The sequence below is a fragment of the Ips typographus genome, linkage group LG14 (assembly GCF_016097725.1).
Source record: "Ips typographus isolate SLU linkage group LG14, UJ_Ityp_2.0, whole genome shotgun sequence".
NCBI classification, from domain to species: domain Eukaryota; kingdom Metazoa; phylum Arthropoda; class Insecta; order Coleoptera; family Curculionidae; genus Ips; species Ips typographus.
Window position 1 is genome coordinate 4,164,173 of NC_138435.1, and position 72,089 is coordinate 4,236,261.

General features: G+C 36.5%; 2 protein-coding genes and 3 long non-coding RNA genes across 5 annotated transcripts; 4 read left to right on the plus strand and 1 right to left on the minus strand.

The window, feature by feature from the left end:
- Positions 1-6,982: 6,982 nt before the first annotated feature.
- LOC145737505 (uncharacterized) lies at positions 6,983-27,068 on the plus strand. Its single transcript, XM_081992208.1, has 9 exons — positions 6,983-7,251; positions 14,611-14,880; positions 14,944-15,079; positions 19,922-20,056; positions 20,114-20,307; positions 23,037-23,254; positions 23,311-23,555; positions 26,423-26,546; positions 26,603-27,068. Exons 1-9 carry the CDS (start codon positions 7,018-7,020, stop codon positions 27,012-27,014), a joined length of 1,968 nt encoding a protein of 655 aa, XP_081848334.1. The 5' UTR covers positions 6,983-7,017; the 3' UTR covers positions 27,015-27,068.
- A 5,034-nt stretch (positions 27,069-32,102) lies between these two features.
- On the plus strand, positions 32,103-33,146 carry LOC145738009 (uncharacterized). The gene is made up of 3 exons (XR_014180548.1): positions 32,103-32,498; positions 32,562-32,800; positions 33,033-33,146. It is a non-coding gene; the product is annotated as an uncharacterized LOC145738009 (long non-coding RNA).
- A 5,834-nt stretch (positions 33,147-38,980) lies between these two features.
- LOC145737818 (uncharacterized) lies at positions 38,981-41,199 on the plus strand. The gene is made up of 3 exons (XR_014180493.1): positions 38,981-40,530; positions 40,599-40,698; positions 40,901-41,199. It is a non-coding gene; the product is annotated as an uncharacterized LOC145737818 (long non-coding RNA).
- Positions 41,200-42,237: 1,038 nt separating this feature from the next.
- LOC145737739 (uncharacterized) lies at positions 42,238-45,066 on the plus strand. Its single transcript, XR_014180457.1, has 3 exons — positions 42,238-42,523; positions 42,583-42,732; positions 42,785-45,066. It is a non-coding gene; the product is annotated as an uncharacterized LOC145737739 (long non-coding RNA).
- Positions 45,067-57,098: 12,032 nt separating this feature from the next.
- On the minus strand, positions 57,099-58,121 carry LOC145737911 (uncharacterized). The gene has a single exon (XM_081992749.1). The coding sequence runs from the start codon at positions 58,119-58,121 to the stop codon at positions 57,099-57,101; it is 1,023 nt and encodes a 340-aa protein (XP_081848875.1).
- Between the last annotated feature and the right edge of the window lie 13,968 nt (positions 58,122-72,089).

Consider the following 72,089-nt stretch of genomic DNA (forward strand, 5'->3'; position numbering starts at 1 on the left):
CTAAATAAGTATCGCAACGGGAAAGTATAGGTTTCTCGTGAAAAAAGAAATACATTTTTTATACGTTTGATAAGTAATATAATTATTACATGATGAAACCTAATTTAGTAACATAGCTGCTTTTGTTACTGTAATAATTTTATTAATGTGTAATCTGTAATAGTGTTAATTTGTGATAAATAGATTTAATCTCAGTAGTTAAAACCGTGGTTTTATGGCAAAACCAATCGTTTTTTGAAACAAATATGTAAATCTATAGTTGCATTTTATTCACATCACGAACTAAAACAATTGCGAGTTGTTTTGCGACATTAAGTCATAAAAAATTTAAATTTATGTTAATTGCTGCTGTAATGTATAATATCTAGTTAATGGCAAGTCTATTTAATTTTTAGTACAGGCTGTTTCACGATAAATGCGTCATATTTCAGGGTTTGATAGTGCAACAAAAAATAACCCAAGTTTGATATATAAACTACGGTCCAAAGTGGTTTCGTTACGGATATACAGGGTGTTTTGAATAAATAAAATGTAATTTTACAGCTCAAATTTGTTTTAATAATCAAAAATATTCTGAAATTGTAAGAAACAAGCAGTGTCGTACCGTTTTTTTTCAATAATTGTTTTAATAATAAACGGATTTGATATTTTATTATTAAGTTTTAAGTACCTATACAGTGTGTTCAGGATAAGGAGGGCCACTATGGAAATCTTGAGAGAAGTTAGATTTACAAATATGGTTTAATGGGAGGAATGATGCATAATCATGGCCTTAATAAAATTACATTTAGAAAACATCGACTTATTTTTTGGTTTTTGAGATATTTTGCAAAAAGTGAATTTTTTGATTTTACGTTTCATTTTATTGTGACGTTAATATTGGACCTAAAACAAAACTAATGATACTTTGTTATGATGAAACCTCACGTTAATGAGATTAAAACATTTTCATTAGATTGCTCAAGGTCGTGGATTAATTGCATGAGTTCATAATAAGCTATAAATGAACACACTTGGATATTCTGCAGGAAATCAAAAAAACTGACCTTTATGTTATGTACAGGGTGGGCAAATAAGCGAGGTAAGCGGCTATACCTCCGAAACTAATGATCGTAGAGAGTTACGGTAAAAAAATTTATAGGATAAGTAGGCAAGGGAAAATGCTGGAAATTATTTTCAAGTTTCCAAGATGGCTACCAGAGGGCGTTTGCGCCATCTTGAATTACATAAAGTTACGTTTCTTGTGATTTTCCCCAATGAATGTAACAAAAAAGTATTTGCGTTTTAATGTTAACTTAAAGTCGAACATTTTTTGAATAAAACATTTTTCTCTATCTTTCGAAATAAAGTGGTGGGGGGTATTTGAATGTTGTTTTAAATAAATGCCTGTAACTTCGAAACGTCTTTAATACATTTGGATAAATTTGGTATCATTGAAAAGAGCATTTCTTGGGCTTTTAGGTTTCTTCTGATAATGACAGTTGTGACCTAAACGGCCGCCGATAGAGGGCGTTATTTGATATTATAACCAAAATAATGGATTTTCTCAAATAATTTAAATGCAATGATATGACTTTTTGTAGACTAGAAAATAGACAAATGACTAACCAATAAGCCTGCGCAAACCGCATCTTAATATTTTTTTTTTCTTTTTTTTTTTTTTCTTTTTATGTCATTTGGGTATTTTCTAGTCTACAAAAAGTCATATCATTGCATTTAAATTTTTTGAGAAAATCCATTATTTTGGTTATAATATCAAATAACGCCCTCTATCGGCGGCCGTTTAGGTCACAACTGTCATTATCAGAAGAAACCTAAAAGCCCAAGAAATGCTCTTTTCAATGATACCAAATTTATCCAAATGTATTAAAGACGTTTCGAAGTTACAGGCATTTATTTAAAACAACATTCAAATACCCCCCACCACTTTATTTCGAAAGATAGAGAAAAATGTTTTTTTCAAAAAATGTTCGACTTTAAGTTAACATTAAAACGCAAATACTTTTTTGTTACATTCATTGGGGAAAATCACAAGAAACGTAACTTTATGTAATTCAAGATGGCGCAAACGCCCTCTGGTAGCCATCTTGGAAACTTGAAAATAATTTCCAGCATTTTCCCTTGCCTACTTATCCTATAAATTTTTTTACCGTAACTCTCTACGATCATTAGTTTCGGAGGTACAGCCGCTTACCTCGCTTATTTGCCCACCCTGTACAAGTGTATATTACAAAAAAAACAATATTTACAATTTACAAATAATTACAATTGCCAAGAAATTTTAAAGAAAATTAAAAAAACAGAATTGTAGTTAAAAATAGAAAAAAACCGGAAAAGTTTTCCCAGTGCCAAACTGTCTCTAACTGCCCTTACCAGTTTTTAAGGACGATGTTTGGGTCCTGGAACCTCCAGTATCCTCTCCCCAGTAGTCAGTAGTGGCCACCGCAGATTTCCAGGTAGGAAATGGGGTCCAGAGACCGGTGACAGGTACCTAAGGCAGAAAACAGCAGAACACCAGGGAAAACGAACAAACAGCTTCAACACTTGTTCCGGCAACCAAAAAGGTGACCAGAGGTAATGACAAGTGTTGAAGTTGTTTAAAGCAAACTAATATAAACTAAAAAAAATTAAATAAATCTAAATCAAGTAAGGAATTGACCTGGTGGTTCAACTCTGACTTTCTGAAATTCTGTGGCTGCTGGTCGGCTTTTCCAACATGTGGGTTGGTCCGGAAAACTCTGGACGGAGCAGTCCCGGTTAGGTTTATTCAATCCCCGAGAGGAAAGTTCTTTGGTCGGGAAAACCCGTAGATCTCTGGTCAGAAAACCCTCAGATCTCTGGTCGGAAAGCCCTTCGATCCCTGGTCGGAAATCCTTTAGATCTCTGGTCGGAAAGCCCTTGAATCTCCGGTCGGGCCGAACACAATACTGTAATTCGGCCAGATGATCACGGATTAAAAATTTTAAGTCACACACGTGCCACAACGCTCAGAACCTAGGTCAGATGTCGGCAGTTCGGGTGCTGTAGTGGTAAAAGGACCGATATCACAAAGTGGGGTGATTAAATAGGCCACATGGCACCTGACACAAAGAAACACGACCACAAACCGACGCTTCCCCGACAAAAATCGAAACGTGTTTTAAGTTGCATTTTCATTATTTTATTCCGACGTTTCGTCTTTGCGGAACCATCATCAACTTTATTTTTTTTAAATGCGGTACTGATGTTTTTATGTTAGTTTCTGAAAGCCCTTTTTATTCCGAATTCCATAATGTAAGCAATTTAACTTTTTTTTATTTTAGGATTAAAAAAACGTTTGCAAAAGGCAATTTTTATTTAAGAAAAAATTTAAGTTAGATCCCTAATAGAACATTTCTTTATTAAGGTCAAAAACAGAGTAAAACACATTTAAAGCATAAAATGACATACATCATTAAATTCGGAATAAAGTGGGCTTTGAGAATCTGACATTAAAAAACAATAACTACACTTACAAAAATGAGGTTGATAATGGTTCCGCAAAGACGATACGTCGGAATGAAAAACTGATAATGCCACTTTAAAGAGCTTTCAAAGTTGCTGTGGAGAAGTGTTATTAGTTTTGCTCTAAATTCAATATTAACATCACAAAAAAATAAATAATAAAACAAAAAAAAAATAACTTTTTTCTAATATCTCAAAAACCAAAAAAAAAAAACGATTCCTAAGTGTCGTTTATTAAGGGCATAATTACGCAATTTTTTTCAGTTTAACCATATGTGTATCTCTAACCGTTTCTAAGATCCCCATAGTGGCCCTCCTTATCCTGAACACACTGTATATAATGATGCTTTTTACTCGAAAGCAACAGCGAGAAATAACAAGAGACCATCTTGTTTCTAATTTGAATGAGGAATTCAGGACTGATTTTCTTCTCCTGAAAAAGCAGTGCCGTACCGTTTTTTCTCTAAAAATATTATGGACGACACTGGTAAAATTGAAAAACACTTTTTTCATTTCATGCCGCTTCATAACAGGTCACCAACAAAATTTCGTTAAAATATACAGGGTAAATCACGCTGATGGTATATTAAAAATAACTAGAAAACGGCTCGATATTTTTCGTTGAAATTTGGAGTGTAGCCTAGGTTTAGTTCAAACTCTGTTTTTAAAATATCTTGGACGTTTCGGTGTTGCCAGATCAGTTGGAAAGAACATTAACTTTTGATTTTCAAATAGAACACCCTGTTACTAATCTCATTTTTGAATTCGTTGAAAAAAACAACAGGATGGTCAATAATATTTACCGTTAAGTCGACAGAAAAAAAACCATTTTTTAATGGATCCACCAATGTATTATGGTTTGTAATAAAAGACAATTATATTCTGCCTATACCTAACTTCAATCATTTCTGACTTATTAACAATTTTTCCTTAAAGTGCGCATAAAATCGTAATCATACTAATCTAAATATGGACAAGTGGACAGGGATGCAGAAGGATAAAGGGAAGGCAATTGAAAGGACCAAGTACCCAGGTTTAAAGTAACCTCCAAATTAACACTTTACAGGAAAGAAGAAAAAGTAAAGAGCACCGAAGAAAACGTTTTCGTCGGATATTTCTTTGTTATCATCAACTTTTCTTTTTTCTTATGGCCATATTGGATTTTTCAACAACAAAATGGCACTTTTCATTATGTGTGATCACTTATGATTTGTTTCAAAAATGACCAAATAATTCAATAAAAACTAATTTTACGTTAGTTGGCTTTGAGTTAGTGAGAAGTTTTATGAACATTACTTGACAGTACTTGTCAAACGCCATTATTGGGTATGCACACACTTTGAATGAAATTGAATTTTTAAATGAAAATCTTTATTCACACTGACACACAGATACATAACTTTTTATTTTTAGGTTAGATTTTATTGGACAGAGGAAAAATAACACATTACGGACTTGTGGCAAGTGACAAACCTTACATCGAGCCTTACATTCAAAACATTTCTGTTTCTAAAGTGAAACACTAGCCCATATTCTCACAGTAGAGATGTATGCATACGAAAAAAGATGAAGAAACACACAGCTTTCTTCACAATAAGATTATTAAGCCTCTAATTAAAAGAAGCGCTCAACATGTTTCGAGGACTTAAGTGCCCATCATGAGCTTATCAGACCGAAAATGCGCCGACTGTCTTTCTATATAGGGGAGACAGCAAAACACATGTTAAGTAATATACACTGTGTCCGTAAAGTCACGCATAAATTTTATTAAAAATCAAGGATTTCTTTTCTGGGAAAATGCTCGGACATGTCAATATTTATTTCTGATAACAATTTTTTTGATGATAAATTAATGTATACAGGGTGAACCAAAAATAAGTTAAAATAACTCAATTAATATTTAGATTAAGTTAGGTTAGGTTAAGTTAGGTTATACTTGAAATTTGATGCAGAATCCAAAAATTAAATAAAAAATAGAGGTTTCCATTTGAAAAAATAAAGTTGACAGTCGTAACTTGTTTTTGGGTCACCCTGTATACATAAATTTATTATCAAAAAAATCGCAATAAAAAATAAATATTGACGTGTCCGAGCGTTTTCTCAGAAAACAAATCCCTGATTTTTAATAAAATTTATGTGCGACTTTACGGACACACTATAGTGCACAGCAATCCAATGGAATAAATTCGTTTAAAAATCGGGAAATATATTTTTTAATAATTTGCTTTTTGAGACGAATTCACATTTATTTGAAAAAGTCAAGTTTGGCATCATAACTATTACGTTGATGTATATGCCGATTCTACGTCAATCAATGAGCAACAGAAAATAATAAATTACATGTGCTTGCAAAATGTTAAAAAAATATTTCTTGACTTTGAAACAAATTTATTCATAGGTTATATCCCGAGACGTTCAGGTTTTATCGGGTAAACTGTGCATAGGTGGTTTTTTGAAAAAACTTGCTTGGAAAATTTTTCCAAAGAATTATTTAGTCGAAACCATTTGCCTAAAAGAAAAATTTAATGAAAAAAGTACCAATGCACATTTTACGTGATAAAACGTGAACGCCGAGGGCTATATGTCAAGATTATTACCCACATTTTAGTTTATTAACAAGAAAACACCATAGTTAGAACACAAATACTAAACTAAACCTGATGAAATTAATGATAATATTAAACTTCGTTCAGCCATGTATAATTTTGTTTACATTTCAGATTGACAATCATAGGTCAACATATTTTAATTTATGTAATTATTTAATGTAAACTACGTTATAGTGATTTATTAATTGTTAATATTGAAGAAAACAACTTAAATTTTGTATTTTGTTGTTTAATATCAAATGTTCTTCAAAAAACGTATTCGAAAAAGGTAGGTGGTGTTTAATCACTGTTAAATTTTTGCAGCTAGGGATTTAATCAGTATAAAACTGCTCTCATTGGTCGAACTAGAAAGGTTTATTGAATTTTATTGGCTGCTAGTACAATGAGGGAAATCATCAGTATAAAACGGCTCTCATTGGTCAAACTAGACAAGTTTATTGAATTTTGTTGGTTGCTAGAACAATAAAGGAAGTAACCCATAGTATTGCCGCTCACTATATTACAACTAACCCATCACTTAACCAAGCTGAATACATTTTATTTTGGAGAAAAAAGATGATACTAAACTACATGCTAATTCACTTAATTATCTACTACTAAATACCTTTAATTTAAATATGGGTCGGGGTACTACCCTTATAATTTAAAAGTTTAAAGAACCAAGATGTTAATTTTTTATCAATATAGTTTTCTGCACTATTGGGGAAAAGTAACTTTGTTGCACTGCAGCAGAAAAGTGAATTTTTTTACTGAATCATAAAACTTGGTTATTTTATTATTTTTACGACAAGTTTAGCCAATTTTATTATTTACTAAATTAACGCTTATCTTGTTTATTCCAAATATTATTGTAGAGGGGTAGTCTCCGGTGTAATATAAATTAAGCGCAATTTTAAATTCGTCCAAACGGGCAGCGTCGCGCAAAATGTATTGCCTATATTTCCTTGTTATTTCGCTAGTGTTATCACAGTTATTATCTTTGAGTTGCGCATATAAAAATGCAACATGGTTGCAAGTCGACGAGATGAGATACAACTTTTTGGAAGTAGAGAATTCTCTATGGAACTTAACGGTAAACGGTTTGCTGAGGAAGAGAAAGGAGAAAGGAGAAATGTATCTGATAAAGAAATTCGGCGAGATTGACAATCAATTACAGAAGGTTAGTGCTTTTAATATAAAACACTTTTCGTATTTCTCTAAATCGCAGATCTGTTCGTAGTTTGTGTCTGGTCCGAGCTGCTTTTTGTAACCAATCACAAACTACCCACTGTGCTCGATTTACCATTAAAATTTGACAAGAAATATACGTTAACTTACATACAAGGTGGTCTAAATTGATTGTAGAATACTTAAAGTGTGGAAAGTATATAAAAAATAAACGCTGAAGTGTCATATAAACTGTGGTTTTAAAATGCTCCCAAGTGAAGCTAGCTGACTCTAAATGAGGCCAAAAGAAAAAACATTTATTTGGTGATAATTTCTAACCAAAAAAAAAACTCATACGAAACTTAGCATGCCTGTTCACCATTTTGAAATAGTTGTTTGAAATTTTTTTAAAATTTTTAAAATAATCTGGACATGTACGAATTTTTGCATTTCTGTAAAAAATAACGGTCTCAAAACCTATGCAAAATTAAAATAAATGTCCGGACAAACTTTTCTTAGGAAAAAGTATCGGTTGTCACATGTGCCACCTCAAAACGCATTAAAATTACAGCCTAAAGAAATTTCAAGCTGTCAAACTTTTCGATTGGGTTCAAATCTGTCCAGATTATTTTGAAATTGAAAAAATCCCAGGTGAATACCATGTAGTATTGTCTAACTGCAGACAAGAGGATAGAAAAGTGTTATTAGTTTTGGTTTAAGTACAATATTAACGTTACGAAAAATTAAAACGTATAATTAAAAAATTACCTTTTTTTAAAATGTCTCTACAACCAAAAAACAATTAACGTTTAGTAAATGTCATTTTGTTAAGGCTAAGCAACCTTTCTTCAATTTAACCAAATCTCTATCTCTAAACGTTTTCAAGATCCTCATAGTGACCCACCATATTCTAGACACAGTGTAGAGGGTGGTCACTTTTCGGTTGGTTTTTCGGGGGTACAGAGCAGATGGTAATAGAAAAAAAAGTGAGATGCGAGGTGTTGCGATCTCAAATTTCGAGTTTAGTTTGCTGGTCCAATCAAAATTGGCCTGTCGTCATTTGTTTCGGAAATACAAAGGATTTTTGGGAACTGGCTATATTCGATTATTTCAGATATGTTAGTAGAAAACTGAGAACGGCCACTTAAAGGGTTTGTTACATAAATTTCATTGGCGTAGTCAATTTTTGTCTAAAATCTTTAATTTTGTAGTTGTAGACTTATCACTTTTTTTCTTATACACGGGGTTTCTAAATTTGTCACAAACTGTAAGGAGAGGTGGTATATCCAACAATATGACAAAAAGTTTATCTAAACATATCTTCTTAAATGCCCTTTCTTCAAGATACAGGGAGTCAAAATGAAAAAATTATATCGATTTTTATAATTATCTCCGGAAGGTAGTGTAAGTCGTTTGATTTTGCATAAAGCAGTGGCGGATATATTGGGTTGACAATGTTTTGTTTGCCACTTTTAAGCCACTGAGCAAATAGATGCTACTTTTCTAAAGCATGGGAGTGTTATATACAGTGTGTCGATAAAGTATGGAATAAATTCGGTTACAATTCAGCCACCCATCATTCAGAAAAATGCTCGGACAAATATGTTATTATTTTTAAACGTGCATTTTTTGAGAAAAAAATTAAATATACAGGGTGTCCCAAAATTGAGATATGACCTTCGAGTTGGCATTTGCAAATGGGAAACCCCATTTTTTTCAAGTTCTGGGTATTTTTCATGTAGCATATCCTATGTCGATAATCAGCTATTTTCGAGAAAATAACAGTTGAAAAATATAACATGTTTTAATGAAAATATTGTTTAATAACAAAAAACAATAAATTCGTTAATTAAATGTTCAAACTGAAACCCCTCTTGTGCCTGGAATTATCCCAAACGATCGATAAAATCACGCTGGACCCAATTTATGGTTTCTTGACTAATGTTGCCCCACTCTCTTCTAATTCTAATTTTTAAGTCGTCAATTGATTCAGGTTTAGTTTAATAAACAAGATTTTTGAGAAGGCCTCACAAAAAAAAATCCCAAGGATTGAGATCAAGAGATCTTGAAGTCCATTCAATTGATCCACGCCTTTCAATCCATCTGTTGGGAAATGCTACATCGTTAAGATATTGTCTGACTTGTATTGCATAATGTGGGGATGCACCATCCTGCTGTAATGAGGTAACGAGGGATATCATAGTCGCGGGAAACTTGACGAATACTAATATGCGGATTTACTTCCACAGATAATAAAATTCGTCTTCGTTTATCGCAGGAAGTTTATTTTTTTACTTATTTTCTACAGAACGTGTATCTCAAAACTTCCTTTCAATTTTACTAACTACTGACTGGTTTATTGGCTTTTCTGGATATTTGTTATAAAACACTCACCTCATGTTGAGTTCGCACTCTATCGCCATGCCCAATTATCATCAGAATTTCAATTCTTTGTGCTGTTGATAAACGCATTGTAATATTATTATTTGTTTGAAATAAAGTCACAGACAAAGCAATCAGACAAATTAGGAACTTCAAAATGAATGAGAATGGCATTGCTATAAAAATTAAAAAAAAAAACAAACCTTGTGACAATAAACTAAACACCAGTCCGATGGGTACGGTGGAAGTTTTTTTTCAACATTTTAGAAAACATCTGTATATCGACATAGGATATGCTACATGAAAAGTAGCAAGAAATTGACGTAGTATGCAATACAAAATGGGGGTTCGTATTTGAAAATGTCAATTGGAAGGTCGTCTCTCAATTTTTGGACACCCTGAATATCTAATTTTTTTTTTCAAAAAATGTGCAATTGAAAATGATAACATGCGTATCCGAGCATTTTTTTTAAGTTAACTCCCTAAATTTTAATCGAATTTATTCCATACTTTATGAAAAACTGCTTTTGATAATTTTTCAAAAAACTGACCGTTTTTGAAGTAAATTGAAGGTTATGATCAAAAACGATTGATTTTACATAACGCAGGGGCGGAGATTTTGTGGTTTAAGAGGTTTTTTGCCCCTAACTTCTACATCACAATAAAAATTAGTGCTTTAGAAACGTTCTCTCAAGCTTTGGAGTTTTCTACGTCAAAAAATATTTTCCGTAACTTTTCAAAAAACCGACAATAAAATTGGTTTTTAACAAAACGACATTTTATGACTAAAAAACATGAAACTTAAAGAAAAACAGTTTAATGAATTGGAAACATTTATATCATAAAAAAAGTTAGATTTTGATATTTTTTATAAAGATTGAACTTGATAATATATTATTAACAGTTACCCTTATAAAATGCCATTTTCTTGAAAAATTTATAAAGCATCCATTTTCCAGTGGCGTAGAAGTTAAAGGCAACAAAACATTATCAACCCAAAATCTCTGCCACTGCTTTATACAAAATCAATCAATTGACACAAATAATGATACGGGGTAGACTTTAAAAAGTGCGAGAATTCAAGTTCCTAATTAAAAAATTTATCTTGTTATTCTGTTTAAAATTAGGGCAAGTTTGTATTATGTTACTTCTTTAGAAAACTGATACTTTCTGAAATAATCACAAATAAACGATTTTTATCCCTCAAACGCCTAATATACCGTTTCGTGATTATTAATGGTAGTAAGCTGTACATTTCATATCGCGTTACAATATCACTTTGACTTTCTATCAAGCGAATTTGACGTTACAATATTACTTTGTTCAATTACGTCATTGTGACGTAAAATTTGCCGTCTTTAACATGTCAAACATATGCAACGCCTACTTTGAGGTTATTCAAGCAAAACTGAAATAGCGAAGAACGCTTATGTATCATCGAAATTCTTTTATTTGTGTTTATTTCAAAAAGTATACATTTTTCAAATAGGCACCATAATACAAACTTGTCAAAAAATACAGGTGTTTACCATTTAGAGATCTTGACTTTAGTAGCTTATTAAAATTCATTTTTTAAGGTCAATCTTTGACCACCACGTAATTTTAACGTTTTTATGCATCCAACTTCGTTTAACAACACAAAACATAATACCCGAGAAAAAAACGTTTTCTGAAATGTGAAAATTACAATGGTTTTCGGTATTACAAATGTACAATTTTACATAAAATGTAAATAATAATAAATTAATAATAATAATAAATATCTCAGAAAGGGATACAGATGGGTAAATGACAATGAATGAAATATGTCTAGAATTTGTTGTAGGATTCAAAGAAGATTGGATTTTCCACACTGGGGTAGTTTTTTAAAAAAGTATATTTTTATGCCAAAAGTGGCTTAACTGTGTGTGAAGATTAATGCGGATTAAATCTTTTTCCGAAACGATTTATTAGCGCTAATAAATCCAGGACAGCTGAGAAGCCCCGAAAGGGGTTTAATAAGGATACTAACTTACCCCCAGGTAGCATTATGTTGGGAATTTATTCCCGCTTTATGGAATTATGAGACCGAGAAATAATGGCTTGCATTATACGCTGAAGTTCTGGCCAAGGTTGTTTTAAAAGCCCTGTATTTTTTCGTCTTGAAGGGTTGAAACGAACGTAAACCGCCTTTAAAAGCTTAAAAGCCTTAAAAACAACCCTCGAAAAGGATGGGTGGACTAGGAGAAATTCGCTGCCCGCCCATCCCTTAACGTACACTTCGTAAATCACCTAGGAAACGAAAACGAACAGCGTCCACTGTTTCGTGTTTGTTGTCCCAGGTATTTTTACCCGAAAAGCAGTTGACCCTAATTGATATATGGCACTGTAGGGACAGATTCGTTCCCAGCCCCCCAGACTTCTCACCCTCTATCGATCCAAGAAGGCGCCCACGACCTCTTTTATTTTAAAACCCGTTCAGCTTGGGAAACGTTACCTAAAATGCCAGTACAACCCTGACATGCCTCTAAAACAATCCATGCAAATTATCCCTACCGTGGTCTGATTTAAAGCCGACCACACGCAGAACTCTTAATAACGACCACATGCCGGTAATCAATTTAATGCCGAGGCCATAAATATCGATAAAGCCGAGTCCCAGGTGGGGGACAAACTGCACCAAGTAGTACAGGGTGATTGATTGAATTTTGACCACCCTCTTAACTTCTTTAATTTTGATTTTAGCAAAAAACGTTAAATACAAAACTAGTAGATATTTAGGTCTACTTTACTCTTAGATAAAGAGTTATTATACAGGGTGTCCCACATTTAAGTAGCAAACCAAACATGTTTTTTTTAAAAACAATGACTAACTTTTTAATCGATATTTTAATTCAACGTCAAATTCTAGGCCTAATTGATGTAAAATGTCTGTATCGATATTCAAATGTTTCCGCAGCAGCGTCCTTGATTTATTGAATTTTAACCACCCCCCTTAACTTCCCTATTTTTGATTTTAGTAAAAAAACTAGTTGTAGCAACAGTTATAGATATTTGGGTCTACTTTTACTCTTAGATATACACATGTTATATTATTACTAATACACACAATAGTTATTATACAGGCTGCCCCAAATTTGAGTAACTAAATTAACCCTTAATCACATAGTCGAGGAAATATTGTTAAAGTAACAGATGCTGAGGAAACAGTTGAATATCGATACAGAAATTTTACATCAATTCCTAAAATTTGACGTAGAATGCAAATATCGGATAAAAAGTTAGTCATCGTATTTTAAAAAACATAAGTTTGGTATAATAACTGTTTATCTAAAAATAAAGTAGACCTAAATATCTACTAGTTTTGTATTTAACGTTTTTTGCCAAAATCAAAATTAAGAAAGTTAAGAGGGTGGTCAAAATTCAATCAATCACCCTGTACACTACAGGGTTAGCCACCCAAGCCGTTCATTAAAAGTTTATTAGAATTAATAGTTATTTATACAGCAAGTGACAACCATTTTTTATTCACAAAAAGAACAATTTAAGAGACACATTAAGTTCTTCGAGTGAATAAACAGGTTTAAATCACGTGTTTTATACAATATTTTATTGAATTTCGAAGTTTTATATTAAAAATAACGAAAATTACAGTTCTATTAATTTGTACTTTTGTTGTATTTGACATGGATGTTTGTTTGTTTACATCTGTAAATAAGCAAATGTCGGAGTGATTCAAAATTTTTTATTAAATTTCGTCCTATTATTAGTCTATTATTTAACGCTTAGCAACAATTTAAAAAATTACTATTATTACTAATTTTATTCACTAGATGTTTAAAAAAAATTTTAAATATAATAATAATAAATAGTTTAAATTTAAAGATGTAAACAAACAAACATCAATGTCACATCTGCGAGGCGAGATGCAAATTTAAAAGAACTGTAATTTTAGTTTTTTTAATTATAAGAAGTCGAAATTTAATAAAATATTGTATAAAACACGTGACTTAAACCGGTTTATTCACTCAAAGAACTAATAGTTCTTTTCGTGACTAAAAAAATGGTTTAAGTCCCTTGCTGTATAAATAACTATTAAGCCTCTAGTGAATACAAAATTGTTTAAATCGTTGCTAAGCGTTGAATAATTGACTTATAATAGGACGAAATTTAAAATAAATTTGATGATAACATATTAATTAAAATACTTCTTAATTAATTAATAAGTATTTTCATTCTTCTGTAATTGCTCGTAGTAAGAATGAGATAGAACAACACGGCTTGCATGTTCTTATCTTAACTTTTTAAGAGCTGTCATTTGGTAACATTTGTTCTGTTCTTTGGTTATCAAGCCCTATAACCTCTCTGATCAGCCGTAATACGGCGAAACCGGTCAGAGGATTGGGATTGATAAACCGAACGATGTGGCATTAATGGGGCTGTTGCTAGATTTGGGAACGCCTTCTGTACTTTCTAACTCATAGAGTTGAGTACAGATGTCACCAGATGTTGCACAACACTCTCAACATACAGGGTGTTTTATTTAAAATAAGCTAATAGGCATGCATTTTCGGTTAAACTGTACAGAAAGCATTGAATTTATTTTAATTCCAAAATATCAAATTTATTTATTAATACTAAAATTTCAAATTAAACCTTTAATGAGAGGTTTGAGTGGCTAACCCTGTATACAGGGTATTTCATTCTTAAAAACCGGAAGTGCAAACTGCCGCCATCGACATTGGTAAACTACCAAATTTTCAGAATTATAGTTAATACGGTTTTTACAGAAGGAATCACGGCTATTCATGATGGACCATCGTGTATTAAAGCTAACGGCTTATTATCTTGTCACCTATGACTTAAACACGCTTCCATTAAAACAAAAAAAGCAGTCGACTACCGCTTTTTTTGTTTAAATGGTTTATTATAACTGTAAACAATGACTGTATTTGTAAGTTGTATGTTTCAAAATTAAAAACGTTATGCATATAAATAAACTTCTTTTCAGTTACCTTCGGACCTGCTTTTAGGGATGGATCCTCTAAAACGACGACCCAATTTTCTATTCCTCTATAATAACCTAGGCAACATTAACCTTAAATACACCAAGTTTAGACACTACCTCCAACAACGAAAGCTAGATTCACAGTACAAAATCTACAAAGAAGATATAATTTATGACGTTCTCAATAATGAGACTGGAATAAACATTTATATGTCAGCAATCTACAAGCTCGCTTATGGTCCACACAACAGCCTGTTCGATGACCTAATTGAAGCAAGTTTTAAAGCAAATGGATGCTACACTATACATATATATTCAACTCAATTATTGTTGTAGCGGAGGGGCTGGGACATGTGGTTCGCCCTGTCACCGAGACAAGCGTATTATCATCTGTATAACTTGATATCGCTGAATGCACTTAAGGCCTACATTCTGGAACAGTTTGCTTACTTGGCGAGGGACTTAAATAAAGGTTTTGTAAAACAGATTCAAGAAACGTCAAGAAGAGCTGAGCAGTTCACCTTTTTTTGTTTTTGACGAAGAAAAGCTTATCCTTTTTTTAATGAAATTAATAGTTATTTACGGTACTAGTGTGATATGAGCATTTTTATAGTCACGAGTGGGAAGTATTGGCACGACGAGGTTGTAGACCGAGTTGTGGTGACCACCCCAGTCCATTAATTTACGACACCACACGCATAATGTACTATTTTCAAAGCCTTTCAGTACCCACTCAAAAAAACAATAGTACGGTACAATACTGTTACACTTTACGGGGTTCTTTTGATAATTGAGACTTTGAATAAACTCAACAGACATTATTTAAGAATTACACAACAATTTACAACACTACAACTCTGAACTCACTTTTAAACCACTAAAGTAACTTTTACCACTTTTTTCTACTTCGTTCTTTGCTTTATCGCGCCACTGTTATTTCACAACTCACTGTCCGCGCCATTATTCATGGTAGGAATGCGGCCTCAGATAAGGGGGTCAAGCAAGATTACTGCTTTTTACCTCCCCATCGGTGTAGACCATTAGGCCAGTATCAGCAGTTGCACCCCTACAAAAGCGAATTTTATCGACTTAAGTCGACATTCGCAGGTTAAAAGTGCAACTGCTGTACTGGCTGATAGTACCCCCGCAGACTATGGGCTCTTCTGCGCTCTTCTGTCCTCCTGGACGCTTCTTTTTTCATCGGCTTGGTCAATGTCGGGGAAGGTTTGCAAATTAAAGAGTAGACCTTCAGGTCGTTACCATTTCATTTACAAACCTTGGAAGGTGTTGGTTGGGTAGAAAGGAGGTGCCCCCCAATTTCTTGGGGGTGCCGGATTGCAACCAGAACTTAGTCAGCACTAAGGTAGCTGCGGAGAGGTTTTACCCAGATTTTGAGAATAAATTCTCGCCATCCGGGGGGAAACGTCTGTCGGAGTTGGTTTTGTCAAGTCGCATCTTCTTTTGAGTGGTTTGGTCTTGGCTGGCTTTACCTGTAAAAGAAAAAAACATGATTAGTTTTTTAAATGGCGTGTTTTGCCAGATGTGCAAACATTGTGTTCATTAATTTCAAAACCGTGTGCAAAGTTGAAGTCATGTCCGGGTTGGGGGACACAATGTCCTCTGTCTTGGTTGGTGCTGCCGCCGCTGCATAGCTGGCTGGCTTGGGTCCTTTTCGTGCTTGTTGTTTGGTCAGGGTTTTCTTGCAGCCGCGGTAATTTGCAGGGTGTGAACTCCCGCAGTTTACGCACTTGTGCGGTTCTTCTCGTGCTTTCTTACACTCCGCTGTGTAGTGCTTTTCTCCGCACTTGACGCATTTGGCTTCTGCGGTGCAGTAGCTTTGCGTATGTCCAAATCTTTGGCAACGGTGACATTGGGTTTCACCGAGGTGTTGTCTTTGATGCTCCACCTTTACTACTAGGTGGCAGCATCGAATGATTTGGAATAGGATCCCTTTGTCTTCTTTTCTAGTTTTGACGAATACTAGTGGTAATGGCCTCTTGCCCTCTCTGCAGGTCATCGTATGAACGGATAGCTTTCAATCCCTGACTTTCGAGATCCTTAGTGACGTCATCAACGATGATGTTGGTCGGGACGCCCTTGATGACGGCCCTGGTAGTTTTGTCTTCGGGAAGTGCATACGTGTGGTATTCCTTCTTGACGTCGTTTAGGAGCTTAGTCAAGCTCCTATAATCCTTGCTGGTAGACGGTGTAATTGCCACTCCATTCATTGACATCTTGGCCGTTTAGTATTAGACCTTCTTGGCTTTAAGCTTATTGCAGATGGTTGTCCAGTCTTCTGCGTTTCTTAGAACTACTGGCGGTATCTCCTCTACTTTTTCGACTTTCTCCGTTTCCTTCGGAGGGTCTGTCACAGTTCCCGAAGTTGATGGATTGTTGTTAGTTTCCTCACTAATCTCCATCTCCTCCAGAGGTTTTGCTGTCTTTTAATCCGCCTTTTAGTCCTTTCGTCTTCTTTTAACCGTGGTAAACTCGTCCTCGTCGGTTTGCTTGGCTTGTCTGTCGGGCGTCTTTTTGATGGCAGCTATTACTGTCCGGAGGCTCGGTCGGTTTATAGGTATATGTGTGGGTGATCGATTCTCGAACTTTCCTGTATGCACAGAATGTTCTTCTTATACGTCTAGTAGACGTTTATTGTATCGCGAACCTTCCATCCGATGCGCCTATCCAAGTTTAATGATACCGGGACATGTCCAAAAGTAGTTGTTTTTTAGATTTGCATTTTACATGAGGTTAAATGGGTTACTCTTATTTTAAGGTCTAGAGGGTTGAGACTTCGTAAGGGGGGTAAGTTGAGGACACCCCTGGGATGAGATGTTGCCAAGTTGTGCACTTTTTCCCTAAATTTATGGAAATTCTATATTGTGACCCCTCGTTTTTCTCTAAATTTCAGGTAATCTTAATCTGGTTATGAGGCCTTTGTATCAATACTTTATCCACGAATAACACAGAAATTGGTCATTTTTAAATCTGAGTTTCATAGTGAGAGTTTTTCCCGCACTAGTGCGACAATAATTGTTTTCTTATACTCTTAGGGTGCTTTACGACACTAGTGCGGTAATAGTTATTTATACAAGTGACTTAAACCATTGTTTATAGAATATAAATAACTATTATGCAACAAATGCAAAAAGTTCATCTATGGACGCCTTTTTTAATGGACGATAATGAATGCAAAATCGTTTATAAATGAGTCCCATAATGCATTTTCAATTGTTTTACTTTAATGCGCGATTTTACCATAGGCAACCTAATACGCTCACCGTATAGTTCCATCCTTCTTTATTTGTATTAAACAGAGAGAAATAGACGCACATTATTTAGTTGACATCCACCATTACCGACAGAACTAACTGTCAATGTCAAGGGTGCCTATGATTTTGGTTTGCAGTGTCGCGTATACAATTGACAATTAGTTTTTATTCAAACTTTTTAAGATAATAAACGTTTATTATAGACTACAGTCGACGGTAAAAATTTTGTAACCAACTCTTATATTATTAAGTGATTAATAATTTCAATTGTACTACTAATTAAACCATTTCGATTATTAATCGCTTTCATTAATACACTTGTTGGTTAAATAACTATTATATCACTGAGAGATTAAAATTCCTAAAGTGCATAAAACGATTATAGAAAATGTTTTAACAGTAGAAGAAAAAGTTAAGGGCAAAATAAACATTGTAACCACAAAATCTCGACCGCTGCTTTATGTAAAGTGAATTGTACACTGCTTGTGCAGGGTGTTCGAATAAGCTGTGCACGCGGCTGTTTCTCGAAAACTATACATAGTAGGGCTTCGGGAAAATAAATATGTCTAGTAAATGTGAAGACGAAAAATGCTGGAAATAATTTTCAGTTTTCCAAATCCATCACTAGGGTGCGTTTTGATACCACTAAAATGAAAAATACCCAAAAAATGAAAAGTTATATCAAAAATACGATAAACGTAATTGCCTGTTCTCGACAAACAATTTTGCTATTTAACTTTTCTTTCTAGCTCTTCATATAAAGTGATCGGGATGGAAAACAAAAAATGCTTCGATATGAAACGGAGTTGTGTATACTAATTACTGCCATTATAACCACCGCATTTGGAACATATAGTAATCTTCTTTAAAATTTTAATTATTATCTTATTTATTATCAGTAATTATCTTATTTATTATCAGTAATGTAATGTTTAGAACTGTAACAAAGCTTTTTAGTTTTTTTACCGACTTTTCCTGATATCTCGTGTTACAGAAGAGATAGAGAACTGCAGTGTTCACACCACGATAGATAAATCGATATTTTATTTGTATACCTCGGCCGTGAAGTGGTATTTTTTTCGAATGAAAGAAAGTTTGAAGTCCGAGGGCGTCTTACGGCCGAGGACAACAATCTTGAGGGCGAAAAAATTATTTCACGGCCGAGGTGAACACAAAATTTTTTGATCAAACGATATCCACTTAGCAAGCAATCACGGTGACGTTTATTGCCGGGCATGGCACGTTAAAAAATAAACTCACTCTTGACAGAAATATTTTCCGTTTGTTTTTCATATACGCGGAAATGAAATCGGGAGACAAAGATTGATGTACTATGGGTGGGTGTACTACTGTGAACGGTGCACACAGTGGTAACATAGAAGAAATCATACCCAGCAACCATAAGCGTAGACGGTGGCATAGTGATTGTTAATTTAATTTTTTCCTTAAGGTTTAAACCTCTAAACTTTGAATAAAATAATAATGCTAATATCAATAAAATAATTTAATTATTTTACGAGTAGTATACATGGAATCAATATTGTTAGCTCTGACAATTGTAATAACATAATCGTTAAGCATCTAGTGTGCGACATTGACGTTTAAAGTTCAAATCTATCTATTACCAGTAAAAGTTTAATTGTTCTTTGTTTTCAGTTTTTTTTTTAAAGAATCTATATTTTTTGGGAAGTGACCAACATAATCTCAATAAATTATAGAAATTAAAAAAAAAGAGATCTTCTTATTGAGCAATTCAAATATGAGGTATTTCATTTAAAATAATCAAAACATATATCAAAAAAGTGACCAGTGATTAAGATATGTCAATTTTGACATCAGATTTTGGCGATTCAGGAAAAACACTGCAACTTTGCTAATTTACACTATGCTGTCAGATCAAAACTAACGGATTGAGCTATTGTGAAAAATATATACAATCATCCTGTACAACCTAGGAAAGTACTAATGTGGTATTATCTTTCTCGATTTGCTCATTTTTCACTTTTTTTTTATCCTGATTATTATAAGAACTAAAATTCTAGGACACTTTGTGCAACAGTCAGAAAATGCCCGCAAAATGTTTGAACAGAACACCTTAAATGTTTACCAGCAATTGATTAAGACCGAGTGGCACTCGTATCAACTCATTACGAGCAATCCTAGTACTTTTATCAAAGGTTAAATGAATAATTTTTTAACAAAATTACCGTTAATACTGTATTTCTAAATCAAAGGTACAAACTACGACGAGTTTACCAGATTGGTGCAAGGCCGTATCGAACAGGAAAATGAGTTGCACCCGAAAGGGTTCTGCCATGAAGACTGCAATGCTTATTCTTCAGACGAACTATATCATCGTCCTTCTTGTCCCGGTGGCAAACTTTATAATTGCTTTTTCTATGATACGTATTTGGAAGGATGCTTATCGGTGAGTAATTAGTAGCCTTTACGTTAAACTGATTTAAACATTCACTCTCAATTGTAATAATAAATTACATACAATAAGTAACGTCCTATTACAAAAGGAGAAATTGAAGTAATAATGAAATAATGATAGTTTCAGAGGGGAAGTCAGAAATCTCCCTAAAAGTTTGCGTTCACTTTTTTCATATTACATACTGTTACACTTTACTGGTTTCTTTTTTGATAAGTGAGACTTTGAATCAACTCAACAAACTTTATTTACCAATTACACAACAATTTACAACACTAGAGATCAGTTGTTAAACCACTAAAGTCACTTTTACCACTTCACTACTTCGTTCTTTGCTTATCGCGCCACTGTTATTTCACAACTGACTGTCCGTCGGCTCGGTCGGTTTATATACCAGGTGTCCAAGAACACCCTGGACATAGGAGATTAAAACGGAAAAACATTTATAATTATAACATATATTGTTATTATTATTATTCCAGTTTTGAAACTAATGACACAGAAACCGGAATAAATATGTTATAAAAGTAAATGGGGAAATATACAGGGTGTCCCACGACGAAAGACATCGATTGATATTGGAAAAAGTAATAGTACACATAGGAAGGTTTTGAAAATTTGGCAGGATACTGATGTGGGCATGCCCAATCTAACTAAAATATTTTCAAGATGGTTGCACTTCCGTTTATACCGGAAGTCGATCACAACTTTCTTATTTTAAATAGAACACCTTATATATTAATAATTGTGAAATAAAGATATTTATTATTATTATTATTATTATTATTATTATTATTACATATTTGGATTCCTCACAAAATTCCGACCAACTTTTGTGTACCATACCCTATGCCTATCTCTAGCCTTTTTCGAAATATTTGATGTTTTTCTAAAAAAGTGACAGTTGCAACGCTCAACATATTCTTGTACTCTGTCAAAACCGTATTTCATTTTGCAATGAAACTTTGGGTTATTGTAAATAAAGGATCGTTTTATCAAACTGAGGGTGCGTAATGACTCATTTGTATACAGGGTCGTCAAAAAAAAATCATAAACTTGCCACTAAAGAAAATGAAAATTTTCAAGTTTTTTAAATAGAAACCCACATTTTTTATGACGGAATCGTTTTGAGCATTAACAATTACTATACGTTTCAATTTACTTGCCTATACCTAAATCCAACCCATTTCGTTTTATTTGAGAATAAACATTTTTTTATTAGGCTACATGGTTGGGATTAGCTGGTACTCTAGTTGGTCATGCTTTTGACACACGGTGATGTTGGAGACCTGCAGGGCATGTTAATAACACTAGTTTTGAGTGTTTTGACAACTGAAAATACGCCGTCGCGGTTACGTTATTCAAACCAAGATTACTTAAATCTGTTTATTATTTATGGAGATCGTGATCAAGTTGTGAGTAGAACATATGAGGTATTTGCCGCTAGTTATCCAGAAAAACGAAAGCCATCACCAAAAGCTGTCAAGCAAATAATCCAAAAGCTCAATTCAAAGGATCTTGAAAAAACATAAATTTTACCCTTTTTCATTTAAATTAGTGCAACACTTAAAAGAGGTTGACTTTCCGAAGAGAGTGGTTTTTAGTGAGTTTTTGCTGACTAGTCACTATGGAGAAGAATTGTTTTTGAATAATATTATTTAGAGCGACGATGCCAAATGTTCAATAGACATAATTCACACTACTGGTGTGACATAAATCCACACGTAATTTGAGAGAGAAATTTTGAAGAAATCTGGAGTTTTAATAATAAAAAATCTTTATTCTCAAATAAAACGAAATGGGTTGAGTTTAGGTATAGGCAAGTAAATTGAAACGTATAGTAATTTGTAATGCTCAAAATGATTCCGTCATAAAAAATGTGGGTTTCTATTTAAAAAACTTGAAATTTTTCATTTTTTTTTTAGTGGCAAGATTATGATTTTTTTTTTTTTTGACGACCCTGTATACAAATGAGTCACTACGCACCCTCAGTTTGATAAAACGATCCTTTATTTACAATAACCCAAAGTTTTATAGCAAAATGAAATACGGTTTTGACAGAATACAAAAATATGTTGAGCGTTGCAACTGTCACTTTTTTGGAAAAACATCAAATATTTCGAAAACGGCTAGAGATAGGCATAGGGCATTGTACACAAAAGTTGGTCAACATTTTGTGAGGAATCCAAATATGTAATACTATAGGGTGTTCTATTTAAAATAAGAAAGTTGTGATCAACTTCCGGTATAAACGGAAGTGCAACCATCTTGAAAATATTTTAGTTAGATTGGGCATGCCGACATCAGTATCCTGCCAAATTTTCAAAACTCTGCTATTTATACTTTTTCCAATATCAATCGATGTCTTTCGTCGTGGGACACCCTGTATAGGAATTTTCTAATACCAAGTTAGGTAACTAGTTATAATTCAGTCGATGAATTCACAACACTGGTAGAAAATTTTGGCCCACTTGATATTTTTTTCGTTTTTGTTTTCAATCCCGCGCATGCAATTATCTATGCTTCTCTGTCCGATAGACGGCTTTCTATAGTCGATTTTCGGTTTATCACACCTGTATAGGAATTCAATAATAAGAATTCTCTAAAGTGTTAAAAAATTAACCAATATTCCTGTAATAGAATCTCCTCGATGACTTACCTACGTGAATTATGGCTCTCACAGAAAAATCGGTGAACAAACTATTATTACTGTTTCTTTTCAGGGTTCAGCGAGTAGAAGATATGACTATATACGATCGGAAAACACTGGTAAAGTCTTAGGACGATATGGCTCTTGCAATAACAAAACTTATTTGAGGTTTTGGAGCTGGTGGATATTCTTTCGATGTGACTATTGCCTATGTCTGTGTGATGAATCAGGACCGAATTCGGACCGATATATCAGTTTGAGATCTGTGAAATCAGATGTGAAACAGAACATGTAAACGAATCGCATTGCCAAATTTGCGCTGTTATTTATCAGTGTAAAAATTTTAGGGTTGTTACGGGACTCAGATTTGTTAAATACAATCGTATTTTGCACCTGCAAATCCAGGAAGGCAAACTGATACCCTACGGGAAAATTGACCAGGCCAGTGTGCGTTGGAAGCCGGTGGACAACTTTAAAATCACTGACTATGGAGTGGCACGTAATAGAGATTATTTTGAAATGGATAGCACAAACAATCGAATGACTCTTAATGAACCAACGGCCTACGGACTAAATTTTCACGTAGTGACAGGTGAGCTTTACAATGGTTTTACTCATGTGTCTGCAAATCTAATAACCATTAATGGTCGTAAAGGAAGCACTAATAACCTACTGCTTGTTTCGGGAGTTTTTCATAGATTGCTACATATGATAACGCCGCATTATTTTGATTAAAATATTTTTTGTTTAAATAGACGTGAAGTACTCACTTCACGTGTTGCCTAGCGGCCGTGAAATTCACAATTATGGTCGGTGTCAATAGTAAAGGCAGAAAATGTAAAATATAAGAAAAAAGTTAATTAATAATCACTGTGACGTCTATTGTTATGGTTGCTGGTTATGATTTCTCGATGTAACCATTGTGAAAAATGTGCCGCTTATTTTAACTAAAAGAGTACAGGATTCTGTTTGCACGCTTTCATTTTTCAAGTGAAATTGTTTCTGATAGGAATCAGTTTAATATTTGAAGTCCCATTAACAATGCATAACCAACAAACATAAGAAAAAACTTTTATTTTCAACCAGGTATGTAATAACGTTATTTCTTATGTGTAAACCAGGTGGAAAGATGAAAATTACCTGCTTTTACTTTCCACCCGGGGGGAAAGTACTCACTTTCCACTTTTGGTAATGATGAGTAGCATATGCGTCTTCAGAAATCTCCATGTTAAAAGCACTTTAAGAAACGTTTTAGCTCAAAATATTAAAGACAGAATAGCATAATAATAACGTTGTCAAGATTGTAAACAAATCACCAGTCGTTTATTGTGGTTGAAGTCATAACTACTCGTACACCTATACTACCTTATTGTGAGAGAGTATTAGCAATCAGTATTTCAACTTAATGATTTATTAGAAGTTCGATGAGATTTTGATAAATGGTTGAAAATAAAATAGTATACAAACCACGGTAGAAAGTTTAATTTCTGTCTCGAGATAAAGTTAACTACCTAATTTCTCGACAGAAATCAAACACTTTCCACCTGAGTATGTAATATATTATTTCGGTGATTGCTAAACCTTTTTATTGATAAAAAATTAAGAACTTCGAAGTGCATGTCGTTTGAACAACAAATTTTGTGTACACGTCGACTGTGAAATTATTTTGTCGTCCTCAAGGTGGTTGTCCTCCGCCGTAAGACGACCTCGGACAAAAAACATTCTTTTGCCTGACAAAATGGTATTTCACGGTCTAGGTATACAATTGTATGGAGATATGTTTTATATGTTTGTTGAGATGAGTTACTCATTTCTTCTTTGCTAATTGGGTCTTCTGTCTCACCACATAAAATTTGTTTTTTTTTTTCCATTTTCCCAACAAACCTTTTTTCTGTGGTGAGACAAAATTAAATCCAATTAGCAAAGAAAATAAAAATTATATTGTATGTACTGGGTAGCCAACTAAGAATGCGCGGTACTGTATCTAGAAATCCATAAATGATATGTTTGGCATGTTTTTCGGTGTAATGGCCGTTTATTAGTGCCAGTTGTCGAGCAAAGCTAAAGTAGATTTCTACATGTATATTAATTAGCTTGTTTTGTATTTTACTTGGTATTGACACTGCTCATAATATACATGTTTGAAACAAACAAACATTTTATTGTATAATATGGTCTAAAGAAATACTGTCACAAAGAAAATAAATCAAATTTATTTCACTTCAACGGAAACTTTAAAAAATGTGGAATTTATATTACTTGAGCGGAAACATTATAATTGTGGAATGCGGTTAAACGCAACTGCACGTATGAGGAAATAGCTAAACTATGCACCGGAGTGTGACCGGATGCTGGGTTGCAAAATATACGAAATATTTCCAAGTACCAAGGGTCGAAAGGTCGTCACGAGTTGTCGGATAGAGGAGACCAGGTCTTAGAGTTTTTTGATTGGTGGAACCAGTGTTTGGAATGCTATAAAAAGGAAGTTATACCCTAGAGAGGGGTTCATTCCAGTCAGCCCATATTTGCTGTGCACGACGTCGGAGACGGTAGAGCCCAGCTGACGACTCGGCTCGCGCCACAAAATGTAGTCGTCCCGAATTCTGCATTCCGCACCGGGTTCGTAAATTAATTAGTAAACCATTTCTATGACCAATCGCGACTGCCAAACCCTCCAGAAAGCTGCCCTCATAATGGTTTAACAAATGTCAGTATGGATTTATTATTGTAATATTTTGTGCATGTAAAAGATATTGTTTAAAATGCTACTTTTGGGAATTATGTTTGAAGGTTTTTTGAATTAAATTATATTTTTCTACCAAGTGGTTTGATTCTACCTCTGAAACAAGATCTCAGTAAAGGCGTTTATTAAAGTAATAAACGCACGTCTCGTTTAACTTGTTGGGCCAAAAGGGCTTTACAATTTAAACGTGACAATACATCTAAAATATTAAGGAAGAAATTCCATTGGACCACAGCTTATAAGCCCGGATAACTTTTGTATTTCAGTTTTAACCGGCCGTGAAAGCCTTCATAGTCATCTAAAATATGTTCGTGATATCAACGTTGCCGATTCACATGAAATCAGTGACAACAACGAATTTTCGTTCGACATCTCTAGTAACTGTTGCTTTTTCTTGATCTGTTGCTTCATCTAGACAATTTTAATTCTAATCAGTTTCTGTATAAATTTTGTCGTTTTTGACATATTGACTATTAAATATTGGAATTTTCAATATTTGTAAGAGTATAACAGGTGAACGGTTGAAAATAGAGCAAAACCGTTTACATCTTCCTTTTTTTGAGTAAGATGATCTATCTTAAAATGTTATTTTCAAGTTTTTAGTATTTTTTTTTTTTCTGAAAATTTTTAAATTATGTACCGTTGTAACCTAGACCTCTAAAAAGTAAGATGGGAACATGTAAAACCTACTACTTTACGTTTTTTTACTCTTCTAGGGCTGAGTTTCTACTACATCGGCTGGCAGGTTCGCCTCAGAATCTACGTTACCCCTTTTGATTGGCGCAACGCCACTTTGTATACCAGTCAAACCCAGGAGATTTACAAACTTCACGAACAATGGTTTATTTGTTATACCTTTTAAAATAAATGATGTCACAAAATTATTTGGTTTACAGGATCGAGCAACCGGTTGATTTGGGCGTGCCAACTCGAACTAGCCAGTTATATTCGTATCATGGATGGAACACCAACTACGTGAAGTTTACGCACACCTCCTGGAGTGGCGACGCGGCCCAGACCACCATACCCTTCATAGATATGCAGTCAGTGTACAGCAAACCGGCGGTGCCTTTAAAGGGGGCCGGCATCTTCTACAAGGGTGGACATGGATACGGAGGTTTCGTTGCACCTATGATCAAGACCTACGAACATCTCAACCTTTTGTCTAGCAAAATGCCCACAATTCTATATCGCTTTAACAATTCCACCGTCAAAAAACCTATTCAGAAAAAGAGGCGCATTCCAAGCTCGTTAGGGGATCGTATATCTAAACGTGTACGCAACAAATTGTCTTCTTTGTTTGGCTAATTACTTGCATACGTTATGTTATGATAAATAAAGTAAAATGTTTATGGATTCTAATTAGATGACTTATTATAACTATACAGGGTGCAGTGTGGATTTGTGCGACCAAAATAAAAAAAGGAGAAATGAAACAAAAACAGCATCTATAAATGCCCGTACGTCACTGTCTTTATCACCATTATAACGCGAGGAGCAAGAAGGAAAACTACATTGGGTTTGTGTAATGTTAGTACTGCCTAATCTACACAATAAGCGTTCAAATTGGGCTTCCGTCAATGTTACAGTTCCTTCAGCTATTTTTTTATTATTTCTAAGCCAATAAGTATGCTCTGCAATTGGTAGGGAGAACCTCGAAAAACTCTTATTTGAAGAGCATATACACAGTCTTTTTAAATCTGACGAATAACAAGCGATGTGCTAATAAATGTCGCAGACACTTGTCATGTCAAACGTTAATTGCACGAACAGTTTTTTTTTTCACCACAAACTGAATTTTCGATGCACTGCTGCGGCCACGAAATGTTCAGTTTTTGCACAAATTGTTGTTCGATCTTGATTCCTAATTATTACTTGCAAACTGCCAAAAGTTCGAGCGCCACTTATTACAACAGAAATAAGATAGACTATAACTAAATTTCTACTGAAAAATAATTTTTTTTCGTAGGTTTTTAGGTTAACAAGTAATACGAACACCAAACGAATACATGTAAACGTAATCTCCTATGGTTTCTCGCTGACTGACTTGACCTCGGACTTGCACCCGCACCGTCGCACTACGCGATAGCGATACCAAACAAAGATGGGACTATGTACGGGCTGTAACGAAGTTACGAATATTTTTTTGCTTTGTTTACTAAGCCGTCCGTTAGTACCGTTGGTTTTGCGGCGATATGCAGATAAGGGAACTATTAATAGAAGCCGTTTAGTAAAGTAACCAGTGCTAGTACTTTGCCAAAATACGATAAGCCGTATTTTTAAGTTATTATATTTTCTCATGATTGGCCAGTCCGATTTTTACCATTCTTGTTGGAAACAATTGGTAGAATTACAGGGTTTACAACAACGCTGCAGTATGATAGCGCGTAATAGGAAATTAGTGGTTTACGACTTTCCTTGTAATTATAATTCGCGAGTTGACGTAGCCGGCTAGGTTGGCCGAAGCGTACCGTTTTCCTGCAGTACTGCGGTTCTGTACGCGTCACTCGAGTAGGGCCGTGTTTCCCACTAGCCGAAAGTGGGGAATCGGACTGTCTATAAAACTGGCGTGCGCCGCCAGTTCGTTCTCTGTTGAGATCACTAGCTCTCCCCGAGCAACATCTCAATCTCCCAGCAGCACCGCCGCATCACAGTAAGTATACCTGTTTAGTGGCTAGCCCTCCTAGTGCACTGTGTACCTGTTATTTGAACACCGAGGCTCGCTAGACCGGGTGTTCGTTCCTTGTTTACTCCAACCCTGTACCGCCGTTTGTTGTAGCGTCGTGGTTCGCTAGACCGGGCGCTGCTTTAACGTTCACGTCACCAGTTTTCATTGCAAACGCTACATGGTTCGCTAGACCGGGCGTTTGCACCGTTAGTCCCAGCCCGGCCATTTTTCCGGCCCTTTTACTTCAGTAGCAACGTGGCTCGCTAGACCGGGTGCTACGCCATAGATCCGGCATTGTAGGTTTCTATACAAACACTACATGGTTCGCTAGACCGGGTGTTTGTATACTTTTCCCCGAAAGGCCAATTTCCGGCCCTAGTTCATTCTGTAGCGTCGAGGTTCGCTAGACCGGGCGCTACACGATACTTCCACCTTCAACACAAACGCTACATGGTTCGCTTGACCGGGCGTTTCTGACATTTAGTAATCCGGCCGCACTTCCTGGCCCTGTCTTTTGTTGACTACGCTACATGGTTCGCTAGACCGGGCGTAGGAGGCAAGTTTCTAGATCCTGTTGCCGACAAGAACCACTACAAGGCTCGTATAGACCGGGTGGTTCAGTAATACCCTTTTCCAACTCTTTTACCGACCCGTGACACCGTACCTTTATTTGCACTGGGACGGTTAATTGCTTAGTTGTAAACGTAGACCTGCATTGTCCCTGTAATTAACTTTGATTCATCTTGTACCTGTAACCTTCATTGCATTGCGTGGCTTTTTAACTTTCTGCATTATACCGTTGACCTGTTTTGCATCGCATCCGACCCGTACCGTAACTAAGTTGCACACTCTCACTCTCGTTCTTGTTTAATTAAGGGGAGGGGGGATTTAAGATACGCTTATTTGCCTAATTATTTGGTTTAGTTAAGTTTGCTGGCATTTTAAGTTAAGCAATTAGAATATACTTTAGTTGATTGGTACTTTTGGCTTTTATTAGCGTTGTCACCAACTGAACCACTGTTACCACAGATTGTCGGGAACCTTGTCTCCAGCTGTATAAAAGCTACCAAGGCATACGAATCAGGGCATGGACCTGTGAGACAACACCTGTCCACCATGAAACTATTCGATGATAACCTGGACTGCAGACTATGCGGGGAGGAAATCGAAACGTTTGAACACATCATATGTGAATGTGAAGCACTTGGTCAAAGGCGACAAATAATCTTCGGGAAAACTAAGTTAGTACTGAAAGAGATACAAAGAGCACCAAGCAAGGACCTTCTTCACCTCGTACGGGAAACAGGGATAATGGACTGGTGTAACTAAAGTACCACAAACATGGGAACAGTACAATAAGCCATTAGGCTTACGTGCTATCTGGAGCGGACAGCCGACAGACCCATAGAGAAAGAAAAAAAAAAAAAAAAAAAAAGGCATACGAATTGTGTTTCCTGGTTCACATTTCGAAAACTCTGAATACTTTCTTAAAACCAGGTGGCGCCCGAGGCAATTCTCATTAACTTTTGTTCTAGAACATACTTTAATTCGAACTCCCGAATAAATAGCGTCACAGGGCTACTACAGGTGCGGTTAGGCCGAAATGTACGCCTACTAGTCTGTTACAAATATTAGAATTTTTTGATTTAGCAGGTTTAATAATCCGCATAAATAAGACACGTTTAATGCTGGCATCCAGTCCCTACTAACTCACTTTATTATCGATCGAAAGTTTTGACAATAAAAACTGCATTCCTTAGCAGATAAGAAAAGGCAAGCTAAATACAACCATGTACCCAGTGTTTGAATCTAAACTCTAACACTGTCAACAGGTTATGGGCCCAGGGCAGTAAGAATAAGTGGAAAACATAAAAAGTGTAAATAAACTTTAAGGGAACGTGATTACAAAAATGGCAGTGGCTAATGCGCTACTGTCTCGCTTGGCGGATCAGTAAAACAATTCGACCGAACCGGCTATTCAAATTGGGAGTTCAAATGGAAGTTACTTCTGGAACAAAATGAAGTTTAGGATGTGTTGGAAATGGGCCCTCCAAGAGACCCAACTAGAATGGGTGATTTTAAGAAGAAGGACATAAAAGCAAGAAACAATATTGTACAATGTTTGTAAGACCACATCTTAATTATTATAAAGATTATGCATAAGCAATAATAGATTAACTGAAAGAAACATATACAAAGAAAGGCATTGCAAATTTAGTTGTGTTGCAAAACAAAATGCGTAATATGAAATTTCAAGAAAAGCAACCATTGAGTCAGTTTCTCATTGACTTTGAAAATATTATTTTGTAAATTAAGAATGCTGGTGGAGCATTAGAAGAATCAGAAGTCATTGTGCAGCTGTTGTCAGCCATGTCTGAATCTTTTCATGGAGTAGTAACAGCAATTGATGATGCTATTTATTTATAAAAGAATGCTGGAAACTATCGTGGGTACCATCAAAAAAGGAGAGAACAATGTCATGTTACTGAAGAACACTTTACTTTTATGACCACAAACATGGACAACTCATTCAGATTTAGTGAATTGTAGTAATGTTCTTGACTGTAAGTTTGTAGTGGATAGTGAGGCTACAAATTACTTAGTTACTAGTGATCTGGGAAAGTTTATAACTGACAGAAAGCAAGTGCATCATAAAATAAGAGATGGAAAACTTGGAGTAGTGGTTGAAGCACATTGGGAAGGAAATCTTAGCTTTAAACCCAAATGTGGACAAAAAGTAACCCTAGAAAAAGTTTTGGTGTGTGAAAATCTATCACATAATTTGCTTTCAGTGAAGAAAATTGAACAAAATGGATTAACAGTTTTATTTAAAAATGGTGAAGTATAAGTAATCAACAATAATAAAATCATTTTACAAGGAAATCTGTTTGGTCTGTATGTTAGTGATTTGTGTGCGTAGTTTTCCTATTCAGCAAACATCACAGAAAATGATCCTGATTTATGGCACAGGAGATTGGGACATAGTTGTAATTTTCCATCTACAAATCTGTGTGAAGTTTGTCTTCAAGGAAAACAGATTCAACTTCCTTATCAAAAACTACCTGAAGATAGAAAAGCAAAGTTTATAATGAATGAGGTTTCGACAGACGTATGTGGTCCTATTAGTCCAAAGTATTTAAAAGGTAAGCGTTACTTTGTATCTTTTATTGACCATTATTCACACTTTGTCATATGTTATAGTATTTGAAAAATTTAAAATGTATATCATGTCACGTTCGATTTTTGGCGTTACGAGCTGATACAGATTGGTACCCAGTTTAGTTGCGTTTATGAGATAGAGATTTATCGAGCAACAGGTAACCGTTTGCGGTTAGTTTAATTTAAACTGTAATAATTTTTATTTTCTATCCATAGTGTGGGCAAACACATTTCATTTTGTTGCATTTTCAGTTTCTAAAGGTATTTTTAGTAAAATGTTTTAAAGTTTTCTTAAATTCATACCTGTTTTAAGCGATTTCTAAAGTCTCAAGGTGCTGCTGGCATTTTTGGCAACCACTTCCGGTTTGCCAGTCTTCAGTGTTCGATTAATGCACTATTTTACACCGCCCCGAGACATTCTTAATAATTCACCGGAGCCCTATAAAAGGATTTGTTTATTTCGAATAATTTACCGGTTTATTTTGATTTGTTTTGTGGGGTTCTTTCGTAACGTTGACGGCGATCAGCTGTTAGTGACTTATCGTTCGTCATTTGTCATCGTCATGTCATCTTGAACCGTGACAGCTTTCATATTGTAGAGTTTTCCGATGTTGCCGGATTTCATTTTTAGTTTAACGGAAACACGTGTCCACGTGGAGTGTTCTGATTGGTTGGCCGTGACTGCCAGTTTTTTTTACTATTGTTGGAAGGGTTTCTCTTCATCGGTTTCTTTTTAATTTCTTTCCTGTTGGACCTTCAGAGAAACTTACACGTATCACGTGGGCTTTAAGAGGAATCGCCATTTTGTAGTACCGATTACGGGATTTTAGTGCGACCTCTTTTTAATAAAAACGGGAGTTATTTGGAGGAGTATATCGAGTTTTGTTGGGAACTTCGTTTTTCTCGCTGTATGCGGATTTATAAGCCTTAAAAGTGGTGTGATTTTCTTGTGGAGTGGTGAGTTGGTGAGTTTGAGGTTAAGTTTTACCATGTGGTTATTTCACTTAGGAAATTAATTTGACCATTAGATTGACCTGAGAGACCTGAGGCAGTCTTGTAGTACCTTTGATTCGATCTTTTTGGTGGCAGTGTCGCCCAAATAAGTTTGATTTTGGCCATTTTCAATTTAGCCTCCGGCTAAAACACGTGTCTTCTTCATTTCAATAGCAGTTAGCGGAGTCTTCAATCTGTGACTACACACAGTTTGGTAGCTGGTGACCGAGTATTCGAGAGAATCAACTAAGACCCTTTTGCTCAATCACAAAAGGTAAATTTCGTGCTTTATTTGATTAATTTTGGTAGTAAATAAATGGTTATAAAACCATCCAGTTGCTTACTGATTAATTTGATTTCTAATCATTGAATATTGTGCTCAATCTTTTGCGTTTTTAATTAATTTGTTTGTAGTAAATTCGATAATAAAGTATTACTAATGAATATAATCAGTCTTATTAAGTGATTGTAACGAACACATTGTATTTTGTACTGTATATTCTAAGGGCCCTTCCGCCGGGGTCTCTTCCTGCAGGCTCATCTTTACACTGGGCTACGGCACCACGAATAGCCTTATTCGTTTCGCTAGCTTACCAGGGTTGTCCGACTACTTCTCTTGGACTTGCTCTCTACAGAAAGTAAGATTAGTTTAAGAATCGGATCAAGCACTGCAAGTGCGATTCTGCGACTAGAAACCCATAATATAAAAAACCACCTGAGGGTAACTGAATTTTGACTGTTTTATTATTGCTGCAACCTCAAACCTCTCTTTTAGCTATCATTCTGTGTTGAAGGCTTACTACAATTATTTTCTTGTAAATTAATTGATATTACCTGGCAGGTTTCATTTTGCTTTTTTTGTAATCCTATTTGTTGTCCTGATTACTGGTTTATTGAACTCCAAATACCAACTTTGGCATTTTCTGGTTTATTGGTTAAAATCACTGGCGCAGAGAACCACCGCAACGCTCTTAACCAACTGAGCATATTAGTCGAGCTTAATTTGCCGCAAACTTTACGTTCAATACGCCAGGACATCAGTGCTTAACTTTCACTGAGCTTTAAACTCCAGCAATTTTCTTTTACGAAAGAAATTACGTGGCAAATTTTTGGCGCCCAACGTGGGGCCCGATTTTGGTAAATAAGCCTAATTTGTGAAAGAGAGGTTTTTTTTAAAGTATTTGTCAGTCATTGTCGGGTGAGGTGCAGCAGCAGTTAATTTGGTTTGATTGATTTTTACATATGCGCTTTTTATTCAGTAGCCTGATTGCCGATTGCCTTGGGTCAATAATTTTGTAGTTTTTGTGTTGTCAGGTTGTGCAGTAGGCAGGCAGACTAGCGAACTATTTGATATTGATTATTGACTATTGATTATTTGATATTGATTATTTGCTGTTATTATTTGGTGTTGTTTATTTGTGCAAAAGATAGGTAGATACCACGATATTTATCGATATTTGGTACCTATTGTTTTGATTAATATTTGGGTTTGATAGTTTTATTGTTTGGGGAAGCCTTGCTTTCAATAAAATAGTATGGATTACAAAATGCATGTGACCTACTTGAAAAAAGAAATGCTTGAACATGAACTTATTGTCAGAGGTATTAAGTTCTCTGGATCCAATACTGTTGATGAATTAAGGGCCTCGTTAAGACCCCTTTTAAAATTGGAAGCTCAAAATGGGCAGTGTAATTATCCACCTTACAATTTAGATTTTAAAGAGAAATCTGGTTTAATTTTAAAGTACTTAGCTGAAGCGAAAGAAGTTATTACTAATCTCTCAGGTGGTGATGCAAGGAAAAAGGCTCTCACTACTCAAAGTAGACTTGTTCATTTACACAGTCGTGTTGTCAGAATACCTGAAAGTAACCTTTCTCTTTTGCAGCAATCTGCCAAGTCAGCACTTCTTTTAGATATATTATCTTCACTTGACTCTTTGGATCAAGTTTGTAATAATGACCCTGACGTCAGTCGACAAATGCAGGAGTTAGCTCAAGATGATTTGAATAGTCATATGTCTCTGCTTCATAATTCAAGTGCAAATTTTAATGCACCAACTACTCCAATCACGTCTACTCAAAAATTTACCAATATTGAAAAATGGAATTTAAAGTTTACCGGTGAATTAAAACAAATGTCAGTTCATAACTTTTTGGAGCGTGTTACAGAACTATGTGAGTCTAGACATGTTTCAAAACAGCAGGTTTTCGAATCAGCAGTAGATCTTTTTGCTGGAAAAGCCCTGACTTGGTATCGAGCGAATAAACATCGTGTACATGATTGGAATAGTTTGACCAACCTTTTGAGAGTACATTTTGAGCCTCCTGATTATAGATCGCGGTTATTTAAAGAAATTTTAGAACGTACTCCGCCCATTGCCATCTAACGTTAATACTGTTGAGACTTCTCAAAACTTTTCACGTTCCGTAACTTGTTGGAATTGTAACCGCGCAGGTCATCGCTCTAGGGATTGTCGTGAACCTCGAAATAGGCATTGCTTTCGCTGTGGTACACCCGGAGTGACCGTGCATAACTGTAAGAATTGTTCTAATCAGAACCAGGGAAACGGACCGAGGAGGAATCATTAGGTCGCCGGATTTCCTCAATATTATGTACTGGAGCGACCACTTCACCTTTTCTTAACCAATTCTTTCTTGATTATGTTTTTGCTCATGCACAGGGTGATAAACGACCCTATCTTACCGTTGAAGTCTTAGGATGTCCTATTTTCGCTCTTTTAGACAGCGAGACAGCGGAGCCGCTCGCACAGTTGTTAATATGGATGGGTACGAACCTTTGTGTAAATTAAATCTTAAACTGATTAAACGTCCTGTAAATAGCTTGGGATTTATTCAGACACCTTTCACTCTTATGGAAAGAACTCGAATTGTCGATGTAGTAGTTGTCCCCGATTTAGCTCACAAATTGCTCTTAGGTATTGAATTTTGGAAGGCTATGGAAATAGTCCCCGATGTCCAGCGAGACGTTTGGCATTTTAATTCTGTATCACCCGACTTAGCAGAAATGTCTACAGAGTTATCGAAAAATCACACAGCCCCTGGTCTAGCCCTGTTCTCTTAACAAAGAAGAAAGATGGTTCTTTCAGGTTTTGCATAGACTTCAGGAACCTCAATTTGGTCACCAAAAAAGATGCTTATCCTCTCCCATATATCTCCACCATTTTAGATCGTTTGAGGGATGCTCGATACATTAGTTCAATAGACATAAAGTCAGCTTTCTGGCAGGTTCCTTTAAGCCAAAGATCTAAAGAGTATACAGCTTTTACAGTGCCCGGTAGAGGACTCTACCAATTTTGTCGAATGCCCTTTGGACCCACTAACGCACCCGCCACTTGGCAACGTGTCATGGATACCATTTTAGGCCCTGAATTGGAGCCTCACGTCTTTGTCTACTTAGACGATGTTATAATAATCTCAAATAATTTCACAGAACATCTTGGGGAGCTACTGTTTTCCAGCGTTTACGTGAAGCCGGTCTGGCGGTTTCCGTTGAAAAGTGTTACTTCTGTCGACCTGAATTGCGATATTTGGGCTATATTGTCGATCCTGATGGTTTGAGACCAGATCCGGAAAAAGTTGAGGCCATTGTTAACATCCCGCCTCCTAGGAATGTCACTGAAATTCGACCCTTTATAGGCACCGCTTCATGGTACAGACGATTCCTCCCGGACTTTTCACTTGTCTTGGCTCCCATTTTAAACCTCACAAAGAAAAACGTTAAATGGAATTGGACACCGGAATGTCAAAAATCTTTCAATAAACTTAAAGAGTGTTTAATATCCGCCCCTATTTTGACTGTCCCTGATTTTGAACGTACTTTTCATCTTCAGACAGACGCATCTTCTTACGGGCTTGGCTCTGTGTTGACTCAGTTTTTCGATGGTGAGGAAAAAGTCTGTTATAATCTGTTACCTTTCCAGATCTTTGACGAAGCAAGAAATGAAGCTTTCAGTTACAGAAAAGGAATGTCTAGCTGTAATTTGGAGCGTCGAAAAGCTACGCCATTATTTAGATCATGTTCACTTTAAAGTTTACACTGATCATGCTTCACTCTTGTGGCTTCATCGACTGAAGGACCCTCTGGGAAGACTTGGCCGTTGGCAACTTAGGTTGCAACAGTTCGATTTCGAATTAATACACCGGAAGGGTAAAGAAAACATCGTACCCGATTTTCTGTTCCGAGCAATGCCAGTCCCAGTACAATCCGTAAACTTTAATCATCTTGTTCCGCCTACTACAGATAAATGGTATCTGAAGCTTTCAAAATCTGTTAAGGAAAATCCCATCAAGTATCCCCTTTGGCGAGTGGAAAATGACATCTTATATAAGTTCGTTAAGCCTCCAATTACTAATTTTTCTCCGTCTGGCGATGACTGGAAAATTGTCATACCAAAAGATAAGAACCGCAACATACTGTACCGTTGTCATAACATCCCTGCTGCAGGTCATGTAGGCATCTTTAAAACATATGGGAAGGTTCTTCAGCGTTATTATTGGCCGAAGATGAGAGCGGATGTCACGGCTTATGTCAAGTGTTGCAACGACTGTGCTCAATCAAAAGTAGAGCAGAAAGCTCCTGCAGGTCTCATGGGTACCCGCCCTGAAATAACCCAACCTTTCGAGGCTTTGACTCTAGATTATATAGGACCTTTACCACGTTCAAAACAGGGTCATTGCTTCATTATGGATTATTTTAGTAAAGCAGTTTTTCTTTATCCCTGTCGCTCTGCTAAATCCAAGTCATTAGTCAAGCACGTTGAAGATTTCTTTTTGCTTTTTGGAGCGCCGAGTTACTTGATGTGTGGTAATGAAGTCCAGATGAAATATAAGGAATTTCAAAAGCTTTGTGAGAAATATAAGACCCGTATATTTTACACCGCGAGGTATAATCCTAGAGCTAATCCTGTTGAGCGAAACAACCGCGTGATTAAGACCATGTTGCGTACTTATGTAAGTCAAGACAACCATATAACCTGGGACGAACACTTGAGTGAGATTGGGTGTGCTATATGAACGTGTGCTGGCGAAACAACTAAATTCGCTCCTTATTATATTCTATTTGGTAGGGAGCATAAATTGTACCAAAATTCCAATGTCAACATTGGGACTTACATTAAAGGTCGTCAGGAAGGATTTATTAATCTTTATAAAGAAGTCAAACAACGTATTGAAGCAAGAAGGTTCCAGAATGCTAATAGATACAATTTGCGACGAAGACCTGTCTCATTTGTTCCGGGAGACAAAGTATGGAGAAAGAATAAAGTTCTCTCCAATGCAGCTAATTACTATGTCGCCAAATTAGCGCCAGAATATGTAGGTCGTTTCGTTATAAAACGTAAAACTGGTTCCTGGTCATACGAACTCCAGGACGATTTTGGTAATCATAAAGGTGTCTGGCATGTGCAAGACCTAAAGCCATTTTGTGATCCATCTATTATGACTGCGCTGGATGAACCCCCAAGCAGTAATAATGCACTTTGGCTTTGATTCGACGTATAATTCATGTTTTTTATGTTTGTGGTCTACCTATCTACTTCTTTTATTTTGCGCATTACTTTTAGTAATCATTACGATATACTTAATCAGGTAGGAACAGGTTTGTTTGATACGGTAAGGGTATTGTATTGTTAATTATAGATGACGGCAGAGCGCGCCGAAGTACTGAATTTTTGATTAGTTGATAAACTACTTGTTGATTATGTTCAGGTTTTGTACAATATTTCGGTCAAGTGACATGAACGTTATATCTGTCAGATCATTCTGCTTGAAACTAACCTTTATCTTTTAAATTAACGAACAGCAATAATTTTCAAATCTTAGTTATTACGCGTAAATTTCTCTTGACTACTTACTTTTTTTTTTTGGTGGTAATGACGACTTATAACCCAACATAATTTCGCTTGAGTCGCATTACTATCGGGTTATGGTGGGTTCTACTTCAGGAAAGCGCAGTTTGCTTTGGCACTTTTCCGAAGGTTCTGAGATGACACTTTTTTCCTCCAGGACAAGTTGCATAACAACATCATGCATAATATATTTCAAAATTGGACAGGTATGTCGGTATCTTTTCACTACCGCTTAGTTCATTAGAGAGATTTGCGCGTAGGCTTCGATGTTCGCGTAATGGTTACGTTTCTTTTATTAGTATCGATTCCTAGTCTTGCCATCGGTAGCTTTGGTTCGATTTTCATTTTCGGTTTTATTTTTATTTTTTATCTGGATTGTTGATTTGGCTTGGCGCTTATCGCATATTAGACTTTATCGCGTTGGAGACTTATCGTGTCATTACTGGTTGAGTGCCTGTGGCATTTTGTGAACTCAATTTGTTGAGGATTTAGCCATGTACTCTTTCAGAAACTACTATGTTTTGGTATGAATATTGGATTTTGGATTGAGTTTGGTTCTTATAGTAGTTTCAGTCTCTTTTGGAGGATTTGTTACCAGTTGTTTCTTGCTTGCTATTTTGCTACCGACCGTGACTATTGTTTGAATTAATATTGTTATTAACTTTGAATAATTTTGTTTTACGATATCTGGATTAGACTTAGGAGTGCACCGTCAGTGACTCAATGAGATATTACTAACTTTTCAAAGTAATGAGCTTAGTTGACCACTTTCTACTGAATGTCTGAGCAAATTTTTGATTTATCGACCTTGTCGTATGTTGTGATGCCAACGTGTTGATTTTCGCTTATTGTATACCTATTTTGATCGGATATCTTTTATTGAGTTAGAGCTGGTGAAGTATCGGGTCGAGTGTTTACAGTTCTGTTTGTCTCTATAGTGAGGATTTTACTGTACGCTTGTATTTAGAAAACTGTTGCCGTTTGGTTTGGTTTTTCTTTGGTGCTTTTGGCGCATCAGTTTTCAGTCGCTTTGGTGGATTTCTGACCTTGAAAACTTACACTATTGTCCTGGAGCTCATTTTCTCTTTTCCTTACTTTGGTATCACATATGCTAAACAAGCGTGTTAGTTACTTGCGGTTCTATTTGGATTCGGTCAATTCCTACGATGGTCAGGTGAAGTTTGCCTGATCTTTGACAGCAAGTGGTTATACGATACCATTAGAACTTCCAGTGCTTTCCTTTTACGATTCAAATTTAATCATTTATACCCATGCCTAGTTCTTAATCACGTGCATCTGGTGTACCAAAATGCGACGTTCTTTTGCTGATTGCGGGAGGAGCGGTAAATCATTCATATTCAGTTTTGATTTTTATTTTGTAGCTTTCTCTTTTCGTTTCATTACTCCCTGATGGTGTTTTCGGCACTTTTACATTTGCAATACCGCTGTGAGTTTTGATAGAGTACCGAGACATTCTTAATAATTCACCGGAGCACTATAAAAAGATTTGTTTATTTCGACTTTACCGGTTTATTTTGATTTGTTTTGTGGGGTTATTTCGTAACGTTGACGGCGATCAGCTGTTAGTGACTTATCGTTCGTCATTTGTATGTCATCTTGAACCGTGACAGCTTTCATATTGTAGAGTTTTCCGATGTTGCCGGCTTTCATTTTTAGTTTAACGGAAACACGTGTCCACGTGGAGTGTTCTGATTGGTTGGCCGTGACTGCCAGTTTTTTTGCTATTGTTGGAAGGGTTTCTCTTCATCGGTTTCTTTTTAATTTCTTTCCTGTTGGACCTTCAGAGAAACTTACACGTATCACGTGGGCTTTAAGAGGAATCGCCATTTTGTAGTACCGATTACGGGATTTTAGTGCGACCTCTTTTTAATAAAAACGGGAGTTATTTGTAGGAGTATATCGAGTTTTGTTGGGAACTCCGTTTTTCTCGCTGTATGCGGATTTATATAAGCCTTAAAAGTGGTGTGATTTTCTTGTGGAGTGGTGAGTTGGTGAGTTTGAGGTTAATTTTTACCATGTGGCTATTTCACCTAGGAAATTAATTTGACCATTAGATTGACCTGAGGCAGTCTTGTAGTACCTTTGATTCGATCTGTTTGGTGGCAGTGTCGCCCAAGTAAGTTTGATTTTGGCCATTTCCAATTTAGCCTCCGGCTAAAACACGTGTCATCTTCATTTCAATAGCAGTTAGCGGAGTCTCCAATCTGTGACTACACACAGTTTGGTAGCTGGTGACCGAGTATTCGAGAGAATCAACTAAGACCCTTTTGCTCAATCACAAAAGGTAAATTTCGTGCTTTATTTGATTAATTTTGGTAGTAAATTGGTTATAAAACCATCCAGTTGCTTACTGATTGATTTGATTTCTAATTATTCAATATTGTGCTCAATCTTTTGCGTTTTTAATTAATTGGTTTGTAGTAAATTCGATAATAAAATATTACTAATGTGACTAACACATTGTATTTTGTACTGTATATTCTAAGGGCCCTTCCGCCGGGGTATCTTCCTGCAGGCTTATCTTTACACTGGGCTACGGCGCCACGAATAGCCTTATTCGTTTCGCTAGCTTACCAGGGTTGTCCGACTACATCTCTTGGACACTGGGCTGTAGCGCTTAGATCGATAGCGGATAGCAGTACACTTGCTCTGTACAGAAAGTAAGATTAGTTTAAGAATCGGATCAAGCACTGCAAGTGTGATGCTGCGACTAAAAACCCATAATATAAAAAACCATCTGAAGGTAACTGAATTTTGACTGTTTTATTGTTGCTGCAACCTCAAACCTCTCTTTCAGCTATCGTTCTGTGTTGGAGGCTTACTACAATTATTTTCTTGTAAATTAATTGATATTACTTGGCAGGTTTCATTTTGTTTTTTTTTTTGTAATCCTATTTGTTGTCCTGATTACTAGTTTATTGAACTCCAAATACCAACTTTGGCATTTTCTGATTTATTAGTTAAAATCAGTGGCGCAGAGAACCACCCCAACGCTCTTTACCAACTGAGCATATTAGTCGAGCTTAATTTGCCGCAAACTTTACGTTCAATACTCCAGGACATCAGTGCTTAACTTTCACTTAGCTTTAAACTCCAGCAATTTTCTTTTACGAAAGACATTCCGTGGCATGTTCTTGTTGACACTATTTTTGCTAGATGGAGCCCGTTTATGTTTTTCTAATGTATCCTTTGAGATTTTTAATTTCTCTTCAAGATTACTTACTTGCTCTCTAAGTAGACAGTTGTTCTCCTCAAGAATTTGGTTCTTGCTTTGTAGCTCCTTTACTAAAGTTCTTAACTGGAGCAAATTCTGTGTATCGACGCAATCAACAACACTCCCGCTTCTAACCTTACTTTCGGCAACATGAACATATTCAGCACTCCTCAATCTTGAAGCCTGCATTAAACATGCAGAATGGAAACTATTACCACACTTCCTGCACTTCACAACTTCGGTCACACTCTTTTTGCAGTGACAGCACTTGTTTATTCCTTTTTTTCACATTTTTTGGTTGATAGATAGGAAACGACATACTCCATGAATGCGCGAAGGTAAAAGGTTAACTAAACTTTAGATTAATAAAGCAAAGAGGAATCCCAACATTGTTTGCATTAATGAAGCGTCCTATTGGGAACCTAACTTGATTTTCGGTAATCTCGAAGACGTTTCAGCTGATAAACTTGGTATGCCACACATAAACTTTCCTATCCAGCGTACCGAATGATTCGATTTTAAATTTTTTTATTTTATTTCGAGTGTATTCACCTTAGCATGTAGTAGTTGTGTGCGTGTGTATTAACCATGTAAGTTCTTTAAATTTTCTTTTAATGTAACCCAAACAATACAACGTCCCTTTCTTTTCTTGTTAGTGATGATGATGCCTTCTGAAGGCGAAAACCGAGTCAGGTAATTGTCCAATATATATTATGAGACTTTGACTTTGCCAAGCCAAATTCAGCGTCCAATGTTGTCCCAACAGACGTAGAATCAAAAGTAACAATTATGCTGACTAGAATAACACCGGAATCCATCTTTGCCGGTTTTGAGACGAAATAATATTGTCACGTTAAGGGTTGGTTGAGGGGGAAGAATACACAGGATTCCACAGGTAACCCACTTTTATTATGTAATAGTGCCTTAATGACTAGACGATAATCTTACCCCCAGATGGCCAAGATGGCGGGGATCATGATGTGATCTGGCTTCTAGGCAAAGGTACACGGGGGGCAGCGCTTTAGCGGTGATGAATGAACCCTAGACTTAGGTCCGAGGGCATTCACCGAGCCGGCAAAGACGTGAAGAACCTAACAAAGGGAGGTAAGTAGGAACGGCAACTTAAGCTGCTCGCCCACACTATTTCCTTTGCTAGGGCTGATCTAGGGTGTGGCACTTGGTCACCTACTGCTCCACGTTACGTTACACAATAGGCATACCCACACTAACCCAGAGATCAGTGATCTGTACGTGCTTTTGGTACAGTATTTATACTCACATCATGACCCCAATTCTCCAATCTTGCTGACACAAACATGGTACTGGGGAAGACCGGGGCAACTTAAGGTAACGGCACCTAGTGTAATGTCTATGTTACAATATAATTTGGCACAGATTGACCACGAACGAACCAAATCCAGGGTCCAATGTAGCTTTTAAGTGAAAGTAAAAGTAAAAATATCTTGGTTTTAAGACTATACAGACTATACTTTTCTTGTCCTTTTTTGTACGTGTTTTATTTTTCATCAATATTTATTAGTATTCTCTCTTTTTTCTAATTGAATCGGTGAGTTGAAAAACGGTATAACACCAAAATAATGTTGTTAATGCTTAACCGATTTTGGTACAAATTTTATAAATTCTTAATCATATTCATATACATAACAATACACTTTATACCTCCTATTTACAGGGTGATTGATTGAATTTTGACCACCCCCTTAACTTCCTTAATTTTGATTTTAGGAAAAAACGTTAAATACAAAACTAGTAGATATTTAGGTCTACTTTACTCTTAGATAAAGAGTTATTATACAGGGTGTCCCAAATTTTAGTAACTAAATTAACCCTTAATCACATAATCGAGGAAACATTGTTAAAGTAACAGATACTGCTGCCGAAACAGTTGAATATCGATACAGACATTTTACATCAATTAGGCCTAAAGTTTGACGTAGAATGCAAATATCGGATAAAAAGTTGGTCATTGTGTTTAAAAAAAACATAAGTTTGGTTCGTTACTCAAATTTGGGACACCCTGTATAATAAATGTTTATCTAAGAATAAAGTAGACCTAAATATTTTCTTGTTTCGTATTTAACGTTTTTTGCTAAAATCAAAATTAAATAAGTTAAGGGGGTGGTCAAAATTCACTCAATCAAGGACGCTGCTGCGGAAATAGTTGAATATCAATACAGACATTTTACATCAATTAGGCCTAGAATTTGGCGTAGAATTCAAATATCGAATAAAAAGTTGGTCATTGTATTTAAAAAAACATAAGTTTGGTTCGTTACTCAAATTTGGGACACCCTGTATAATAACTGTTTATCTAAAAATAAAGTAGACCTAAATATCTACTAGTTTTGTATTTAACGTATTTTGCTAAAATCAAAATTAAGAAAGTTAAGGGGGTGGTCAAAATTCAATCAATCACTCTGTACATCTATTTATGGTAACATGTACAGGGTGCTGCATTTTCGATGGTTTTACAGAGAAAACTGTAATAGATAGAAAAAAAGTAGCATACGTGTTCCGATCTCTTTTTCCGAGCTGAGATGACTGGCGAAGAGTGGGCTGCGCAAACTTCTTTTGTTTCAAAGATACGGGGGGCTTTTGAAAATTGGTCAGTTTGGAACCTCCTCTGTATTTCATTTGCTATTAAAGTTATCAAAAAAGGAAAAACGGTTCCCAGTAGAAGTTTTGACGTAGAATCCAATGGCGTAGTCAGTTTATTCCTATATATTTTTAGTTCATTTAATTATGTTGATTTTTACTTTTTCAACGGTGTATTAAAACATATAAGTTTGTAAACGTTAATCTTGGTAATCAGAAATAAAGCGTTTCCTTAACAAAAAAGTGCTAAATAATATGTATAAAAATACCCACAGTCGAAACAAAATTTTTTCAACTTCTACCTTAAAAATAGTAGAAAATAGAAATGGCCACTTTTCTCATTAAAGTGACGGTAGAACTGTTTGTAACTTAGATTTTTAATAAGATTTATTAAAAATATTTAATTTTCTGATGTGTTAGTTTATATGATTTCCGATTTAGTTTAGTATTTTAGATATTGGGCATTTTTAAGCTTAGCAAAGGTCTTTTTTTAAAATAACAGGATTAACCTCTACAAACAATACACCGTTGAAAAGGTAAAAATCAACAGAATTAAATGACGTAAAAATATATAGGATATTCCATTTAAAAAATGTAACTTACTGTCATATGTCAGAAACTAAACAGAATAGAAAAAAACTGACTACGCCATTGGATTCTACATGAAAACTTCTACCGGGAACCGTTCTTCTTTTTTTGATAACTTTAGGAGCAAATGAAATACAGAAGAGGTTCAAAAATTACCAATTTTCGAAAACCCCCCGTATCTTTGAAACAAAAGAAATTTACGCCGCCCACTTTTCGCCAGTCATCTCAGCTCAGAAAAAGAGATCAGTAAAACCATCGAAAATGCAGCACCCTGTACACTTTTCCCACAAAATATAATATTATATCGTTCTTTTCAAAAGTCTGACTTTTGAGTTGTGCTTTTTTCACTCACCTCATCTAATTAATATCTGACGCTTTATCACATCCAAGACGCTTAACCTAACCGTACTAATAAAACTGCACTAATGCAATAAAGTAAGTTGTAGCAGTGGTTACAATGGAAATTAGTGTTGACTTCTTGATTTCCACAAAGTTTGCAGCGGTAAATCGAATCACATTGCTGCCAATGTATGCGGATAACGATTGCAGTTCCTGATACTCTGTAGAGCGATAATCAAACTTTTCCTGTCCTTCCAAACATATTGCTAGCAATTTATCGACTTTTTCAGAGACGGCATCGCAGGCGAAAGCTATTGCACAAGGTCCAAACTGGAACCAACAAAAACAAAAAATCAAATATTAGAAAAATAATTCTATGAATAACATAATGCAATGAAAAAGGAAATACCTACTACAAGGTAATCGCTGGAAAAGCAAAAAGAAATAATAAGCAATGAATACCAAATTTAAAAGTGATGTCAACAATTTGGCCAAATGCAAATGGATATCTTTGACTTCTAATAGTTATTTATACAGCAAGGGACCATTTCTAATGTCCGTATTTATAAACGATGCTTCGCTCGTTCTCAGACTTGCGTTGTACTCTAGTACCGTTTTTGTTTTATAAACCTAACTTAACCTCTAAGGCGTACTTCGGTCGTGCTTACATCGAGACTTCAAGCCTGACTTGAGCATTACTTGGTTTCATTTTTGACGTTTTAAATTTAAACTGTCTGGAATTGAAGGCAGTTAAATCAAAAAGTTTGTTGTTTATCTCATAAATTTCACAGAAAGCAAATACTGTGTAGGTATATAGTTACCAAAAATTAGTAAAGTATCAAACTACAGATCAATCAATATATGTAATTAATAATTTCAGTATGACCCATGCTAAAAATGTAAACTATCTTTGGTTGTAACGAAGTTACTAATTTTTCACTGATTTTCTATTGAATTTGCTAGAATGCGCGTGACCTTCACTGCTGGGTGCTGGACCGCGGCCGTCGTAGCGTCGATTTTGTCGGGGCCGTCCGGGGCCGTTCGAAATGGTTCGGTGGACGCTGGGAGTGGGTACCGCCACTAACAGCCCCCACCGTGGGTTTTGTGTATAAAAGAAGGTCCCGCACCGGAAAGCGGGGATTATTCGATCATCAAAAGATCGAAACCAGCCAGCTTAGCCGTTCCGTGCCGATCGATAACTCTTATCTCCGCGTATGTGTAAGTAAAAAATAGGCACATACCGACCGTCCGGTATTTGTTCTGTTTGCTGTTTTAAACCCGTACCGTTAACTGTAGTTATTTTAACAAACTGTAAATTGGGGCATCTTCAGTATTTTCCGGGGATTTCCGTTTGCGGCATTTACAATATCTTTCCGGGGTTTTCCGTTTGAGGGTATTTCTGGTAAGACGGCGCCGGCTACAGTTACTTTATTTTGAAAACAGTTGGGTAATCCTTCTGGTCCTGTTCCTGTTTGTTTGACACCGGGGAAATGGTGCAGCAAGCGGGAACGGTGGATCCTGTAGCTCGTTTGCTTGGGTCCGGGGAAACGGAGTAGTAAACGGGTTTGGGATACTGGAGGGATTAGCGGCTGTGTGACTGGCAACGTCACGAGACTTGAAACCTCTGTTGCATGCTTGGGGAAATAGCGTGCAACGGAGGCTCTATTTGTCGAACCCCGGGGAATCGGGGCGGCACCTAGAGGTTAGGTCGAATGACGGGAACACCGCTGGTCACGTAATTGGGCCTCTTTGGGTTTTTGGAACAAATTCCGGCGCCGAGTAGTCAGTTTTACATAACCGTACCGTACCGCCGTACTTACACCGTGTGACAGACAGTCTCAATCTACAGTAGTCAGGCTAAACAGTAGTGAAGGGTCCGTAGCTAGTTTTCATTACCGTTACACGCTTTCCCCGTATCACCGAATAAGGTAACTTCCGTTTCATTGGGTTTCCGTTACCGTAAGTATTTACTGTAAGTACCGAGAGCCGCAATACAGTGCATTTAGAGGAAACAGTTGTTTTAAATTTGTTTACTTCCCGAACCCTTTGGAACTTTTCTCCAGCTGTCTAAAGGCTACCCAGGCACCGTAAAGTGGACCTTCAGCCACTATAAATAACGAAGGTGGCGCCCGAGGCAACGTAACCGAGGAAATCCGCTAGAAAAGCGCTACATGGTTATGCTTCGCCGAGAATTACCGAAGATCTGTTTATAAAACTTATGTCGTACTCAAGACTCGACTCGTACTTCGCTAAGTCGTACTTGAGTATGAGATTGAGATTTGTTTATAAATACGGGCATAAGTTCCTTGCCTAAGTTCTTCGAGTGAATAAACTGGTTTAAGTCACGTGTTTTACACAATATTTTATTAAATTTTGACGACTTTAATTGGAAAATGAAAATTACATTTCTGTTAAATTTTTTTCAACAAAATGGAATTAGTCAGCGTTGCGTTGGTGTTATGATGATGTTCGTTTGTTTTCATCTGTAAATAAACTACCGTCACTTTACTAAAGACAGAATTGTGATTAGTATTCTGTGTGTAAAAAAATGGAACTTAACGGAAAACCTCACGTTTCGGATACTGTTTTGGCAGAAGCCAAGCTAGCGGTTGATATTAGCTAGCGGTAGTTATTTATTTTTTTAAATTACCATTTTGATTGTAACTATTGCAGATGGTGCTAATGGGTGCAAGATGGTAATTCGGTACATGCTATTGATGTTTACCGTAAATATATAAAATTAAGACCTGCTACCATTTCCCATAAGCGACTATTCTTACGATATGAAAAGCAGAAGTGTACTATTCAACCAGTGGGCATTAACACTTTTTCAAAAATACCACAAAAGATAACAAAATTCCTTGGATTGTCAAATCTTGAAGAGTACACGGGGCATAGCTTTCGACGTTCTTCTGCGACGCTATTAGCAGACTGTGGTGCCGATTTGTCAGTACTTAAGAGACATGGGAGTTGGCGATCAAATACGGTAGCAGAGGGTTACGTGGAAGACTCAATTGCCAGCAAAATTAACATTTCCCATAAGATACTAGGGGAAACAGGGGAAAGAAAAGATACTAACAGCAAAGTTGAATTATTATGTTCAACATTGCCACAAACAACTGAATCAACTGCAGGAAATTTAGAGGAAAAAGAAAACCTTAAAGAAACCCATTTGGAAAAAAATATTGTTTTTTCAGTAGATGGTGGAGTTCAACTGCAGTTTAATAATTTGAAAGATTGCAATTTTTATGTTACATACAGTGTGGAACAGCCAAATGGAATAAATTCGATAACGAATAAATGAGAGCGTGTTGGGAAAAACGCTTGGACACGTCGATTTGTATTTTTAGATGCGCATTTATTAAAAAAAATAAAAATTATATAGGATGTGTCATGTGACAGTGGACGATACCAACTTTCTTATTTTAAATACAACCCCCTGTATATTATTAGTTTTTTGGATTCTTCAGAAAATTCTAGACATAATTCATGTACAATGTCCCATACCTATCTTCAACTGTTTCGGAAATATTAAGTGTTTTCAGATGTATTACAACAATTGAATTAAAAAAAGAAAATTATTTTATTTCACAAATAATGTTAAAAAAAACAAAAAAACATTAATTTCAATGTAATAGATGTTCAAAATGTTCGTGAAAATAAGTATTGAGTGTAATGTAGCGAATTTGTGAAATAAAATAATTTTCTTTTATTAATGTTAATTGTTGTAATACATCTGAAAACACTTAATATTTCCGAAACAGTTGAAGATAGGTATGGGACATTGTACATGAATTATGTCTAGAATTTTCTGAAGAATCCAAAAAACTAATAATATACAGGGGGTTGTATTTAAAATAAGAAAGTTGGTATCGGCCACTGTCACATGACACACCCTATATAATTTTTATTTTTTTTAATAAATGCGCATCTAAAAATACAAATCGACGTGTCCAAGCGTTTTTCCCAACACGCTCTCATTTATTCGTTATCGAATTTATTCCATTTGGCTGTTCCACACTGTATAAGGAATAAAAAATGTGTATCTATTATACAGTACCCAGGGGTTTTTTGACATGCGAAACGCGAATTTGGACACCTTTTAACTAGTGGCCGTTAGGGAGCGGTTTACAGTGTATTTTGATGGTTTTAAGTGACTTATAAAAAACTGTACAAATTAAACGTTGTAATAATAAGTTTTCCTATCTGCTTTACTTTTAAATGATGTGAGCGAGAAATGAATAAGCGAATTAAATGAGAAGTCAGACGGAGTAACTTTTAAAAAAGACTTTATTTGTTGAAATAGGACGTTTACTAAACTAAAAACTTAAAACTATGGTGAACAATTAAGCCGAACAGCCTGAAGCTTTGACACGGTCTTAATGATTACGGTTGCAGCGTTACAATCGCCTTTATAAAACTTAATACTAGCGTCAGCAGAAATATTGGGTGCATCAGCAGAAGTACTAGGTGCATATATGGTTTAGGGATATTTCTCCTCCACCCTAAGTTAATTCAACGTCCTCGTTGATAATATTTTCAAGCGTTTTTAAAGGAATAACTTTAACATCTTTATGTTTTTTCCATTGGTAAAATATTACACAAAAAGCACAAATTAAAACTATAATACAAATACTAGTAATAATAACTAAAGTTAAGTGCGAGTTATTCTGCAAAAGTAATTCTTCAAATTTAATAGGTTCTAAAAGATCGTCTTGAACCTGACCTGGATTATCTAAGTGTTTAATTTTAAGATTTAGAGAAAAGTTGGTAATTTGTAAACTTGGTACATCTGGTAAAAGTGTGGTTACATTATTAATAGCTAGTGAATACTTTTGCTTATCAATAATTACATCACATTTACTTTGTAAAAGTGTACAGCCATCTATTAACACTTTTTCAAATCTAAAACAATCTTCATAAATTATTTCTGATGTTTTTGTACAGAACAATAAAGCATGTGCATGTGTTAATGTGTGAACTTTATAATTATTGTGAACTAAAGCATATTGACAATTTTTGGATAAAATACAGCTATTAATAAGTGGGTTCGAACATATCCACTTGTCACTTATTTCGTTACAAACTTTATACCAAAGTTCATTACAATAGAACTTGCTAGGTGTAATCACAATTTGCGACTCGTTGTTGGGTACGGGGTAAACAAATTTTAAATCACAAGCACTCACTTCAAACACTGGTATTTTGATTGCAAGAATGACCATATCGTCCATTATTAATAGACCAGTTTTACAGATTAGGGTTAATTCTGTGATATGTTGTATAGGCCATAGAGCTTTTTTAGGATAATGAATTTTTAGATATTTCCAAATTTCATTTATTTCGCTTGGAGACAAAATTTCCAAATCTAGTGTTTCTAAGTGTGCAAAAGATATCATCCTTAATAATTTTTCCAATAGTTGATTTAGATCATTTATTTGGATGTATTGATCTTGTAAACACAAGTTTAATGTTAATTCATTCGATAGTTTTGAAAAACCCATTTTAATGGTGTTTGAATTTTTATTGATGATATCTAAAGTATCCTTGAATTTATTCATTATATTACCTGCAAAGGAACTTATGCATCGAATTTAGTTGATTTCGCTTTAGTATATCAAAGTTCTGAGTAATTGTATCCAGGTCTTTATCGTCTAGGTTGCCCGTGATAAATTTAATACCACTTCCAAGAAAGTTTATTAGTCCTCGCTTCCTGCGATTTTTGCTTTGCATTAACTTTAGTTTCTCATAATTGCTATATGTATGGTTAATAAGCTTGTATGTATGAAAATATAAAGTGGTTACTGCTTTGTTATTTTGTTCATCTACTAAAGGTTTTAAAACTACAATGTTAGTTAAGAACTGAGATAAAGTAAACTTAATACTAGATATGTTAAATGGTATATACGTAGTATGATAATGGTTAGTAATAAGCGATGGGGATACATTTTCCATGTAGTACCCTGTATTAGGTAGTCGGTGTACTTGAAGGGCCTGCGTCTGAAGGATCAGGATCGGGAGGCTGAAAAGAAGTAGGATTTTTCCTAAGTCTTTTGATTTTTCTTAAATGAACGTTTACAGGTCTTGTTTTAGAAATACCTGTAATTTTATTTCTGTTAGTCTCCGTAACTCTCGTGCGAATGTACTGAGGGTTCATTTTGTTACGAAGCGGGTTTTTTCTGTACACAGTATCATCCGTTTGAATGTTAGGTGTTTGTTCAGGATTTTTGTTTTGTTTTTGGGTATTTTGGGATTGTTTTGTATGTGCTGTCTTATAAACATGCTCGTAAAAGGGTAAAAGTTCTTTCTTTCTTTTGTCGTTATACTGCTCATAAATAGTTAAATCATTATTTAAACTAGGTTCATTGAAATACGGACCGTACAAGATTGAAAAAGGTGAATGTCCAGTTGTTGAATGAATGTTTTGATTGTAAATTAAGATTGCCGTTATCATGAGATTTTGAGGTGTTTCATCTGGATTTTGCATTTTTAGTACTCTTAATTTCTCAAGTATTGTTGAATGCAATCTTTCTATTGGACTGTTTGATGATGAATTTCCTGGTGTAGTGTAATGAATTTCTATATTAAATAATTGACAAAATTCTTTGAAGGTGTTATTTTGAAATTCTTTACCTTGATCCGAAACTATTTTTTGAGGAGTGTTATGATGAGCAAAGTAATGTCTAAGTTTATTCAAAATTGTTACAGCGTTTTTGTCTGTAATGTAATATGCTTGGGCGTATTTTGAAAAAGAATCAATGATGGTTAGGAATTGACAGTTCGAAAATTGGAAAATGTCTATGTGAAGAGTTTTAAAAGGTTTATCTGATAGTAGTGGACCTTCGAATGCAATTCTATACGGGTGTCTTTCGTATTTATTTTGTAAACATATTTCACATTTATTTATGTAATTGGTTATTGATTCTCTTAATTTTGGCCAGTAATATTTTTGTTTAAGGTGGTTATAGGTCTCAGTTATACCATTATGATTGTGTTGATGGTATTGTGAAATTATTTCTATCTGCTGTTCTGTATTCGTTATATCGGTTAAGTATATGTTTGATAACACAAGTTTAGCGGTGGTATTTAAATTTGCAGCGATTAATCTTTGAAATTCAATCCGTAACTCTGTATTCGGAATATGAACTGTAAAAGTCACGTCTGGTTTAATTATTTCTTTTAGGATTTTCAAAATATGTTCTTGTCTGTCTTCTTGAGAAATGCGAACAAAGTGATGATTTTTATTAAAAGGTCTTGTGAATTTGTGTTCGAAATTTTTGCCGTAATCGATAATTAATCGATTAGAAGCGTGATTTACTGGTAATTCGGAAATAGGAAGGTATTTTCCTTCGGGGTCATTATTTGAGTGAACAGTGGTATCAGTCAAGGTTTCATTTCCTTTCCTTTGTTTATCAGTGGTAGACTGTGGTTTTGTGTTCGGATCATTTTCATTAAGGTATCCTTGATTTAACACATAGTCAGCTAAGTCAAAGTCTGCAAGATTTGCAACTGTCTCGTCGGTGTTAGGTACAATTGACTGCAACTCGTTATCTACGCAAGATCGAGTTTCTTTCGTATTAATGTCTATCCGAGACAATGCGTCGGCAATGACATTTTCTTTTCCTTTTTTGAACTTAATTTCAAAATTGAATTCTTCTAGTTTTAATTTCCAACGTATTAATCTTGAGTTTGGTTCTTTAATTTTTGAAAGCCAAACAAGAGGATTGTGGTCAGTTTCAATTACAAATTTAACACCATAGAGATAGCAACGAAAATGTTTAGTTGACTCTACGATTGAAAGAAGTTCTTTTTCTATAGTAGAGTAATTTTTCTCAGCAGAATTGAGAGTTCGAGAGTAAAAAGCTATAGGATGGTCGTTTTGAGATAAAACACTACCTATTGCTATATTGGATGCATCAGTTGTCAATTTGAAAGGTTTGTTAAAATCTGGATATTGAAGAACAGGTGAATTACTAATAAGTTCCTTACATTTCTGGAAAGCTTCTTTAAATTCTTGATTTCCGATATAATTTTCACTTCCTTTACGAAGGCATTTTGTCATTGCAAAAGTAATTTTAGAAAAGTTTTTAATAAACCTGCGATAATAACCAACTAGTCCTAAGAAAGCCTTTATCTCTTTTTGAGTTTTAGGAATTGGATATCGTTGGATTGCTTCGATTTTTAGAGGGTTTGGTTTAATACCTTCGGACGTTATAAGATGTCCAAGAAAAGCAACTTCTTTACGCAAAAATTCGGATTTATCTAATTGAATTTTGAGATTTACTTCTTTAAACTTTTTGAATATAATTCTGATGTGATCAATATGTTCTGATAGAGATTTCGAAAATATTACTACATCATCCATATACACAAAACAAAATCGGTAGAGATAATCACGTAAAATTTCATCCATCATCCTTTGAAAGGTCGCTGGCGCGTTTTTTAAGCCAAATGGCATGCGCAGATACTCATAATGGCCATTATTTACTGAAAAAGCTGTTTTTTCAATAGATGAAGGATCCATTTCAATTTGATGAAAACCTTGAGCTAAGTCAAGTGTAGTAAAATAAGTACATTTACCAAGATTATCTAAAATTTCTTCTATTCTGGGTAATGGGTATTTTTCTTCAACAGTAACATCGTTTAGTCTTCGATAATCGATAACCATTCGAAATTTCCGTTTTCCAGATGCGTCTTGTTTTTTAGGAACTATCCAAACAGGGGCAGAATATGGTGATATTGAGGGTCGAATAATTTTGTTGTCAAGCAGTTTTTGAATCTGAGATTGAATTTCTTGATTCATGCTTGGGGGGTGTCTAAAGGATTTTACATAGACTGGTCTATCGTCTGTAGTTCGTATGAAGTGTTTTGTTTGACTTGTAAATGTCAAATCACAATCTTCATTGTACATTATATTTTTAAACTCATGACATAGTGGTAAAATTTTTGATTTTTCTAGATGAGTTAAATGATCAAGTCGTAATTGATGTTCAGGGTTAAATTTTATATTACTTGTCGGTGGGTCAAGTAAGTCGAATTGGTCTTGCGGGATTACTTTTATTCTTTGATGGAAATTAACTTGTACATTTGGTGTTGGATTAGGAACTTTACATAAACCATTATTTACTTCGACTAGTGAGTCTGGTATAATATGTTCATTTATGTTAAAAGATGGTAAAATTGCTGTACCTTTTTCATAGTTTACTGGTATGACTAAAAAGTTGTTGTTTAAATTTTCTATTGGTCTAGTTAGAGGTTTGTTGTATGCAAGAGAAAAGGGGATTTTTATGCCATTAAGGGTTAGAGTTTTAGTTTTATAGCATAAATTAGCATTTAAGTTCTTCAAATCTCGTGTGCCTATAAGAGCATCAAAATCATTATGCCAATTTAAAACACGAAGCTTAAATGTGTAGTTGATACCTAATTCTTCTAGCAAATTTAATTTTAAATTCCTATTTTCTTGATGGATTTGTTTACAAGAAATTATTTCGAAAGGTTCAATGTACATATTATTTGAAAATAATTCTGCAAATTTTGGTGAAATTATAGAATCGGATGCTCCGGAATCTATAAGAATTGTCATTTGTTTTCGGGGTAGTTGGAAGTAAGGCAACTCAATCATTTGAGCGATATTATTTAAGTCAAGGGTATATCCGAGGCTACTTTCTGAAAATTTTCATTATTTATTTCCTCTGTCTCTTGACAAGTTTCATAGTTTGTGTCACAATCATTTTGAAACGCAAGGTTTTGTTCAAAATCATTTTGAGGAAAAACGTCGTTTTGCTGTTGAAGGTAATTTTCATCAGATTGATTAGACATAAAGGAGTCCTCATATAGGGGAGTCTGTGAGTTAACTTCAACGTTGGTAAGTTCTTGAGATATAAAGTTACGTGGTCCTGTAGGAATAAATGTATTATGTCTCACTAGGGGTTGTCTTTGTTGATGTAAGAAACGAGAAGGACCGGCAGTTGAAATAGACATAGGTGTAGGTGTATCTTGTCTAGGTCTATTTTGTTGAGGTATTTGTCTTGACTTGCCAAAAACTTGTGAGTTTGTGGGATAATGTCTCGGAACAAATCTAGGCTGAACATTTATAGGTTGACTTGGAAAAGGTTGAGGTCGAATTTGGTTAGTATTATGTTGATTAGTATGAGGGTTAATAAAATTATTATTAAAACCTCTGTTATTGTGATTTAATGATTGGTGTGGTTTTTCCATATGATTTCGCATAGGAGAATGGTTGTTAGTAAAATTTACTTGAGATTCAATCATATTATAGTTAATGACATGTTGAAGAGCAGTGTCTAATGTGTTAGGTCTTTGTATCATTAACATGGTTTTTAAAGTTTGCGGTGAATTTGCAGTTAGTAATAAAACAGATGTATTTTCTACTTGGGAAAGTAAAGTTGTCTTTGAAGTGACATCGGTAACTTCGCATTGAATTTTAGCAATAATTCGTTGCACAAAGGTTTTTAATCGGTCAACAAATTCTAACATTGATTCATTTCTATTAATTTTAATGTATTGCATTTGTTGCATTAAAACAAGATAAGTCACTGGATCGCCAAACTTTTGTCTAAGTGCTGCTCTAATAGCAAGCCAATCATTTAAATCTGGTCTAGAAAGATAGAAATTTCTAGCATCATCAACTAACTTTGATTTAATTGCAGCTGTTACGAGCTGTTTTTGAGCTTCACTATTGCCGTAATATAATGCATAAAATTCGTCGATAGCTAGAATAAAGCTTTCAAGGTGTTCTTGTTTGCCAGAGAAAGTGGGCAAAAGAGAGGTATGGAATCTAATATTTTCCATTTTAAAGTTAATATTATTACTACTTTGTACCTCCTTACTTGTATGACTAGAGTTCTCTAAAATTAAGTTGTCAAATAAATCTACTAATTCCTTTTCTTTAGGATTTGAATCGTATCTTGTTTTCTCTTCGCTATCTGAGCTTTCGTTCTCACTTGAACTTGAATCTGAACTGTTTCGTTCTTTTACTAAACCTAAACGAGCCCTATTTCTATACAAAATTTCTTTAAGTCGTTTTGACGCTTGAGACATGAAAAACAATGGTCATTCAGCAAAAACTTACAGTAGAGTCAAGGAAGAATCCATAAAGCCTGTACTGCAGCGGTTCACAACCATAGGAGTCCTATAAAGGCGTGGCTGATGTCCTGGGGTTTTTGTTTGTCTTGGAACGTCAATCTTCGTCTTTTCGGGGTGACTTCTTGGTACTCCTCTTACTTGGAATAGTACGACGTCGCGACGAATACCGTTTGGTGTAGCACGTTACACGTACAAACAAAATGTCCCGAAAAATTGGTTACAGATAGTGCACTAAGATTTAAAAACCACTTTCGCACAACGGAATCCGATAAAGGGCGAAACTGCACTATCCTACCGGCTGCGCCAATTAAATGAGAAGTCAGACGGAGTAACTTTTAAAAAAGACTTTATTTGTTGAAATAGGACGTTTACTAAACTAAAAACTTAAAACTATGGTGAACAATTAAGCCGAACAGCCTGAAGCTTTGACACGGTCTTAATGATTACGGTTGCAGCGTTACAATCGCCTTTATAAAACTTAATACTAGCGTCAGCAGAAATATTGGGTGCATCAGCAGAAGTACTAGGTGCATATATGGTTTAGGGATATTTCTAGCGAATGTGGTTTAGAGTAATTTAAAATCTTAAATTTAAAATTTTAAATCACTAGTGAATAAAAGATTGTTTAAATCGTTGCTAAGCGTTGAATAATTGACCCATAATAGGGCAAAATTTAATAATAACAATTATTTGTCAATTCTTACGTTAACATCAATTATATGTACATATACGTTGTTTGTTTGTTTGGCAAACCGGGGGGGTAGCGCCCCAGAAACGTATAGGCCTCCTGAATGGGCCCGTCACGTCCCGGTTGTTGGTAGCTACAGCAGTCCAGTCGACTTTATATAGTCAACCAGTCTGCTAGGTCTTAGCTCCTTGATTGCCGTACGCGTCATTATTGACTGTCCCAGGAATGTTGTCCGCAAACGAGTGAAGGCTGGACACCACATTAAGATGTGTCCTGCCGACTGTTCCTCTTCCAAGCAACCTGGACAAGTAGGATCCTCGGTTATACCCATCAAGTACTGATGCCGTTTCAGCTGGCAGTGGCCAGTCAGTAGGCCGGTCACCGTCCTTAAGTTCTCTCTGCTTAGTTTTATCAGGTATTTCGTATTTTTGACTGAGGGGCCACTGATGAGTTCTTTGGCCTGCTTCATACCTATGGCGGAGTCCCAGCGTTCTTGAAACAGCTGCTGGGCTAAAGATTTTAGCGACTGGATCACCCTGCTATTGGCGATCCCCACAGTCGGCTCTGGACGAACAGGCACTTTCTGAGTGCCCAGTTTTGCTAGTCGATTCGCCTCTTCATTTTCCGGAATAGCAGCATGTCCCAGAACCCACACAAGAAGTATGTCGTTCTTTTGGGCCAGCTTTTCCAGGGTTGTTTTGCGGTGCAGAACCAATTTGGAGTGCACTACCTCAGCACTGATTGCATTGATGGCAGCTCGGCTGTCAGAACAAATGTTAATTGTGTCTTCCTGTCGCGAGCCCGAAAGAAGTTCTAGCTCACAATACAGGATCGCAAGCATCTCAGTATGGTATACAGTAGCGTGTGGACCCAATGCAAAGTGCTTCGCTGTTTGGACTGTCTCAGCGCAGGCACCTCTCCCCGTCAGCCCTCCTCTACTGGATCCATCCGTGAACCAGTTGGATCCATCACGGACGACCCCCGGGGCTGCTCCATTCTCCCACTCCTCCCGCTCGGTAATTACAACCTTGAGGAAGTTTGAGGGCTGTAGCCTTCTAGGCATATGGTCACTACTCATAAGAAGTATTGGGCACCGTTCAGTGGCCCAATCCCATATACAAGAGTGTCCATACCTGCAAACTTGTAATTGATCCATAGTGTGCAGCCTATATGCTGTCCCTATGGCGTTTTTATGTGAAGGTCCAACGGCACGAAGTAGAGCAGCACTTCAAGTGCTCTCGTGGGGGCAGTTTGCATGCCTCCCTTTAGCGCAGTGTTTGGGAGCCTTTGTAACCTATCTAATTGTGTGCGCACGTCACTTCTTTCCACACATGGACACCACACAATGGCCCCATATGTTAGTATAGGTCTGACTATGGCGCAGTAGAGCCAGTGGGCCACCTTCGGTTGTAATCCCCCAGGTGCCACCACAAGCCCTCCTGCAAGTCCACAGTGCAAACGAAGCTTTCCTGATTTTACAGGTTATGTGCTCCCGCCATGACATTTTAGCGTCCAGGTAGATACCCATGTACTTAATCGACTGACTGTAGTTTAGTGTTACACCAGAGAGAATTATCTCTAGTCGTATTCCTGGGTCACGCTTTCTGCTTAAGATCATAAGCTGTGCTTTTGCCAGGTTGACTCTTAACCCGACTAGGTCGCACCAGTTACCGATCATTCGCAGCGCTCTAGCTACAGCGACGGGAAGCCTGTCCCTTGTTCCGTTACAGAAAATGACTATGTCCTCTGGATATGCCTGTGCATACAGGCTAGCATCGTTCAGATTCCACAGTAGTTCGTCCACTACAAGGCTCCATAGCAGAGGGGAGAGTACTCCTCCCTGAGGACAGCCCCTTGAGGCAACGACCATGGACCGATCTCCGTGCATTTCTGCGTGAATACTGCGACTGGACAGCATGAAACGAATCCACTCTCTTAGAGTGACACGTCCATATACGTTATAGTTTTTACTATAACACAGACAAGCTTAAGTGATATTATGTAGCAGGAAAATGCTATTGAGATACTTATCTATATGAAAAGCGAACAGATGTTATCTATAGAAAACAGTTAATATAATTTGTAGTGTAGATACAATAAAATGGGAAACCATATCTTATGCAAACTATCGTCATATCAAATAAAGGTTCATTATGTGTGTCGTTTTTAAAAGTAAAAAATAGCTTACAAAAAATTATAAATTGGCTTTTTAGTTTGTAGATATTGAACTTGCGTTCTTTTACTACCTTTACTTACAAAGGAGATAACCTAATCTAACCTGACCTAACCTTAGAATACAAAGTGGGTGTCGAAAAAATTATCTAATCCCAATTTGGGAGTGCAGTTTTTTTATTTTTACGGAAATATCTAGCGACTTACATCGAGATTATAGCCTCAACAAAAAATTAACTTGTTAGAGAATTTATCAAGCATATTTTCAGGCGCATTCCAGAAGTCGGCAAACAACGTCAAAATAAGAAAAAGCCTATATTTTGATCCAATCAGAATATAAACAGCGATAGCCTCGACCTGTAAGTTGAGTGCTTTTGTGAATGTCGTTACAAAATCTTATTTAAAGTTTTCTGAATTTAGAGACTTAAATCGCTCTAGCTAGAATATTAAAAAGACACTTGTACTAGTATAACAAGAATTTGACAAAATGTGTGATACACTTTTGTGAAAACAGCTCTTCTAAATGCAAAATCAACATGAACAGGAAGTAACATACAGGATTAAAGGAAATTTTCATCATATAGTAACTAGTTAAAATGACCACAAACATGTCTACGTGTGGCGTTATGCTACATATTATGCAAATCGAAATAATTGAGTTTAGACTATGAGCCACTTGATAAAAAATATCCGAAGCTGTAAAGAAACTTTGCCATATGTGGAAAAAAAATAAATTAAATAAACGTATCATTGAATGGTTATTATACAGGTTGTCTCTAAAAAATAAGCCGATTTGAAGCAATTTACCTTAGTCCGAAATTGGTCCGTCTTCGAGATACAGGGTGGAAAAGTTAAAAAAAAAATCGATTTTTCAAAATTTAATGTACGTTTTGTAACGTATTACTTTCAAATATGGTACCCAGTGGTGTTTTGAGATGCGAAATCCGAATTTAGACACTTGAAATTTGAACAAATATCAGGTGACAGTATTTCGGTACAGTATCGAACACTAAAAACCGAAATATCTCTACAACGGTTTACATTAGCGGTTCTTAGCAGGAGTACCTTTTTTGCTTTAAAATGTTTAAAACATCATTTCCTTAAAAAATAAATAAGAAAATTACACCGCGAAAAAAGGGACGGTCACTTAAATCCACCCAGAAGTACACTGTAAAGCGGCGTCTACCGACCGCAGTCAAAATGTGTCCAAATTCGGGTTTCGCATCTCAAAAAAACCCTGAGTACCAGATTTGAAAGTAATACGTAACAAAATGTACATTATATTTAAAAAAATCGATTTTTATTTTTTAACTTTACCACCCTGTATCTTGAAGACGGACCAATTTCGAACTAAGGTAAGTTGCTTCAAATCGGCTTATTTTGATGTCAGGAATATGTCATAGGATTTTTTACAGACCTTTTAGAGACAAAGACTCTGTATTTACAAATTTGCCTTCTTAGTTGCTTTCCATTTAAAGCCCATTGTACCGAGTAATAATTAATACTTACCGCTGTCATAATGATACTGGAGCCAACTTGCACTATGATCTCCAGTGTGGTAAAAGAATAAAATCCATTCAGGTAGTCCATAAAAGAGATATTAATATACAAGCTTACAATGTAAATCATCCATTGCCAAAGTATTACAAGTAGATGATAACCGAATAATTCGTTAAATAAATTCATCAACTGATAGGTATCATAAAACTGCATTTTTACATGAACTATTTGAGTTATACCAAATTTTGAAGTAAATTTTACTTGACTTAAATGTTCGTGAATCCCAAGAATGATTAAAATCATTAAACTGCTTATGGTCAAAGTATAAAAAACCTGGAACCCACCCGCTACAAGGACTGCAAGTCGTAAAAATATGCAAACATCCAACATTGAGCGAAAAGTGATAATAGTAAAAATCAAATAGAAAACAAAACTGAGATGTATGATTAGCGTTAGTGACAACCAAACTAATTCAGCATTAGCAGCTCGTGACTTCTTCGGCTTACTTAAAATAGAATACAACAAATGCCATTGCTTGGTTTTTGTGTAAGTATGGTAGCTCAGAAGTAAATTTAAAAAACCAATAAACAAACTCATAACTTGCAAAAATCCTGATATTTGACATCCGCTCAGAGATTTGGCTTTTGCATCACAATTTGATAAAACTTTACTGAAATAAATTATTTGAGATACAGCAAATAGCACGCTTTGTGCTAAACTAGCTAAGATAATCGTAGTATAATGATAACACTGTAGAGTTTGATTTTCTTTTGGTGCTACTAACAGCAAATGAGCCAGCTCTAACAGAATTTTCCAAACATTCCTTTTGTTTATTAGCTTTCGGATCTTCATTAAGAACACTTCAAAAAAGTTTATTTTTTTTTTATTTAACCGGAATTTGTATGACGTACACACAGTAAAGGTTTTGTTTTATTACTGGGCATTTAATGAAAACTCCAATAATATGAACTTGAATAAACGCATTATGATTACCTGATTAATTTGACATGATTAATTGTTAATTGGTCAAGACTGTTTGAAACACATTACAATCGACATTTATTAAATTAATATTATTAGAAACGATGGGTACTTACATAAGTTCGATATGACTAAAGTTACTAATGACGACATTAAAACTGGTGTATTTGTATTGTCGACCGCTTTCAATTAATTAGTGTGATGACCCGAAAAAGTATTTTGAATTTTTGTTAAGTTAATCACTTCGATCTAATAATGATCTAATAATCACGTTTGAATGAAAAATTTGTTTAAGAGAAAATTTGACTTTGAAACTTGAGCCACACCTACTATTTTACATTTAATTATCCAGCCTCAATAATCCTGAAGCGAGGTTATATTTTTATTAGACGCCATTCCCAAACAAGCAAGTTTTTATATGTCTGGACTTCGACGGGTGTGAAGTTGTCGCCCGTATCGCTGGTCGCCGGGTATTCCCCTACCTCCCACCACAAAATCTGACTTCGCCTACAACAGATGAGACGCACACGCACGTTGTCTACGTCTACCATCAGACCATCCGTAGATCCCCGTCTCACTTTCTTTTGCGCTTATTTGCCTCAGTCACCTCAGTGAACTAACGGTGTTTAATCAACCCAATAACATATTTACCATTGTAGCAATTTTTTTATATTAATTAGTCCGGTCCTACAACTTGGAATAGTTCATGCCCAGGTGATTACAAATTGAGGGGTAAAAAATGCTTACTACGCAATTTTTAAATTATCCATTTTTAATTTTTTTACCTTTTTTAACAGTTTTCCGACCATAATCTAGTAATGTAATTTGGCACAAATACCACCTATAGCATAAGTAATTATACCCATAGTGCCATTGGGGTTATATCGAAACTAAGGGGGGTAAAAAATACTTAAATAGAAGTTTTTAGATTTGCAATAATCTCAGTCTTTTAATATTTTATTTTTTCTACAGTTTTCCGACAAGAATCTCATAATGAAATTTGGCACAGATACTATCTATGGTATAAGGAATCATATCCCAAAGTGCCATTGGGGCCAAATGAAAACTAAAGGGGGTAGAAAATACTTAATCGGAAGTTTTTAGTTTTGCAATAATCTCTGTCTCTTAATATTTTATTTTTTCTAACAGTGTTCCGACAAGAATCTAATAATAAAATTTGGCACAGATACTATCTATGGTATAAGGAATCGTATCCCAAAGTGCTATTAGGGCGAAATGAAATCAAAGGGGGGTACGAATAGCTGATTAAGAAGTTTTTCATTAATTTGTCTTTTAAGTACGATTACGATCGAAATGGAAGACACATTAATAATGTTATTTTTTAAATGAGTAATGTTTCTTAAATACTTTTTTCTACAAGCGGATTAAAAATGCAACTTTTAACACTCTACTACTAAACTATTAAAAATAGCTTTTTTCTACAAACATTCAATAATGATGCATTTTTCGCTTCCAAATCTCAACGAAAAGTTACCCTTTACTGAGGAGTTGCTGTCCGGAGCAACGGCCACACTGCATACCATTATTGGAAATGTCAGTGTCACCACTTTGATGTCAGTATTCAATTGTGTATAGTTTTGATTCTGTTTTTGAGTATCTACGCAGTAAGTTTAGTAGTATTAAATTATTTATCATTGTTTGTAGAAAAAATATTGTATGTGTTACGCGCACAATGTGACTTTTATGCTCTCGAATGATTGCTGCGCTCCACCTTTGTGTCGCGCAGCAAACTTCATTCTCAGAGCAAAAAAGTCATGGTTTGCGCGCTTAATACATAAATAACTATTTAAAACACTAGTGCTTTAAAGAAGCATTTTAAAGCACTGTTAAAAGTAAACAAATAATTAAATGCTATTCTGTACTATTGTCGGGACTTCTTTGGTAGTAGGCCAAACGTGGCCATTATTGCAGCCTCATCAATCTGTTCCATGGCACTTTTTTTATTCATTTATGCGACAAAAATTTACACGTATTAAAAACTATACAGGGTGTCCCACGACGAAAGACATCGATTGATATTGGAAAAAGTATAAATAGGAGAGTTTTGAAAATTAGGCAGGATACTGATGTGGGCATGCCCAATCTAACTAAAATATTTTCAAGATGGTTGCACTTCCGTTTATACTGGAAGTCGATCACAACTTTCTTATTTTAAATAGAACACCCTATATATTATTACATATTTGGACTCCTCACAAAATTCTAACCAACTTATGTGTACAATTCCCTATGCCTATCTCTAGCCGTTTTCGAAATATTTGATGTTTTTCCAAAAAAGTGACAGTTGCAACGCCCAACATATTTTTGTACTCTGTCAAAACCGTATTTCATTTTGCAATGAAACTTTGGGTTATTGTAAATAAAGGATCGTTTTATTAAACTGTGGGTGCGTAATGAGTCATTTGTATACAGGTTCGTCAAAAAAAAATCATAAACTTGCCACTAAAAAAAATTACTATTAGTACATTATCAGTGATCAAGTCTTTAATATAGTTAAACTTTACATCTACATGTTTTACATCTACCAGAAAACTGGTGAAAATTTACAAGAGTTTGAGGCCGAAATTCGTCGCCTTGTGCATCTGGCTTACCCAGCCGTCCCGGATGAAATCCAAGAAGAACTTGTGGCACAGTATTTTGTAGATGGGATTCGAGATCCGGAGGTAAAGAAAATGCTGAAGATGTTCAAAGGGACCAACAGCAGCGAATTACTGATTCGAGCGCTGGAAGTTGAAGCTGCGTGCAACGACTTAAAGCCAAAAATCAGGGCCGTGACTATTCAAGAGGAGAGAGAACCGCCAGCCGATCATGTTGCTACATCAATAAATAAAATTGAATCAATGGTCGGCCAATTAGTGCAACAAATGGCAGCATCAGCAAATGGCCAGTCCACACAGTTAGAACGGTCACGCCCGATCACTAGAGTGGAGTGTTATCGATGCGGACGTACGGGACACATCAAACGAGATTGTCGAGTAAGGATACCGTCCCGCTCTCCAACGAGGGACGTACAACCATCCAGAAGGGACCATGAAAACTCTCACTAGTCAACATTACGGGGCGAATGTTGACTAGCGAAAACAAAGCCCCCAGAATTATCTCCATCAGAAGCCTGGGTAGATCAATGGGAAGCCTGAACGTAGATGGAAAGGTGGATGCGATGAACGTTACTTTTACTTTGGACACCGGTGCGGCAGTATCTTTGATCCGGTCAAACTTTGTGGATAAAAGTCAAATTAAGCCTTTACGAAGAAGTATTCTCCTGCGCACTGTGACTGGAGAATCGGCTAAAGTTTTAGGAGAAATAACAGTCAAGATTTGCCTTGGAAGGATTACGTTTTACCACACCGTGTTAGTAGCAGACATTGAAGATGAATTTATTCTGGGAATGGACCTGATTCGTCAACATGGATTTTCTTTTGATCCCGAGCAAAATATCCTAAGGTTTGGAAGTGAAGAGTTCATCCTGTCAACCAGTCACCGCTGTGAGTCACCCATTAATGTTTTGGCATCTCAGACAGTAAAAATAAGCGGCAATTCCGAGCAAATAATCATTGGACATTTGGAGCAGAATTCTGGGAGCTGTGTTGGACTTGTACGAAACCCGGACCGACCAGGAAGATGCCTCATTGGGAAATCACTTGTAAATGGAGGAAGTGAAGTCCCAATAAGTGTTGCAAACATTTTTCCAGACGACGTCAAAATCACCAAAGGCGAAATTATTGCGGTATTTGAGCCTGTAGTCAAAGTAACCAATTGCGATGGGTTACCAGAACAGGAGGAGCAGTTGGGGGAAAACAAGCTCTTAAATTAACTTGAAAAGACCTGGAAACATCTGTCAACATCACAACTGAAGAAGGCTCGGAAACTGATTTTGGACCATGCTAGCATATTTGGAACACCGAACAATATGGGAAAAACTACCATTGTAAAACACCGAATTAACACCGGCAATGCAAAACCGATTCCACAACCACGTAGGAGACTACCAATAGCCAAACAACAGGAAGTGCAGGAATTAGTGGACAGGATGCTTGACGACGGAGTTATAGAAGAATCCTGCAGCCCTTGGTCATCACCTGTTGTTCTGGTCACTAAGAAAGATGGATCGAGCAGATTTTGTGTAGATTACCGAAAACTGAATGACGTGACCAAAAAGGACAGCTATCCACTTCCCCGTATCGACGATACACTGACGACTTTGGCAGGATCCTGTTGGTTTTCCACTTTAGATTTGAAGAGTGGGTACTGGCAAGTTGGCATTGAGAAGCAAGATAAGGAGAAGACTTCTTTTTCTGCTGGAAATGGGCTGTACCAATTCAATGTGATGCCCTTCGGACTTTGCAATGCTCCTGCTACGTTTGAAAGACTAATGGAAATTGTGCTTCGTGGCCTAAACTGGAAGACTTGCTTGGTTTATCTGGACGATATCATGGTGATGGGAAAAACTTTTGAAGAACATCTGAACAACTTGCAAGAAGTATTTGCTAGAATAGGTCGTGTCATCTTCGATTGAACGCCAAAAAGTGTTGGTTCTTCCAAAAGCAAGTCGAATTTCTTGGGCATGTGGTGTCGGTCGACGGAATCCAGACGGACGACAAGAAGATTCAAGCAATTAGAGAATGGCCAGTACCAAAGGATAAACAACAACAAACACGAACTCAGAAGCTTTCTAGGACTTGCGATTTGCCAACATCGCAGCTCCGCTACATCAACTTACTGAGGACAAAACACCCTACTGTTGGAATACCCAATGTGATCAGGCGTTCAGAAGGTTAAAGGCGTTCAGAAGGTTAAATAATGTAAAAAAAACAAAAAAACATTAATTTCAATGTAAGAGATGTTCAAAATGTTCGTGAAAATAAGTATTGAGTGTAATGTAGCGAATTTGGGAAATAAAATAATTTTCTTTTTTTAATGTTAATTGTTGTAATACATCTGAAAACACTTAATATTTCCGAAACAGTTGAAGATAGGTATGGGACATTGTACATGAATTATGTCTAGAATTTTCTGAAGAATCCAAAAAAATTATAATATACAGGGGGTTGTATTTAAAATAAGAAAGTTGGTATCGGCCACTGTCACATGACAAACCCTATATAATTTTTATTTTTTTTAATAAATGAGCATCTAAAAGTACAAATCGACGTGTCCAAGTGTTTTTCCCAACACGCTCTCATTTATTCGTTATCGAATTTATTCCATTTAGCTGTTCCACACTGTATAACGCCCCTACAGAACCACCCCCACGGCCCTCTACACCAACATTCCGGCAGCAGCGCCAAGCATACGATCACTCGGGCTTCAGAGAACCGGCACGGTACGAAAACCACCGCCCTTTTGCAGGCGAAAGGACCCCGCCACCACCCAGGAGGGAATACGACACAAGGCGCACACCCCCGCCTCAAAGGCGTTACCCTAGCACAAGGGCACAAGACAATAGGCCAGCATGCTATAGCTGCGGAAAAATTGGGCACTTTGCCACAGTCTGCAGAAGCAGACCGCATCACCCAAACTTCGAAGGGTGGCAAAATTGAGTCCCGTCACCCTCTCCACTTGGGGTCCAACCTGCAATGAAGTCTTGACAATCAACGTTATTCGAAATGGATTCTTCATACCAGCCATAATAGATACAGGGGCAGAGCTGAACATAGTAAGCGACCACCTAATAAGAAACAAAGAAAGAAGCACAAAACACTCCACCCTCCTTCTCACGGCAGGGGGCCAGAAAATCACAAGCCTGGGGGAAACAAAAACATCACTTGAGATAATAGGGAGCTACGTAGGAAGGTGGGATATACGTGCAACTATACTGAAAAACCCACCCCAGCCACTCATCTTGGGCATGGAATTTTTGGAAGAAACAAAAGCAACAATTGACATGACAAAGAAAACCCTAACCTTGGAAGAAAGAGTGGTCGCAAAATTCAGCCATAAAGCAAAAAACACAAGCCAACAAAACCCACGGTTACACCCGCAAAACAAAAAAACTAAGCACGCAGAACGCATAAACCAAGCAACCCAGCAAGCAAAAGAAGGAAAAGGCAGAAAAAGGCAAGCAAGTTCACGCCCACCAAAGCCAAGCATACACGAGGTGCCCAGATCGATATTTTCCTCCCCAAGGACACGGCGTGGGCATTTACAGTGTCTACGACACCCTGCAACGATAGGGGTATTGCAAGGGTCATCAGAAGCCACGCCGGGGTAGGAAATAGGAATGACTCTTACTTGGGAGAACTGGATTTTTTCTCTAAGAACGGCCGACAGATAGTTCAAATGACGGCCAAAGAGGAAAACTCTCATTCAGTTGCCATCGAACCCTTCAGAAGATGCTGCACGGCACTGAAACAGGCACAGGCAAATCAACGGAAAATTAGGAGCATTGCCTTACCGAGACTCAGCCAACGAGACGACCACACAGGCTGGGTAACCAACAAAGAAATATTAGCAGACACTTTTATGGACTCACATAGAAATCTGGATATCGAAAGGAAAAGGAAAAAGGAAAACGGCAAAGCAAAAACAGGATGGGAAATTCTCCATAACTATTTTGAGGAAATTTCGCCAAAACAGACCAAGTTAAGGGCTACGGAAGACGTAGTTATCATGCCTGGCGAAACAAAAGCAATAATAACAGAAAATACACCAACAGAGGGAGCATACATGGTACCTAATGAAAGTTGGTTAATTAGAAATCACCTGCTGTGCAGCTGCGGGCAGAATAGAGAGAGCACCAAGATAGAGCTCAAGAACGTCAGCCCGACACCAAGGATAGTGTATAAAGGTACCACCATAGCAAAGATGGAAAAAGAAACGGCGTCCAGTCAAGTATTCTCGGTCCGCCAATCGAACGATGAAAAGGTGAACCTAGAGGACCATACGCTCGAACACATACCAGAAGGATGCTTTAAAGAAAAGTTAAAGCAATTATTAGTGAGTTATGAAGACGTGTTCTGCAAATCACCTAAGTTCATGGGCAAAACAAACCTTATCGAACACAAGATAGAGGTAACTGAGAACAAACCAGTAAAATGCCGCCCGTACAGAGTCTCACAGGTCGAAAGGGAAATAATAGATGCCCAGATACAGGAAATGTTAGACTGTGGGGTAATAAGACCCTGCCATTCACCCTGGGCAAGCCCGGTAGTCCTAGTTAAGAAAAAGGATGGTTCCACCAGATTCTGTGTGGATTACAAGAGAACCATTAACCCGGTGACAAAGAAATCCTGCTACCCCCTACCGCAGATAGATGATATATTGACCTACCTAGGAAACGCCAGATATTTCACGACACTGGACATGTTCTCGGGGTACTGGCAGATTCCGATCGAAGAATCTTCAAAGCAATATACCGCTTTCACAGCACAAGGCCATGGCTCGTATGAGTTCAATGTACTAAGCTTCGGACTCTGCAACGCCCCAGCCACCTTCCAGCAGCTAGCAGACAAAGTTTTTAGAGATCTTAAGTGGAGAGAAATACTGATATATTTAGACGACATAATTATATTCTCCGAAAACCTAGAGGATCACATCGAGAAGCTGGAAAAAGTATTCACAACAATGAGAGAAGCTAACCTTACGCTTAAACCCAGCAAATGCGAGTATTTGCAGGAGCAAGTAAAGATACTAGGCTACACAGTAAGTGGAGAAGGCATATACCCCGAAGAAGGGTTTCCTGGGCTTATGCAACTTCTATAGGAAATTCATAAAAAATTATTCAGTGTTAGCTCGACCCCTACATGAGGCCACAAAAAAAACAAATTTCGTTGGGGTACAGAACAAGAAGAAGCATTCCAAGAACTGAAAAAGCGGCTAACAACAGCCCCGGTGTTGAAACACTACAACCCTAACATCGGGTGAACTCTCCACACAGAAGGCATAGGGGCAATACTACTGCAGGAAGGAGAGGACAAGCAAAACCATCCCATAGCATACATAAGCAGGTCACTATCAAAAGCTGAAAAAACTACTCTATAAGCGAACTGGAACTGCTAGCCGCTGTATGGGGGATGACGTACTTGAGACATCTCATTTACGGGAGACCGGTGATAATAGTGTTACGATTTTCCCGTGGGTTCACACAAAGTCAATTTAACTCAACAATTAATAAATTTATTACACTTCAAAACACTCCGTACAATAATTAACACAGCTACTAAAAACACTACTACAATTCCACAATTATTCCACTATTTAAACTTAACCGCGTTCCCAAATTCACTACTACTGCGGTCGAGACCGCGTCTTTTATATTCGCAAACCACGTTCTAGAATGACCGCGAAACGCTTCGCGGGTTGCCTTGATCATTCAAGAATATTCCAGGTAGCGCTTCCTAACTGTGGCCTACTTTAATACGCGCCCGGCCAGATATTGCGGCGCATCGGTTTCATCCCGAGGCGAGCGCTCGTTAAGAAGTATCGAGCATAGTAGGCCCAGACCGTAACAATAGTCACCGATCATCATGCACTCTGTTGGATCCACCATAAACCACTCAAGGCGATTAGCACGGTGGGCACTAAAACTGGCCGAGTTCGACTACTCGGTGGTATACAAAAAAGGCAGCAAGCACCAAGACGCAGACTGTCTATCTCGCAACCCCGCACTACACATAGATAATATGGAAATCGAGGAATTGGATGACGTGCCCACCTTCACCATCTCGACTGTAAAGATAGATGAACTTCAAGACAAGGACAAGGATTTGAGGAATTTAAAAGAAGCAATTTTAGACCCAGATAACAGCACCTGCGACGCAATAACGCGACGAAAAGCGAAGAATTTTAGGATAAAGGATAACATATTATACAAAGCCACCACGGATAAAGACGGCTTAGAATATGCACTTGTAATACCACGGGCACTAAGAGAGGAAGTACTATGGGAAGCCCACAACGTACCCACAAGTGAACACATGGGCATGACCAAAACCCTGAGTAGACTTAGCCCAAAGTACTACTGGGACAACATGGTGAAGGACGTGCACAAGTACATCCGAGGGTGCAGGGACTGTCAAGCGAGAAAAGGACCCTCAAACAGGAAACCCTTGGGGCTACTCCAGCTGGGGATAGACCTGTTGGGTCCGTTTCGGAAAAGTAATCTGGGAAAAACAACCATCGTGGTGGTAACAGACTATGCAACGAGATATGCAATAACGGCGGCCTTACTCAACGGCAAGGCAGGGCCAGTGGCGAAATTCTTGCTGGAAAAAGTACTGTTGATACACGGTATACCTCGCACCATTCTGAGCGACAGGGGAAAGGTTTTCCAGTCAGAAATAGTGCAAGAATTACAACAAATAATGGGTGTCCAAAGCACTTTCACCACAGCATATCACCCTTCGTGCAATGGCTTGACGGAAAGACTGAACAAAACACTAGCCGACATGCTGTCCCTGTATTGTAACACGGAACAAACAGACTGGTGTTCGTACCTGCCCTTCGTCACCTTCGCTTACAACACGGCGAAACCGGAGACTACGCAATTTACGCCCTTTGAATTAATATTCGCACGAAGCCCGACCCTGCCTTTGGACGCAGCACTTTTGGATAAAGAAACAAACACGAATGCAAAGGAACTAAGGGAAAAAGCGTTGATAATAAGGGCATTAGCCGTGGACAACATACAGAAAAAACAGGTGAAAGATAAGGAGCTTTACGATACCAAACATAGAGAGGGGGAGTATGAAGTTGGGGACAGAGTAAAAATATTCATACCAATAAGGAAAGTGGGCAAGAGCGAAAAACTGTTGTTAAGGTGGTTTGGGCCGTACAGAATTTCGAAAAAAGTAAGCGAGGTAAATTCCGAGGTAAAGCAAGAGGGAGCCACAAAAACTGATGTACTAGGCAGAATACTACCATTCTATGATGAATGGACACTGGGAGACATATCAGAAGAAGAAGAAGAGGAAGATGATGAGGAACACAGGGCGCCCAAATCCTCGTAGTAGTAGTAGTAGTAGCAGTAAAAAAGGTAGACAATTCAGAGTAAGGGAAATTAGTAAGGTAGTAGAACATAATTCTTATCGTTAATGAACACATAACATAATTTAAAGAATTCTTGTTGCATGATGCCGGACCTAACGACACTACCCCATCCAGCGCACAAAACAAAATACGGGACCTGGGTACACACCAGCCGGCGAGAAAGTCAGAGAACTTTTACCCGAGTTACCCGTGAACTGAGTAGCGGGTAAGGATGCTCAAACAGCCGGACTTGATAGAACAACCCCTTGGGAGCATAGCGTAATGAATTGTTTACTTGTAGTTTTATATATAAATAAAGGATTCGTTCCACCACATTAACCCACCTGGTAGCATGTAAGCTGTTATAGACTTGTACGATTAGGATATTTTAGTGTTCGGGGCGCACACTTTCTAGGGGAGGGGCATGTAACATAAAGATTACACTAGGTGCCGTTACCCTAAGTTGCCCCGGTCTTCCCCAGTA

What these genes read in the sequence shown, in the direction of transcription:
- LOC145737911 (XM_081992749.1), bottom strand. Translation starts at nt 58,121, where the DNA reads ATGGATCAATTACAAGTTTGCAGGTATGGACACTCTTGTATATGGGAT.
- LOC145737505 (XM_081992208.1), top strand. Translation starts at nt 7,018, where the DNA reads ATGTATTGCCTATATTTCCTTGTTATTTCGCTAGTGTTATCACAGTTA. An exon ending in TCCTAGTACTTTTATCAAAG is followed by an intron (nt 20,057 to 20,113) that starts GTTAAATGAATA and finishes TCTAAATCAAAG; the next exon opens with GTACAAACTACGACGAGTTT. An exon ending in ATTTGGAAGGATGCTTATCG is followed by an intron (nt 20,308 to 23,036) that starts GTGAGTAATTAG and finishes GTTTCTTTTCAG; the next exon opens with GGTTCAGCGAGTAGAAGATA.